The sequence below is a fragment of the Asparagus officinalis genome, chromosome 4 (assembly GCF_001876935.1).
Source record: "Asparagus officinalis chromosome 4, Aspof.V1, whole genome shotgun sequence".
NCBI classification, from domain to species: Eukaryota; Viridiplantae; Streptophyta; class Magnoliopsida; order Asparagales; family Asparagaceae; genus Asparagus; species Asparagus officinalis.
Genome location: NC_033797.1, coordinates 31,862,207 through 31,934,295, shown reverse-complemented (window position 1 = coordinate 31,934,295; position 72,089 = coordinate 31,862,207). Strand labels below are relative to the sequence as shown.

Here is a 72,089-nt window from a genome sequence, read left to right as displayed (position 1 = left end):
CTTGTAGAGCTATTTTGACCATGCTCCGTTTTGAATCTGAAGAAACTCAAAACAGGAAAGTTATAGATACTTTTGTCAGCTTTCCAACCCATCTGAAATCAGGTCATTTAGAGGTCATATGAGGATGTTATGACTAAAATAGTGCCGAGACACCCAAAGGTGTCTCGGACTTGGCCGAGACACCCTAAGGTGTCTCGGAACTTATGAAGCTGTTTTGATCATGATCTGTTTTGAATCTGAAGAAACTCAAAACAGGAAAGTTGTAAATATTTTTGTCAGATTTCCATCAAATCCAGAATCAGATCATTTGGATATCATATGAGGAAGTTATGACTAAAATAACGCCGAGACACCCAAAGGTGTCTCGGACTTGGCCGAGACACCCTAAGGTGTCTCGGAACATGTGGAGCTGTTTTGACCATGATCCGTTTTGAATCTGAAGAAACTCAAAACAGGAAAGTTGTAGATATATTTGTCAGATTTCCATCAAATTTGGAATCCGATCATTTGGATGTCATATGAGGAAGTTATGACCAAAATAGCGCCGAGACACCCAAAGGTGTCTCGGACCTGGCCGAGACACCCAAAGGTGTCTTGGAACTTGTAGAGCTGTTTTGACCATGATTCATTTTGAATATGAAGAAACGCAAAACATAAAAGTTGTAGATCTCTTGGTTAGCTCTCCAACACATATTGAATCACTCAAATCCGAGTTTGGATGAAAGAATTAGAACCAAAATACTAAATAGGGTACAGACTGTCTCGCACAGGTGCGAGACACCCCGAGCTGTCTCGTACTTGGGACGTGTTTTTGACGGTTTTCGATCAGTTTTAACCGCTCCGTTATCCCCTCAAGCCTATAAATACAAGCCTTAGGCCTTATTTTTTTAAGATCTGGAATTTTGGAGAATTGGCGAAGCCCTGCCGGAGTGAAGAGTGATCGAGCACTTCAACGCAAGAGAGTTTCTTCATCAGATCTACATCACCCGTACCCGATCCTTAGTATTATCCCATTGTGGTAATACAAAGAAGAGCAAATATCTCGGTTTTATTAAGATAAGCGCTTCAAGTTTCTAGATCTCCTCGCGGATCGACGAAGCTCTGGATCAGATCTGATTGCCAGGTAGTCCACGGATATCGACGTCCCCGTCACAGGCTAAAGACCCACGCAAGCAAGAGACGACGAACGAATCTTGTGTTTATTTCTGCCGAGGCCGTCGTGACGCAACCGGCCTTCAAGATCCGGGTGAACGAAGAGATCGAATACGAGTTCGATCAACAGAAGTTTGAAGAGTACCTCTCTTCCTCCTCCTCCAGATCCGCCTCTCCAAACAGGCGTAGGAAGACTTCCTCTTCCAAGAGTGCTCGCGGGCCCTCAGGATCGAAGATCCAAGATCCCCTCTCCGCTATTGCACCTACTCCCCGCGACGCTCCTATGGCGTCTAACGGGGTCGAAGCTGCAGATCCAGATCTCCCTTCCACCGCAAAGTCAACTGCTGAAGGTGTTCCAACCTTGTCGAAGAGGGCGCGCCAAAGACGGCGTCAACGCCTTGCGCGACAGTTGGCCAAGGCCGTAGAATCGATGGACGGGATCCGCTACAATGAGGATCTAAAGTCCAGACAGCGCCAGGTGCAACAACGGCGAACAACCAACTCCTCCTCTAAAGCGGAGACAAATGAATGGGTCCGCGTCAAGAGGACTCGCTCAACCCTCGAAGAGCGAATCAAGAAACGCCGCGCATTGCTTGCGCATGCCCGAGTCCTTCTGCAGAAAGCAGAAGAGATGCAGAAAGAAGAGACGGTCAAGAAGCCGTCAAAACACAAGCAGATGTGGGTGCCAAAGGCAAAACCGGCGCCAAAGGCAAAAGTGAACGGAATTGCCGTCCAACCTTCATCAAATCTAGATCCCGTTTCCCTTGCCCCCGCACCTCCGGCGGAGCCAGGTAAGAACATGGGTCTTTCTAGATCCAAGGTTCCTTTGAAAGATCGTCTCGGTCCTTTACCGGAAAACCGAGGTAAAGCACCTGTCAAGGAGCGATTGGGACCGTTGAAAGGTCCCCAAACAACAAACCAGACTGGGGGTCGTACTAATCCCCCCAAGAAAGATAACAAAGGAAAAGCCCCTGTTACCGACCGCATTGGATTGCGGGTCGAAGTTCAAGAGCTCGTTAAGTTTTCACGCTCGCAAAAGCGTAGACTTGAACGAGCGACTTTTGAAAACGCTAATAAAGCGTCGTATCCCCAGAGGGAAGCACATTCGTCTGATGATGATGGTGTTATACCTGGGAAGTCATGCCAACACTCTATGAGTTGCTCCAGTTATCAAACTGACGAGTTGTACTATAGAGCTGGGGGTATGGATAAGTCTCGGAAGAGAAACACCAAAGACACGGATTCTCACTGTCTGTGTGCCAACATAATCAAGGCGGTGCTGTCAGAATGCTGCTGCACTAAAGCCCCAAGGAGAGTTTCAGTGTTCACCGGAACGTCCGAGACTAAGCCAAGGCGTTTTCGTAGGAAGAAGCCTGTTCGCCAAGAGGACGAATTCCTAGAAGTGTCTGCTAATATGACCGGCAGAGGCAAATCGACACGACGTTTTAGCCCAGATCAGTTTGCCGAAATGTCCCAGCGTATGACTCGATTGCGATTAGAGACCAATAGGCGAAGGAATTACCAAAGGATGCAAAAAGAACTTCCTTTGGAAGAGGAGGTGTCAGATGATGGTTCAGATTCCTGCTCGGCTATAGCGTCCGACGGCACGGCATCTAGTGCAGGACAACTCACCAAGGAGAACCCAGTCGTCGCAATAATCCGAATCAAGAGGAGAATGAACGGGAAGAGGATAATGTCAACCGACTTTCGAGACCTCAACACTGCATGCCCAAAAGACGATTTCCCCCTTCCTATCACGGATGTCATCATCGCGTGCGGGTTCGAGAGGATGTCTACTTGGAGAGCAAAATCAACGCGTTGATGAATGCTCAAGAAGTGAAGAGGTCCGGCATACCATATCCATACCCAAAGGAATGGGAATCAATTCCATATCCGGCAAAGTTCAATTTAATTAACTTCACGCCGTTTGATGGAAAGGGTTCCCCTACCCAACACTTGATATATTTTAAGTCCCACTTAGGAATAATCTCCGGGAATGAACCCTTAATGGTGCGGTCATTCGTTGGCACTCTTCGCGGAGCGGCCTTCGATTGGTATCGTCGCCTCAAGCCGGGGAGTATCAACAGTTGGGACGACATGGAGGAGGTTCCCCTACCCAACACTTGATATATTTTAAGTCACACTTAGGAATAATCTCCGGCAATGAACCCTTAATGGTGCGGTCATTCGTTGGCACTCTTCGCGGAGCAGCCTTCGATTGGTATCGTCGCCTCAAACCGGGGAGTATCAGCAGTTGGGATGATATGGAGGATATGTTTCTGACGAACTTCTTCGACGACGACACTGAGGTCTCAATCGGCACTCTATTTGACGAGAAGCAGAAGAATGGTGAGACAGTCGAAAACTTCGTGAAGAGATTCTGAAACAAAGCAATGAATTGCAGGGATCCGGTCAGTGAAGACTTTATCCTCGAGACTTGTCACAATAACCTTTCATTGGACATCCTCGAAGCTATGGGAATGGCACCGCCAAAGACCTGGAAGGATTTAAAGGTGCGAGGAGAACGAGCCGATCCACGTTTGTACACCTATATAAGGGATTGTTTTAGGGTTTCTAAACAATCAGGGGAGTTAAATCAAGAGAGATTAACTTGTAATTGAGATTTGGAGAGCTTGTTCTTCAATTCTAGAGTGAGATTGTGAGAGATTGTAAATTACATACTCATAATCTAGAGGAGGTATTTTCCTTCGTCCAAAATCTGAGTTATTCTTGTATTCTTATTCTTTCTCCTCAACCCACCTTTGATAATTCCGCGATTAAAGGTGCTCGCACGGCAACTCGTATTATTAAGACTCCGACAAGTATAAGAGTATAAACTGCTTCTCAATCCTCCGACAGGTATAAGAGGTTAAACTTCTCCCTGATACTCCAACATGTATATGAGTCTAAACTGTTTCATTTCTTTCACGGGAAGTTCCTGGAGAATTTTTATATGTAATATTCTTAAGGATAACCCGGTCATGTAACTGAGTACAATGTCGGACCTAGTTCCACAAGGGAAGCTGGGGGTGGATTATTCATGTATCGGGAAGTTCCCGAAAGAATACCACGGGTGATATTCTTAGGGATAACCCAATCACTATAAAAGTGATAAGTAAAACATCCACATTTAAACTCTAAAGGTTGGAATGTTTTCCATTATTGTTATCAAATTCACTAATTCTCATGAGTTATCTTGTTGAGACGAGATTCGATCCTTTTGACAGATTAATCTTTCCTCGCAAAAATACCCCACTGATCAAGTCAATTGATGGTGGGTCCACTAAATTTTGTGTCTGCCAATCCATGGCAATTTCCAAAGCTTGACGTGTTAAGTCCTGATTACTTAACGTCAAAACCATTCATCGAGTGGCCAGTACAAACCAGTATTTCTACTGCTACAACCTTCCTACAGTTAGGATCGTCTTAAACCTTCCATTCGGTCAAACCTTTCTACAGTTAGGACCAAAACCAAAATCCCCTCTCGATTCTTCCAATGAACGAGAGGTCCACTTTCAAATCGAGTGATCAAACCTTCCTACAGTTAGGGTCATCTCAAACTCCTGCTTGGTCAAACCTTCCTACAGTTAGGACCAAAACCAAAATCCCCTCTCGATTCCTCCGATGAGCGTCTTTAGTTCGGTAATCAAACCTTCCGACAGTTAGGGTTATCCGAATCTTTTCGATTCTCGGAGTGGAGATCCCACTCTCAGTTTCACCTTTCCGGATTCTGGGGGTGGGAGTGATCAAACCTTCCTACAGTTAGGGTCATCTCAAACTCTTGCTTGGTCAAACCTTCCTACAGTTAGGACCAAAACCACAATTCACTCTCGACAAATGAGAAATTCATCTTTAGTTCGGTAATCAAACCTTCCGACAGTTAGGGTTATCCGAATCTTTTTGATACTCGGAGTGGAGATCTCACTCTTAGTTTTACCTTTTCGGATTCTGGGGGTGGAGATCCCACCTCGAGTCTCATTTCCAACTGGAGATAGAATATAAAATTCTTCCTCTTCAGCTTTGGGAGATAGGATATAAAATTCTTCCTCTCCCGTATCGGGTTCGTCTTTGCCCAAAGAGAAGACACCACTTTTCAAACTTTTAAAGTCCGTGCGTCATACACACGTGGAATTTTATCCCGAATCCTAAGCAGGGATAAGTCTGCGCCTAGCACGCGCTGCCGGTTTAGTCTTTCTCCGTAGAAAAAGACACCGGAGTTCGATTCTGGGGTATCCTATCCTAAAACCTAAGCAGGGATAAGTCTGCGCCTAACCAGCGCTGTCGGTTAGTTCTTAACCGTTAAAAAGAACACCCGCCCACATATTCAACATTGTGGCAGGTTATTATTAATAACACCAAAATCCATGCCTTACACGCACGAGGAATTTTATCCCGAATCCTAAGCAGGGATAAGTCTGTGCCTAGCACGCGCTGCCGGTTTAGTCTTTCTTTGTAGAAAAGACACCGGAGTTCGATTCTGGGGTATCCTATCCTGAAACCTAAGCAGGGATAAGTCTGCGCCTAACCCGCGCTGTCGGTTAGTTCTTAACCGTTAAAAAGAACACCCGCCCACATATTTAACATTGTGGCAGGTTGTTATTAATAACACCAAAATCCATGCCTTACACGCATGGGGAATGTCATCCTGAATCCTAAGAAAGGATATGCCGACGCCTAACACACGTCGTCGGTTTTGTCTTTCTCCATGGAAAAAGACACCAGAGTTCGATTGTGGGGTATTCTATCCTGAAACCTAAGTAAGGATAAGTCTGCGCCTAAACTGCGTAGCTGGTTAGTTCTTAACCGTTCAAAAGAACACCCGCCCACATATTCAACATTGTGGCAGGTTATTATTAATAACACCAAAATCCATGCCTTACACGCACGGGGAATTTCATCCTGAATCCTAAGAAAGGATATGCCGACGCCTAACACGCGTCGCCGGTTTAGTCTTTCGCCGTAGAAAAAGACACCAGAAGCACTAAGAGCGTTAACTCTCTTAGCACAACAAAGTCAACGCCTAACACGCGTTGCCGGGTAGTCTATTCCCGTGAGAAAGACGAAGTCTCCGTATTCAATATCGTAGCACTAAAAGGGTAACTCTTTTAGCTTAACGTCACGTGCAGAATGGATCTAAACAATCTGCATGCTATCTCGACTCAAACGGTAGTCGGTAAAGGCTCATCAAACCCGTTGATGGCTAAGAATTTGTCAAAAATTCTATAAGTGCGAGTCATTGATGCATCAGCTCTGTTAGTTGGTCTCGTGACTCGATTATCCAACAATATTAAAATAAGATCCACAAATGTAGATGAATCAGCTTTAACAGTTGGTCCTGCAACCCCGACACTTGGGACCGCCGTGCTCCAATACCTTAAGAGCTTAAACTGTGTATACTCCAGTAAATGTACGAGTATAATCTGTGTTAACGTACGACGTTAGAAACCCTAGGGTCAACGCCGGTCAACGTGTAACCCTAGGTCAACGCCAGTCAATGCGTTGCGACCAAAAAGTCAACGTTCGACGTTCAAAACCCTAGGGTCAACGCCGGTCAACGCGTAACCCTAGGTCAACGTCAATTAACGCGTTGCGACCAAAAAGTCAACATTCAACGTTAGAAACCCTAGGGTCAACGGCGGTCAACGCGTAACCCTAGGTCAACGCCAGTCAACGCGTTGCGACCAAAAAAACCCTAGGGTCAACGGCGGTCAACGCGTAACCCTAGGTCAACGCCAGTCAACGCGTTGCGACCAAAAGTCAACATACGGTGGTCTGGAACACTAAGTCAGCACAATATGACAGAGATAGTCAGTTCAAGGTCAACTCAATAACACGAGCAAAACTCAACTCACTGGTGGTAGACTCGAGACTCCGATGACGGCCAGGCGATAAACGCAGTGCCGGAAGGACTTCGGCTATTCGTCAAAGCATTGAATAGACCGAAAATCGAAGGAGCCAAGAGTTGAAGCTAACTACAGGTCCTTTACGCCGACTAAAGGCTGGGCCAATCACATCCAAAGTATTCCAGCCTCTTCTATAAAAGAAACAAGTCTGGAACGCTTTGGAGGGGGTATCTGTAGGCATCAAAAATTGCCTATAGGTCTCCACGAACAGCTCAGTGTTAAAGAACGACGATGAACGTCACTATCCGATTCATAGGAGTTCGATTGATGTCGGTGAACGCTTAAAGTGAATCGATAAGCTACATGAGCTAACAGAATTTTGGAATAACGAAGGTACGGGCTAATCGGGAGCCCCGCGATGTTTACAAAAGGAACAATGTCCTTCGTGTCTCATTCATTCAACAGATGATCTAATCATTGGAGCTTATATAACTCCTCGTCGTCTTTCTAACGCACTTTGAATCGTTCAAATTCGAGTTCGGATGAAAAAGTTACGGCGAAAACGAACAAACGGGCATAACGGAACGTCTCAGGCTGAACTAGGACACCCGAGATGTTTCGGAACTTGTAAAGCTATTTTGACCATGTTCCGTTTTGAATCTGAAGAAACTCAAAACAGGAAAATTATAGATATTTTTGTCACCTTTCCAACCCATCTAGAATCAGGTCATTTGGAGGTCATATGAGGAAGTTATGACTAAAATAGCACTAAGACACCCAAAGGTGTCTCGGACTTGGCCGAGACACCCTAAGGTGTCTTGGAACTTATGAAGCTGTTTTGACCATGATCTGTTTTGAATCTGAAGAAACTCAAAACAGAAAACTTGTAGATATTTTTATCAGCTTTCCATCAAATCTAGAATTAGATCATTTGGATATCATATGAGGAAGTTATGACTAAAATAGCGCCGAGACACCCAAAGGTGTCTCGGACTTGGCCGAGACACCCTAAGGTGTCTCGGAACTTGTGGAGCTGTTTTGACCATGACCCGTTTTGAATCTAAAGAAACTCAAAACAGAAATGTTTTAGATATTTTTGTCTGCTTTCCATCAAATCCGGAATCAGATCATTTAGATGTCATATGAGGAAGTTATGACCAAAATAGCGCCGAGACACCCAAAGGTGTCTCGGAATTTGTAGAGCTGTTTTAACCATGATTCGTTTTGAATCTGAAGAAACTCAAAACATGAAAGTTGTAGATCTCTTGGTTAGCTCTCTAACACATCTTGAATCACTCAAATCCGAGTTCGGATGAAAGAATTAGAGCCAAAATACTGAAGAGGGTACAGACTGTCTCGCACAGGTGCGAGACACCCCGAGCTGTCTCGCACTTGGGACGTGTTTTTGACGGTTTTCGATCAGTTTTAACCGCTCCGTTATCCCCTCAAGCCTATAAATACAAGCCTTAGGCCTTTTTTTTTTAAGATCTGGAATTTTGGAGAATTGGCGAAGCCCTGCCGGAGTGAAGAGTGATCGAGCACTTCAACGCAAGAGAGTTTCTTCATCAGATCTACATCACCCGTACCCGATCCTTAGTATTATCCCGTTGTGGTAATACTAAGAAGAGCAAATATCTCGCTTTTATCGAGATAGGTGCTTCAAGTTTCTAGATCTCCTCGCGGATCGACGAAGCTCTGGATCAGATCTGATTGCCAGGTAGTCCACGGATATCGACATCCCCGTCACAGGCTAAAGACCCACGCAAGCAAGAGACGACGAACGGATCTTGTGTTTATTTTCAAGAAAGTTGTAATTTTTATTTCTTTGTTGTTTGAATTCATTTGTAACATTTAAAGTTTAATGAAATCAATGATGAAGGCAACTTTCGACGAAAACAGGGCAAGAATGTAGATTGTTTTAAGTCCGTTCCGCATGTGACGTTAAGCTAAAAGAGTTAACCCTTTTAGTGCTATGATATTGAATACGTAGACTTCATCTTTCTCCTGTGAAAAGACTAAACAACGACGTATATCAGACGTTGACTTAGGATTTTTGGCAAATCCTCAGCCCTCAACAGATTTGACGTGCCCTTACCGATTACCGTTTGAATCGGGCTTACATGCGGATTGTTTTAAGTCTGTTCCACATGTGACATTGTGCTTAAGGAATGAACTCCCTTAGGCTTGATGCTACGATATTGAATACGTAGACTTTGTCTTTGTCACGGGAATAGACTACCCTGTAACGCGTGTTAGGCGTTAACTTATATCTATTTAGGAGTTGAGATAAAATTTCTCGCGTGTGTAAGGCGTGGATTTTGGCGTTATTAATAACGGCCTGCCACAATATCGAATATGTGGGCTTTTGTCCTTTTTTACGGTTAAGGACTAACCGGTAACGTGTGTTAGGCCCTGACTTATCCCTACTTAGGCTTCGGGATAAAATTCCCCAGATTTGAATTATGGTGTCTTTTTCAATCGGTGAAAGACTAAACCGGTAGCGCGTGTTAGGCGTTGACTTATCCCTACTTAGGATTCGGGATAAAATTCCCCATGCGTGTGAAGCACGGATTTTGATGTTATTAATAACAACCTGCCAAAATGTCAAATATGTGGGCTTTTGTCCTTTTTACGGTCAAGGACTAACCGGAAACGCGTGTTAGGCGCTGACCTATTCCTACTTAGGCTTTAGGATAAAATTCCTCAGACTGGAATTCTGGTGTCTTCTTCAATCGGTGAAAGACTAAATCGGCAACACGTGTTAGGCGTTGGCTTACCCCTGCTTAGGATTCAGGATAAAATTCCCCATGCGTAAAGTGCACGGATTTGAAGTTGAGAATTATGTCTTTTCTCAGGGTAAAGACAAACCCGATGTTGGAGCGAAAAAATTTTATATTCTTGGCCCCAGGTCTTGTTTAGGGTAAAGACGAACCTAAAAAATAGAAGAGGAAGAATTTTATATTCTATCTCCCAGCACTGAAGAGGGAGAATTTTATATTCTATCTTCTGTTGGAAAGGAAACTCAAAGTGGGATCTTCACCCCCAGAATCCGAAAAGATAAAACTAGGAGTGGGATCTCCACTCTGAGAATCGAAAAGATTCAAGAAACCCTAACTTTTATAGGATTGGTTGCTTGATCCAAGAAAAGAATTTCTCATTTATTGAGGGGAAATTCCAATTTCGACCCTAACTTTTATAGGTTTGGTTGAAAAAGAAAAGATAGAAGTCTTTTGTTTATCGAAAAACTATCCGCAGGTTTGACTAAGTGAGTTTGAAGACAATCCTAACTTTTATAGGTTTGATTGCTTAATTTGAAAGTGGACCTCTCGTTCATTGGAGGAATCGAGAGGGGGTTTTGATTGTGGCCCTAACTGTAGGAAGGTTTGACCAAGTGGGAGTGCGAGTACAAATTACAATGGGAGTGTTGATTTGTACAAATCACTCAGAGGGGGTTCCTGATGTTAAGTGACAAATACTTAACACGGAGGGGTTTAACAATCATCAATGATTAGGATATTAAAATTCCAAGTACTATGTCCGGACTTAACAATAGGAATGTTGAGTGCACAGACGCATTGGAAGTTTGAGTAGATTCAACCGAAAGAAATTTTTTGTGATCCCACCGTCAATTGGTCTGATCGGTGGGGGATTTTGTGAGGAAAGGCTGTGAGTCGTCAAACACCAATAGGAGTTTTATGAGGGAAGATTGATCCAACGAAGTGATCGAATCCCCTCTCAGCAAAAGAGTGTTCAGAAATCATAGTACGGGTTTAGTGTTTATCACTTTGTTTGTAATGATCGGGTTATCCCTAAGAAAATTACATCTAGTATTTTTTCGGTTGCATGACTGGGTTTATCATTGCATTCACCCCCAGCTTCTTCGCAAAACTGGGTTTATCATTGCATTCGGTTGCATGATCGGGTTATTCTTAAGAATATTATGTACAAAATTCTCCAGGAACTTCCCGTCAACGTTAGGAAACAGTTTAGACTCATATACCTATTGGAGTATCGGAAGGAGCAGTTTATACTCTTATACTTGTTGGAGTCTTGCCGTTCTTATTTGGCTTATCCTAACTTATGACGCCGGCTTCAACCAAAGTTTGAATGATATTCTTTAAAGTAAAGCATGCCTTGGTGGGATGAAGGATCCTCTTATGGTACGCGCAGTACTTCAGATCCGCAGTACCGTTAGCTTCCTCTTGGTTCGTGATGGGTGGCAGCTTGATCTTGTTATTTTCAAGAAGGGTTTTGAAGATGACTAGAACATCTTCGTCTTTGAATGAGTACTCTTTTTGGAGCCTCGGATCCGAAGTCTTCTGCTGTCTTCGGGGCTGCTGATGTGATGTCTGATTAACGTTAACAACTGTTTGTAGGTGCGTTTCCTTCATCATGGGAAACGAGACTCAAATTCAGAGGGTTAGCCATTGGTTGGCTTCTTTCGACCTTCCTCCTTCTGAGGAAGCGTTCGGCCTGCTCTCCGCGCACCTTCAACTCCTTCCATGTATTGAGCGGCTCTACTCCCATAACGTCCAAGATGTTAATGGACAAGTTGTTATGACAAGTCTGCAAGATGAATTCCTTCGTGACGGGATCCTTACAGTTCATTACCTGATTGTGGAATCGTTTGATAAAGGTATCCACCGACTCTCCGTCTTTCTGTTTCTCATCGAAGAGTGTCCTTATTGACACTTCGGCGTCATCATCGAAGAAATGAGCGAGGAACATGCTCTCTAAGTCTTCCCAGCTATTGATGCTTCCAGGCTTGAGATGGCGGTACCAATCGAAGGTAGGCCCACGAAGGGTACCAACGAATGACCGAACCATCAAGGCTTCATTGCCGGAGATCATACCCAAGTGGGACTTGAAGTAGATCAGATGCTGAGTGGGCGAGCCCTTCCCATAGAACAGCGTGAAGTTGATCATGTTAAACTTTGCAGGATACGGAATCGAATCCCACTTTCTTGGGTAGGGAGACGGAATACTAGTCCTAAAATTAGTCTTTTTATAAGACTTTCTTACACAATGAAAAAAAAAATACAACTCTCTTCAAACAAACGCAACGGGTGTTTATCGCCCGCTGCTTGCGTGGGATCTTGGCCTTTGACGGGGATGTTGATATCCGTGGACCACCGTCGATCAAATCTGATTGCTGAAAAATTGGGCAGAGCTTCGTTGATTCGTGAAGGAATCAAGAAACCGTAGCGCTTATCTCGGCAACGGCGAGATAATTGTTCTTCTTAAGATTATCACAACGGGATAATCTTAAGGAACGGACCCAGGGAACTGCAGATCTGACGAGCTCCTCTTCTTTATGTCGACGAACTCGATTAGATCTCTACTCCTCCTCCTCTCTAAAATTCGTGCACTTTTGATCTTTAATCCGGCAGGGCTTGGCCAACGCTCGACAATTCCAGCTCTCCAAAAAATAAGGGCCCTGGGGCTGTATTTATAGGTTCTAAAGAATCCAGGCGGTTAAAACTGCATAACAGCAAAAAAATAACTTTTTAGGACTGTGGACACTCTTGGGTGTCTCAACGAGAATGGAGGCACCCTTGGGTGTCTCTGCTCGGGTCGAGACACCCTTCGGTGTCTCTACCTAAATGGAGACACCCTTGGGTGTCTCAGCTCGGGCCGAGACACCTTAGGGTGTCTCCTACCGTGTTGAGACACCTTAGGGTGTTTCGGTTCGGCCGAGACACTTCGGGGTGTCTTAGCTTAGGCTGAGACAGTCCGTTTTGCGTGCTTGTCCATTTCCTCCGTAACTTCTTCATCCGAACTCGGATTTGAGTGATTCAAAGTGTGTTGGAAAGCCGACGAGGAGATCTATAAGCTTCGATGATTAGATCATTATGGATTAAACCGGGATATGAGCGGTGTTTTGCCTTTTGTAAGCGACGTGGGGTTCCCGATCAGTTCGTATCCTCGTTATTCTGAAACTCCGTTACTTCACGTAGTTCGTCGATCCACTTTAAGCGTTTTTCGACGTCAATCAAGCTTCTGTGAACTGGATAGTAACGTTCATCGTCTTTTCTTAACACCAAGCTGTTCGTGGAGACCTATAGGCAATTTTCGATGCCTACAGTGTCTGCCATGAGTGTGGCAGAATCTGCCCTGTCTGCCATAGGTGTGGTCTGCGCCATACCCTGATATGATAGAATCTGTCCTGTCTGTCATGGGTGTGGTCTGCGCCACACCCTGGTGTGACAGACTCGTTTTTAGAATCCTAATCTATTTGGGATTGGGTTTTGTTATAAATAGAACCATATTTTTTAGGGTTTCTTAAGGAGAGAATTAGTATTGTTTTAAGCACTTTGAGAGGGAGATATTGTGAGGGAGTTGAAAGCTTTGGTTAGGGTTATATTTGAGTGATTTTGTGAGTTGTAACCCGTTGTATTTCTCCTCCATATAGTAAAATCTCCCCATCTTCTCTCCGTGGACGTAGGCAATTACCGAACCACGTAAATTCCTGTGTTTTTGTGTTTGATTTTGGTCGTTATTTTATGAATTGCACTCGTGTTTGGTTTTGGTTTTCTTCTCTCATCGCTCACCGACTCGTTTGGTTGTCGAGCACGCTTACGCAAGGTACGCAACAAGTGGTATCAGAGCTTAGATTTCAGATCTAGGGTTTTAGATTAGGTAGAGGAAGATTCAGTTGGAAGCTTAGTTCTTGGAGTTCTAGGCTTTGGTGGAGTTAGGGTTTGAAGTTGCCGTTAAAGATCCCGCTTTCCTCGTGTGGTTAGGAGTTCTATTTGGAATCCAATCCTGGGTTCAGTTGGGTAACTTCTAAATTCTATAAAGTTTGAATCTTTCTTTGTAATTTAGAGTTTGTGATTATGGGTGAAGAAGTTGGTGAAAGAAGCAAGATGACGGGTATAGTTCAAGTGGGTTTTCAGAACACTAAGATTAGTGTAGTGAAATATGACGGCAAAATTAATTTTGGTTTGTGGATGAGCGACGTACAGGATGCGCTCAATGCTCAAAATTTGGAGGAGACCATCATGGTCGATGTGAGGCCACCTAAATATGAAGAGGCAGTATGAGAAAAGATGAATAGGAACGCTTGTGGGGTGATCAGATCCTGTTTAAAACAGGAGCTGAAATATGATGTGATTAGGGTGATGTCTGCGATGAAGATGTGGGAAATTCTCAACAATAAGTATCGTACGAAAAGTGTTGAGAACAGGTTGCATTTGTTGCGTAGGTTATTCAGATTCCAGATGTCCCGAGGCACCTCGCTTACGGCTCATGTAAACAACTACACTAAGTTGTTATCGGACTTGGTGAACGTGGATGAGAAGATCACGGATGAGTACAAAGCTATTATTCTTTTGGGCTCCTTACCGGATGAGGAGTATGATACCTTCGTGCTTACTTTGCTGAACGGGAATGAGGAGTATGATACCTTCGTGCTTACTTTGCTGAACGGGAGATCTTCTATCACTTATAGTGAAGTGACTAACGCATAACGGGAGATCTTCTATCACTTATAGTGAAGTGACTAACGCATTGACGAACTACGATTTAAGGAGGAAGTATAAGGAGACTTCCCACGCTAGTACTTCAGGAGAGCCTTGTCGACGAGAGGTAGAAGCCCATATCCAAAAGGTGGTAATCGAGGAAGGTCAAAGTCAAGAGGTCGTTACCAGCTAGCTAAGAACCAGTGTGCGTTCTGCAAGGAACTAGGACATTGGAAGAGAGACTGTCCAAAGGTCAAGGAAAAGGAGAATAGCAAGAAAAAGGGCCCGAAGGCTAATGATGTGAATGTTGCGAAAGGCGATGATTCTGATGATTCGAGCTTTTCTCTTTTGATTACTCCGGAGGTGAACCATTTGGATGTATCGGATTGGATGCTTAATTCTGACGCTACTTATCATGTGACCCCTAGGCGAGATTGATTTTCATCGTTTGAGAGACTTGATGGGGGTGTTATTGTCATGGGAAATGATCAATCTTGTGGCATTTGTAGGATAGGCACTGTGAGGATTTGGATGCACGATGGAGTAGTCTGTGAGTTGAAGGAGGTGAGATTCGTTCCTCAACTAAAGAAGAATCTTATCTCAGTTGGAGCTTTGGAGGCTAAGGGATTCAGGGTGACCTTTGAGAACGCTGTAGCGAAGGTTACTAAGAGATCTTTGGTGGTAATAAAGGGAGTCCGCAGTTGAAATTTATACTAACTGAAGGGGAGCACCGAGATTGGCCAGGTTGCTTCGGCTACTTCAGAGGTGAACATGAGTGGGCTTTGGCATTACAGGTTAGGGCTCACAGGAGAGAAGTCACTACAGGCTTTATGCAAGCAGGAGCTATTGAAGGGAGCCAAGAGTGGTAAAGTGGAATTCTGTGAGCACTGTGTTCTTGGCAAGAAGACGAAGGTAAAGTTTGGGACACTCATTCATAGGAGGGTATCTTGGACTACGTGCACACAGATGTTTGGGGTCCCACCAAGACTGCATCACTTGGTGGTCGATATTCGTTCGTCATATTTGTTGATGACTATTCTAGGCATTGTTGGGTGTACACCATGAAAAAGAAGAGTGAAGTCCTAGATATATTTGTGGAGTGAAAGAAAAGATTGGAACTGCAGACTAGGAGAAAGATCAAGACGTTGCGATCCGACAACAACGGCGAGTATACTTCAGACCCCTTTCAGCAGCTATGTCAAGACGAGAGCATAGAGAGGCACTTCACAGTTAGTCATACACCACAGCAGAATAGGGTGGCAGAGAGGTTAAATCGGTCTTTCTGGAGAAGATTCGATGTTTATTAGCGCTTAGTAGTTTGGAGAAGATCTTTTGGGCTGAGGCACTTTCATATGCGAGCCACCTCATTAATAGGCTGCCTTCATCTGTGATTGGGGCAAAGACCCCTATGGAGATATGATCGGGAGAGACAGCACATGACTATGACCAGCTTAAGGTATTTGGTTGCTCTGCATATTATCATGTTAGAACTGATAAGTTGGAACCACGAGCTAGGAAGGCCATTTTTGTAGGATTCAAGCGTGGTGTCAAGGGATACAAGCTTTGGGATCCAGTTGTTAAGAAGATTATGCTGAGTAGGGACGTCACATTCAATGAGGCTTCTATCTTGAAGCTTCCCAGCTCTTATCCGGTGAAGAGCGATCCGACAAAGGAGATATCACAGGTGGTAGAGATTGATGCAGCTCCACAGTGTCCAGATGGTGCAGTATCCATTAGAGTGCTGACTGAGGTGACGCCAGATGAGCACGACGGTGATACGAAGGATACGGGTACTCATGTGTAGGATCAGGGACCGACGGCTTAGGTTCAGGATTCTATTGTGGTTCGGAGATAGAGGAGAGACATACGGGTACCAGCACTGTATGCCGACACAGTTGCATATGCACTTCCAGTGAAGAGTATCGATGAGATGATACCTACTACTTTCAGAGAGGTCGAGCAGAGTTCGGAGGCTGATTCGTGGCAGGTAGCTATGTAGGAGGAGATGGAGTCTCTTCATAAGAACGATATATAGGAATTTGTTGAGCTTCCAAAGGGGCAGAAGGCGATTGGGTGCAAGTGGGTGTACACGAAGAAGGAGGGCATTGAGGGCACTCCATTAAGGTTCAAAGCTAGGTTGGTTGCGAAGGGCTATGCACAGGAGGAAGGTATTGATTACAATAAGGTTTTCTCTCCGGTAGTGAAGCATTCTTCGATTCGGATTCTGCTAGCTTTGGTGGCACAGTATGGATTAAAGTTAGATCAGTTGGATGTGAAGACGACATTTCTTCATGGTGATCTTGATGAAGAAATATATATGACTCAGTCATTGGGATTCCGAGCTGCAGGGAAAGATAAGTGGTATAAGCGATTTGATGGTTTGAAGCAATCTCCTCGACAGTGGTATAAGCGATTTGATGGTTTTATGATTGGTCATTCGTATACTCGGAGCCAGTTTGATCCTTGCGTATATTTTTGCAAGTTGAAAGGAGATGCGTACATCTATTTGTTGTTTTATGTCGATGACATGTTGGTTGCTTCTACTTTCAGGTCGGCTATAGATGAGTTGAAAGTTTAGCTTTCAAATGAGTTTGAGATGAAGGACTTGGGTGAGGCCGGCTATAGATGAGTTGAAAGTTTAGCTTTCAAATGAGTTTGAGATGAAGGACTTGGGTGAGGCCAAACGTATTTTGGGAATGGAGATCGGCAGGTTTGAGATGAAGGACTTGGGTGAGGCCAAACGTATTTTGGGAATGGAGATCGGCAGAGACAAGAAGAATGACAGAATTTATTTGACACAGGTGGCTTATTTGAAGAAGGTTCTACAACAATTTCATGTTAGCATGGATACAAAGCCAGTTAGTGTACCATTGGGATCCGATTTGAAGCTTTCAGCCGGTCTTTCACCGAAGTCAGTTAAAGATCAAGAGTTGATGTCGAAGACTCTATATGCGAGTGCGGTTGGGAGCTTGGTGTATGCGATGGTATGTACGAGGCCGGATTTGTCACAAGCGGTGAGCATGGTTTCGAGATACATGCACGATACAGGAGTGGGTCATTGGGACGCCGTGAGATGGATTTTGAGGTACATTCGAGGTACACTCAATGTTGGTTTGATTTATGAGCGGGACACTATAGGTGGGCGGTTGTGTATTGGATATGTGGATTCGGATTATGTCGGGGATTTGGATAAGCGTCGGTCTACTACGGGGTATGTGTTTACTTTAACCCGTACGCCTGTGTGTTGGAGATAAACCTTACAGTCTACGGTGGCTTTGTCTACAACAGAGGCAGAGTATATAGCGGTTACGGAGGCTGTGAAGGAGGCTATTTGGCTTCGAGGACTTTTAGAGGAACTTGGTATATCGCAGCGGTCCGTCACCATTCATTGTGATAGCATGAGTGCTATCTATTTGGTGAAGAATCGGGTTTTTCATGCGAGGACGAAGCACATTGATATTCGTTATCACTTCGTTTGGGATGTTCTTGAAGATGGCGATGTGGAGATTGTGAAAGTCCACACGAAGGATAATACGGCGGATATGCTCACTAAGGTGGTTCCGCGTAACAAGTTTGATCATTGTCGAAACTTGTTGCACATTCGTGATTGTTAAGGCCGTTGACGGCTATTTGGATGAACTACGGACGGCTTGATCCCTTGGGAGAGGGGTACATAGGCAACCATATTGGTGCAGCCGAGTTTAAAGAGATGACACATTGGTGCTCATGTTGGTGTCGGCTCAGTGTTGGGAACACTTCGTCGACGTGGAGAATTGTGAAAACGGCGAAGAAATTATGAAAAACGTGAAAAATAACTCAAAACAGACTCCACCACACCCTGGTGTGGTGTCTGCCATGGGTATGGCAGAATCTGCCCTGTCTACTATGGGTGTGGTCTGCGCCACACCCTGGTGTGATAGAATCTATCATGTCTGCCATGGGTGTGGTCTGTGCTACATCCTGGTATGGCAGACTCATTTTTAGAATCCTAATCTATTTGGGATTGTGTTTTGTTATAAATAGAACCACGTTTTTTAGGGTTTCTTAAGGAGAGAAAAGGAGAGAATTAGCATTGTTTTGAGTAGTTTGAGAGGGAGATATTATGAGGGAGTTGAGAGCTTTGGTTAGAGTTATATTTGAGTGATTTTGTGAGTTGTAACCCGTTGTATTTCTCCTCCATATAGTGAAATCTCCTCATCCTCTCCCTGTGGATGTAGGCAATTACCGAACCACGTAAATTCTTGTGTTTTTGTGTGTGATTTTGGTTGTTATTTTATGAATTGCACTCTTGTTTGGTTTTGGTTTTCTTCTCTCATCGCTCACCGGCTCGTTTGGTTGTCGAGCACGCTTCCGCACGGCGCGTAACAAGTGGTATCAGAGCTCAGATTTCAGATCTAGGGTTTTGGATTAGGTGGAGGAAGATTCAGTTGGAAGCTTAGTTCTTGGAGTTCTAGGCTTTGGTGGAGTTAGGGTTTGAAGTTACCGTTGAAGATCTCGCTTTCCTCGTGTGGTTAGGAGTTCTATTTGGAATCCAGTCTAGGGTTCAGTTGGGTAACTTCTAAATTCTATAAAGTTTAAATATTTCTTTACAATTTGGAGTTTGTGATTATGGGTGAAGAAGTTGGTGAAAGCAGCAAGATGACGGGTATAGTTCAAGTGGGTTTTCAGAACACTAAGATTAGTATAGTCAAATATGACGGTAAAATCATTTTTGGTTTGTGGATGAGCGGCATACAGGATGAGCTCAATGCTCAAAATTTGGAGGAGACCATCATGGTCGATGTGAGGCCACCTAAATATGAAGAGGCGGTATGGAAAAAGATGAATAGGAACGCTTGTGGGGTAATCAGGTCTAGTTTGGAACAGGAACTGAAATATGATGTGATTAGGGTGACGTCTGCGATGAAGATGTGGGAAATTCTCAACAATAAGTATCTTACGAAGAGTGTTGAGAACAGGTTGCATTTGTTGCGTAGGTTATTCAGATTCCAGATGTCCCGAGGCACCTCGCTTGCGGCTCATGTGAACAACTACACTAAGTTGTTATCGGACTTGGCGAACGTGGATGAGAAGATCACGGATGAGTACAAGGCTATTATTCTTTTGGGCTCCTTACCGGATGAGGAGTATGATTCCTTCGTGCTTACTTTGCTGAACGGGAGATCATCTATCACTTATAGTGAAGTGACTAACGCATTGACGAACTACAATTTGAGGAGGAAGGATAAGGAGACTTCCCGCGCTAGTACTTCAGGAGAGGCCTTGTCGACGAGAGGTAGAAGCCCATATCCGAAATGTGGTAATCGAGGAAGGTCAAAGTCAAGAGGTCGTTACCAGCTAGCTAAGAACCAGTGTGCGTTCTACAAGGAACTAGGACATTGGAAGAGAGTCTGTCCAAAGGTCAAGGAAAAGGAGAATAGCAAGAAAAAGGGCCCGATGGCCAATAATGTGAATGTTGCGAAAGGCGATGATTCTGATGATTCGAGCTTTTCTCTTTTAATTACTCCGGAGGTGAACCATTTGGATGCATCAGATTGGATGCTTGATTCTGGTGCTACTTATCATGTGACCCCTAGGCGAGATTGATTTTTATCGTTTGAGAGACTCGATAGGGGTGCTATTGTCATGGGAAATGATCAATCTTGTGGCATTTGTGGGATAGGTACTATGAGGATTCAGATGCACGATGAAGTAGTCTGTGAGTTGAAGGAGGTGAGATTCGTTCCTCAACTAAAGAAGAATCTTATCTCAGTTTGAGCTTTGGAGGCTAAGGGATTCAGGGTGACCTTTGAGAACGCTGAAGGGAAGGTTACTAAGGGATCTTTTGTTGTAATGAAGGGAGTCCGTAGTCGAAATTTATACTATCTGAAGGGGAGCACCGAGATTGGCCAGGTTGCTTCGGCTACTTCAGAGGCGGACATGAGTAGGCTTTTGCATTACAGGTTAGGACACACAGGAGAGAAGTCATTGCAGGCTTTGTGCAAGCAGGGGCTATTGAAGGGAGCTAAGAGTGGTAAAGTGGAATTCTGTGAGCACTGTGTTCTTGGCAAGAAGACGAAGGTAAAGTTCGGGACGCCCATTCATAGGACGAGAGGCATCTTGGACTACGTGCACACAGATGTTTAGGGTCCCACCACGACTACATCACTTGGTGGTCGATATTGGTTCGCCACGTTTGTTGATGACTATTCTAGGTGTTGTTAGGTGTACACCATGATAAAGAAGAGTGAAGTCCTAGATATATTTATGGAGTGAAAGAAGAGATTGGAACTGCAGACTAGGAGAAAGATCAAAACGTTGCGATCCGACAACGGTGGCGAGTATACTTCAGACCCCTTTCAGCAGCTATGTCAAGACGAATAGAGAGGCACTTCACAGTTAGTCATACACCACAGTAGAATGGGGTGACAGAGAGGTTAAATTGGTCTTTCTGGAGAAGATTCGATGTAGATTAGCACATAGTAGTTTGGAGAAGATCTTTTGGGCTGAGACACTTTCATATGCGAGCCACCTCATTAATAGGCTGCCTTCATCTGCGATTGAGGGAAAGACCCCTATGGAGATGTGATCGGGAGAGACAGCACATGACTATGACCAGCTTAAGGTATTTGGTTGCGCTGCATATTATCATGTTAGAACTGATAAGTTGGAACAACGAGCTAGGAAGGCCATATTTGTAGGATTCAAGCGTGGTGTCAAGAGATACAAGATTTGGGATCCAGTTGATAAGAAGATTGTGCTGAGTGGGGACGTCACATTCGATGAGGCTTCTATCTTGAAGCTTCCTAGCTCTCATCCGGTGAAGAGCGATCCAACAAAGGAGATATCGCAGGTGGTGGAGATTGATGCAGCTCCACAGTGTCCAGATGGTGTAGTATCCATTAGAGTGCCGACTGAGGTGACGCCAGGCGAGCACGACGGTGATGCGGAGGATACGGGTACTCATGTGCAGGATCAGGGACCGACGGCTCAGGTTCAGGATTCTATTACGGTTCGGAGACAGAGGAGAGACATACGGGTACCAGCACGGTATGCTGACACAGTTGCATATGCACTTCGAGTGGAGAGTTTCGATGAGATGATACCTACTACTTTCGGAGAGGCCGAGTAGAGTTCGGAGGCTGATTCGTGGCAGGTAGCTATGCAGGAGGAGATGGAGTCTCTTCATAAGAACGATACATGGGAGTTTGTTGAGCTTCCAAAGGGGACGAAGGCGATTGGGTGCAAGTGGGTGTACACGAAGAAGGAGGACATTGAGGGCACTCCATTAAGGTTCAAAGCTAGGTTGGTTGCGAAGGGCTATGCACAGGAGGAAGGTATTGATTACAATGAGGTTTTCTCTCCGGTAATGAAGCATTCTTCGATTCGGATTCTGCTAGCTTTGGTGGCACAGTATGGATTAGAGTTAGATCAGTTGGATGTGAAGATGACATTTCTTCATGGTGATCTTGATGAAGAAATATATATGACTCAGTCATTGGGATTCCAAGCTGCAGGGAAAGATAAGTTGGTTTGCAGGTTAAAGAAATCACTATACGGTTTGAAGCAATCTCCTCGACAGTGGTATAAGCGATTTGATGGTTTTATGATTGGTCATTCGTATACTCGGAGCCAGTTTGATCCTTGTGTATATTTTCGCAAGTTGAAAGGAGATGCGTACATCTATTTGTTGCTTTATGTCGATGACATGTTGGTTGTTTCTACTTCCATGTCGGCTATAGATGAGATAAAAGTTTAGCTTTCAAATGAGTTTGAGATGAAGGACTTGTGTGAGGCCAAACGTATTTTGGGAATGGAGATCGGCAGAAACAAGAAGAAGGATAGAATTTATTTGACACAGGTGGCTTATTTGAAGAAGGTTCTACAACGATTTCATGTTAGCATGGATACGAAGCTAGTTAGTGTACCATTGGGAGCCGATTTGAAGCTTTCAGCTGGTCTTTCACCGAAGTCAGTTGAAGATCGAGAGTTGATGTCGAAGACTCCATATGCGAGTGCGGTTGGGAGCTTGATGTATGCGATGGTATGTACGAGGCCGGATTTGTCACAGGCGGTGAGCATGATTTCGATATACATGCACGATACAGGAGTGGGTCATTGGGACGCCGTGAGATGGATTTTGAGGTACATTCGAGGTATGCTCAATGTTGGTTTGATTTATGAGCGGGACACTACAGGTGGGCAGTTGTGCATTGGATATGTGGATTCGGATTATGCCAGAGATTTGGATAAGTTCCAATCTACTACGGGGTATGTGTTTACTTTGACCCATGCGCCAGTATGTTGGAGATGCACCTTACAGTCTACGGTGGCTTTTTCTATGACAGAGACAGAGTATATGGCGGTTACGGAGGCTGTGAAGGAGGTTATTTGGCTTTGAGGACTTTTGGAAGGACTTGGTATATCGCAGCGGTCCATCACCATTCATTGTGATAGCATGAGTGCTATCTATTTGGCGAAGAATCAGGTTTTTCATGCGAGGACGAAGCATATTGACGTTCGTTATCACTTCGTTCGGGATGTTCTTAAAGATGGCGATGTGGAGATTGTGAAAGTCCACACGAAGGATAATCCGACGGATATGCTCACTAAGGTTGTTCCGAGTAACAAGTTTGATTATTATCGAAACTTGTTGCACATTCGTGATTGTTGAGGCCGTTAACGGCCATTTGGATGAACTACGGACGGCTTGATCCCTTGGGAGAGGGGGTACGTAGGCAACCACATTGGTGCAGACCGAGTTTGGAGAGACGACACATTAATTGGTGCTCATGTTGGTGTCGGCTCAGTGTTGGGAACACTTCGCCGAGGTGGAAAATTGTGAAAACGGTGAAGAAATTGTGAAAAACGTAAAAAATAACCCAAAACAGACTCCACCACACCCTGGTGTGGTGTCTGCCATGGGTGTGGCAGAATCTGTCCTGTCTGCTATGGGTGTGGTCTGCGCCACACCCTGGTGTGATAGAATCTGTCATGTCTATCATGGGTGTGGTCTGCGCCACACCCTGGTGTGACAGACTCGTTTTTAGAATCCTAATCTATTTGGGATTGAGTTTTGTTATAAAAAGAACCACGTTTTTTAGGGGTTCTTAAGGAGAGAAAATGAGAGAATTAGCATTGTTTTGAGCACTTTGAGAGGGAGATATTGTGAGGGAGTTGAGAGCTTTGGTTAGGGTTATATTTGATTGATTTTGTGAGTTGTAACCCGTTGTATTTCTCCTCCATATAGTGAAATCTCCTCATCCTCTCCCCGTGGACGTAGGCAATTGCCGAACCACGTAAATTCCTGTGTTTTTGTGTGTGATTTTTGTCGTTATTTTGTGAATTGCACTTGTGTTTGGTTTTGGTTTTCTTCTCTCATCGCTCACCGACTCGTTTGGTTGTCGAGCACGCTTCCGCACGGCGCGCAACAGGCATGACCTTTCTAAAATCGAAGTACACTTGAGTCATTTTTGAAATACTGCAGAGTAAACTCCATTACTAGTATCTTGCACGAAACAATACAAAGAGGTATTCATCATTCTTACCCTTTCATCTTGAATGTGGAAAGTAAGTTTGCATATGTACTCTTTTATTCTAGTGACCCTCTTAACACAACCGTTCGTTTTCTTAATGCAATACAACAATAAATTTTTTTTCTAAAAAGTAGATTGTGGTGGAGTGTTGATGAAAAGGATGTTGGGTTGGTAAGTCAGTAGTAGTAGTAGAATGAGATGGAGGTAATGAGTACGAGAAGATGTGGTGTACAAAGATGGAATTAGAGGAAGGGCAATGCAATGCAACAATGTTGCTATTAGATTTGTCCCTNGCGAGAGATAAAAACCGTTGAAGAAAAGGATTCGTGGAAAAAGAGTAGCCGAAGAATTCTACGGAAAGAAAACCCACTCAAACAAATAAAATGGGGGGTCAGATAAAAGACCTCTGAAGTGTACATTATGTTAACAATTAAAAACAAATCTATCTACTAAGTTGCAAATCATAAGTATTGTTTGTTTATCTACTAAGTTGCAAATCATAAGTATTGTTTGTTATGTCAACTTGTAAAATACTACCATATGCATGTGCTTTGCACATGGACATATTTTCTGTATTTAATACTATGTTATCTAATTAATTATATATAAATATTTTATAAAGTTACTTTATTACACTATTATTAAAAAAATAAGTTATACTATTATTAAGTTATACTATTATCAACATACATTTAATAGTTACTTAGATTTGCTTATTATTATGTTATTAAACAATTTATTTAGGAGTATAATTATTAATTAATTATGTAATCATTAGTTTAGGTGACATATTTGAAATAATTAAATCATTTATATTATTAAATATTTATGCTATGTGGATATTTTATTACAACATTAATTAAACAATGGCAATAATTCTTAATATTATATGACTTCGTGCAGTAAAGAATATTATCTTGTTTGATAATTTTTTGATTAAAATCTTGTTTGATAATTAACATTGTTTTAGTAATAAAAATGTGGATGTTATAAATTAAAAATACATTTATTTATAAAAAATACTTTATATAAAAGTATTGGATCCTTAAAAATTATGAGATATTTACTTTCCAACAAAAAGTGCATGCCTCATAATTTCAAAGATCCAGCGTTTTTATATAATGCAATTTTCCTAAATAAAAATATTTTTAATTTATAACATTAATTTTTATTACGAAGATGATATTTTAACGTCGAGCTAGGTATTATTTCTTACAATATGAAGAATCAATCTCTATTTATAGTATTACTAATAATTATAAATTTACTAATATTTTATTAAATAAATAGTTTTACTATTTCATTACAATTAATAACTGCTTATGATAAATTATAATATATTTATGAATTTTATTATCATTATAAATTATTAATATATTCAAGTGAATGGCCAAATATTTTTGGAAAATAAAGAGAAAAGTATATGTCTCATAAATTTCAAGGATCCAATGTTTTTATATAAAGGAATTTTCCTAAATAAAAGTATTTCTAATTTATAACTTTCAAATTTTTATGACATAAAAAATCAATCCCTATTTATATTATTTTTAATAATTATAATTATGTACAATAATTTATTGAATAAATAATTTTGCTACTTTAGATAGTTAATAATTCTTTATAGTAAATTGTAAATATTTATGAATTTAATTATCATTATAAATTATTAATATATTTTAGTGAATGATCAAATATTTTGAGAAAATAAAGAGGTGCATAGTTAATGAGAGGTTATGGATCATTAATTTTATAAATAATAGTATAATTGTGAGTTAGAGAGGGTGAAAAAGGAAATTAAAAGTTTTGATATGGATATTCTCTTTTATAAGTAGTAAGTATAAATATAGACATAGATTATGACCAAAGAGTAATTTTGTTGCAATTCTTTAAAGTAATAATAACTAAGCTTTACTTTTTTGTAGACTACTTCCGTACTACCATATACTCTCAGAGACGGTGGGGTCATCAATTATTCATCAATTTGATGGCAATCCAAATGGAAAGGCCCTGCATTTTAATGTGTAACAAGGTAGCTAAGTAGTTTAAAAAAGTATAATTTACTATTAATTATCCATTCTTAAATATAATTTTAAAAACATTTTTTGGTCGAATACTTGTATACATATAGCAATCATATATTGGAATTATTTTATTCCTAATTAGTGCAGCTTGAGCTCATCTTGTTGTTACCAAAGATTCATCCTATATGCTCTTGGACGTGTCATTTTTATTTTATTTATGCAATTTTCATATCATGCTGCTTATATACTTTTAAAACTATACTCTTCTACCCATGGCTCATCTTGTTGTTGGAAATTTTTTATAACCTTATAATCTGTATCCATAACTAATATCATAAACATCATATGTAATTCCATACTCGAAACCTATGTTTGTCTAGTTTTCATAATTCTAAAAGCATGTGAATAATTTTTGTTTTTTGCAATTTACAAACACATTTCTCATTTATTCCATTTTAATATATTTTCCCCCCTTCATTTTATTCGGAACAAACCCTACCCCAACGTCCTACCTTGCCACCGAACTCCCCCTCACATGATGCATTAAAAATGGCCAGTAGACAGCCCCTATCACTCATGCCCCGGGGCCCACGTGTCCACTCGCAACCCTCCTCTTCTCAACCATATCCAATCAATATAGTTCACCATCAATCTCTTTTTTCGTTTTGCCATTTATTATTATTTCCAAAAATATCCCAATTTCTCGTCTCAATTAATGATCAAGAAAAAATATAATTAGACTTGTCAATTTATCGAGTTGTTCTACAGAACCCGAAATCATGGGACCCAAGTGGAGACAGTTGAGGTGTCAACCCCTGGGTGCATGATCTACTGTAGATCATGCACCCAGGGGTTGATACCTCACCTGTCCCCCCTTAGGTCCCATGATTTGGGGTCCCCAAGGAAATTTTCTAATTTATCATATCTTGATGATGGTGCCACATAGACTTTGGACGTATTAGTTTAAACGCATACAAACTCTAGAAGCCATATTTTCTTTTCCAATCTTTAGTTAAGTAAAGAAAAATAAAATGAAATAAAGAAAGAAAGAAAGAAACGCGAAACATGTTTGCTTAACGAACTTGGAAAGCTTTGTGATGTGATGCGCGAAGGAGCGGAGCCAGTGCCGTTGCAAGCGGACGCATGCTATTCTTATTTGAATCTGAGAATCTTTCACAAAATAAAATAGGATGGTATTGGGATGGTTTCTCAGTCTTACAGATGGTTTTCTTATTGACGTAGCTTCCCAGTCTTGTAATTGACACAGTTCCTAGCTAATAATTTTCATTTTAAATATTTTTAAAATTTAATGATAATTTGATGGTTGTAAACTTAATTTAACCTCACCCCATTCTCTCAATTAAAAATAGAAGCTGAACCTCTCATGCACCTTGCATATATAGTTAGGACCTGAGCTCAATTTGAGCGCTGCATGGATCAATATAGATAAAAAAAACACATAGCATTTTAAGTCATGTTTAAGATGGGAGCTAGGAGATTGAGAATATATATGTAGAGGACAGTGAGAAATGGAGCAGTTTTAGAAGTCTGACACTGATGAGGGAATGTTCCGCGCGTATTTAATCAATTGTTTGAATATATATTTCGCTTTAGATGAATTAATTAATGAATTTTCTAGCTAGTTTATCTTTAAGTGGACCCACGGAAAACTTGAATGTACACATGCTCACTTAGGCTAATTGATATTTTTCTAATAAATTAAGTAGTTTATGTTTTGTGTTAAAAAAACATGTTATTTTCTAATAGAGGGACTGTATGATATTTTCTAATAATAAACTAGTCATGTCAATTTTGTGTGATTTGTCACTCAAAAAAAAAAAAAAATTACGGCAACCTCTTTCTGAAAAAAGAACTAAAACACTCCATCATCGCGATTCATACCAAACCTGCAATCCCCTATGACTCAGTCTTCAATATGTCAGAGCTGGAACCAACGAACTTTCTCATAAAGTACATATCATACAAAACAGGTGATAGGAGATTTAGTATAGTTGCGGTTACAAGAAATATTAATAGAGTAAGTAGTTTTTTTTTGTATATTTTCGGATAAGCTAGCATACCTTTGTAGGACTCGCATCGATCCTTCGCTCCATGACTCCATCTAGGCTTCGCGCATACTCTATCACCTCACCTAGCTATATGGTATGAGAAATTAAATGAGAAATTGCGTGCGCACCATTTCACAACAGAAACTATTAACACCCACACCTAACTAGTCAGCCAAGTAGTTTAGTAGCATTAATAATGAGCACACACCTCTACCCTCTACTGTCAATGCCAAACGATCCCGATCAAAATTTGCCTCTCCCTGATTTCTCTCTCTTTCCTGAAAACAGTACATCTCTTCAATTTCTGTTCATATAACTAACCCTCACTCCTCTCTCATCGATCCCCATCCTTCACACAAAGAGAGAGAGAGAGAGAGAGAGAGAGAGAGGATGAGCTTAGTAGGCCCTGATGACAACAACCATGAGGAAACCCACAAGAAAAATGGAGGAGGAGAAGAGAGCAAGAAGGCACAAAAAGTCCCCTTCTTGAAGCTCTTCAGCTTTGCTGACTCATGGGATTATCTCCTCATGGCCGTTGGCTCTGTAGGAGCTTGTGTCCATGGAGCTTCAGTGCCTGTCTTCTTCATTTTCTTCGGCAAGCTCATTAACATCATAGGAATTGCTTACCTATTCCCAGCTTCGGTTAATGATAGAGTTGCCAAGGTGATGGTTTGCACAAGGGTTCAGATCGTATTCACTGAAATTTTCAATTTTAGAACAAAGCAGATGTCGCTGCAGATTGAGCTAGCGTTCTTTTTATTGCCAAAATTTAAACTATATATTTAACACAATATTTTTTTCTCCTTAAAACTCACTTTAGACGTCCCTCCAAAAGAATTTGAAATCTGAATAATTTTGATATCATCTAACTTTTCTTTTGTCCAGTATTTTAAAACTCAAAAGTGGAAGTGAAAAGCGGGGAGGAAACTGAGGAGTCATTAGATGCTGTAGTAAAATTCATTATGCAACTATGTACAACAAGTATATACATCACCTTCAACTTCTTTTTATAATTATGTTCTCTTTCATTTGATTTGCAGTACTCATTAGACTTTGTTTATCTGGGTATTGTGATGTTGTTCTCATCATGGACTGGTGAGCGCCGAATTTTTTATTTATATGATTTTGTGTATAATAGTATCGAGTCTATTCAAAACAAAGTAATTTTAATCATGATTTAATTATAGTCATGTTTTGTTAGAGGTTGCGTGTTGGATGCACACTGGAGAGAGACAAGCAGCAAAGATGAGGCTAGCATACTTGAGGTCGTTGCTCGATCAAGATATTAGTGTGTTTGATACAGAGGCTTCAACTGGAGAGGTGATCAACGCAATCACTAGTGATATCATAATAGTAGAAGATGCCATCTCTGAGAAGGTAATTATGCTAAGGGTGTTGCTACAGGGACCCAAATAGGGAACCCAAGGCATGGGACAGGTGAGGTGTCACCATCCGGTTGCATGATGCACTGTTTATGAACAGTGCATCATACAACCGGATGGTGACACCTCACCTGTCCCATGCATTGGATCCCCTATTTGGGTCCCTGAGGCATTAATGTTATGCTAATAATCATGTTTAGTTAAAATTTCTTGCTCTCTTTTTGCATCATTCTTATGTTCTTAAGTATATTTGTGGTTTTCACTTTTCTGGTGTCTCAAATTAATCTAATCACGGGTGTTTGGTGACGGAGCAATAATATGGGGAGTTTGCAATTCATTAATTATAAGGATGAACAAGTTGGTAGAAACAATTGCACCGTTCTTTGCCACATGTATTGCTTGAATGCGCACTACACGTTGGTACTTTATGATAAAGACGTAGGTTGTTTCGTTTAAGATAAGGGGGTGTTTGGTTGCATTATTTTTGAGAAATGTTTTCTCAAAAGTACTGACGCATGACATTTATGTAATTAAGAGTTTTCTATACATTTCTATAAACTGTGTTTGGCTCCAAAAAAATTTACAGAAATATTTTCTGTAAAGTGCCCAAAAGTACCAAATTTTATGGAAATTGATTTCCTTCTAAAATGGGAGGAAATCTCTTGGAAATCTGACGCATTCATTATTTAAATAATAAAACTCATTAACTCTTTTCTACAAAGTTCTCACTTTTCTATAAAGTTGGTGGTGTTTGGTTACATTTCTATAAATTATAGGAAATGTTGCTATTTTCCCAAAAGTTATTTCTCATTTTCTTGTTTTGAACCAAACAAGCACATACAAAAAATAAGAAAATTTGTACTTTTTAACTTCTCAAAACTTTTCCTATAATTTTTTTAAGAAATACAAGGAAATCAAATTTGGGATGGAAAACATTTCCTATAATTTATAGAAATGTAACCAAACACCCCCTAAGTTGATAAACAAGTGCTATTTTCTGTTGCTTCTTAGTTCAAGATTTGATTTTTATGAACTACCTGTTGTCATGTCTTATACTTTATTTTGATTTTAATTAAAGAGGCTCATCTCGCTCCTTGTTTTGGGAAAAATATTCAACAAATACGGTGACTTGGTCCTAAATATGAGATCTTCCCCAGCCATCAACCGAGAGAAAATATTGAGCGGTTTCAATTTATTTTGTTAATATTCAACTGAATATCTACTATTAAATTAATGAACTTGTGGATTTGTATCAATATTATCATTTAAAAGGTATAAAATTTCTAGATACGCTATTAATATAACTGACCAAAATCACCTTCAACTTATACTTTATTATTTTTAGTATCAATTTTTTGGGAACTTTTTAGTCTTTGTTTTAAGGGTCTTTGGAATCTCCTTTATTGGCATAACTATCCCCCATAAAAGTATTAGAAGACCAACAGAAAAAACTAGCTAGCAAATTACAATTGCAATCTGGATATAATCACAATGAGTTTAATTAAACATGACTTAACATTACTGTGATTGAGATTGCAAAGTTGATTGAGTATAGTAAGAGACAATGTTCAATTTTAAAATACCAAGCGACTATTTTAGAAATAAAATAATTCCTATAAAAATTAGAAATAAAAGTATCACTCAATAAATATACTTGTCTTTAGCGATTAGACAATTGAAACATAATTTTCTTTAAAGATGGTTACATATTCAATTTAGTCCAATTGCATAATCTTCTAATACAATCAATTACATTTGATCCAACTCATTGGTCATTAAGTTCAACAATGGGTGATGCGAATTATATTATAGTATACAATATACTAAGTAATGGGAAATAAACAGCTCTTAGCTACATTACAGTATTTAATTTTATGTTTGTTTTTGCAACTTTTGCTAAGGCAGCTCACTAGTTAGAACCTAGAATTTCAAAGCAGATGTTTCGAATTAGGGCCTGTTTGGTTGCTTTCCTTCATTTTCCAAATACATATTTCCTTCTTCTTTTTTTGTGTTTCCTTCACTTTCATGGAAAGTAATTCTTCTGTTTGTTTTGCCAAAAAACATGTGGTAAAAATAGTTTCCACAACTTTTCTTAGTTTGGTTCAACTTGAAAAAAAAAGAGAAAGCGATTGATGTGTGAATAGATTCCCTTATTTTCTAGTGTTTGGTTCAAACGGAAAAAAAAGGAAACCATGCATGATTGTGGTCACCATGATATGCTTACCACCCATATAAGACAAAATTATCGGCAACAAAAATTGAGAGTCAACGTACTTACCATCACACAAAAATATTTAAAGAGGTGAGAGACTAGTTTGCAAAAATGTTTAGAGATTTAGGTAGTAATTTGTAAAATATTTAAAGATTTGAGGAATTAATTTCAAAATATGAATATTAATTTGATGGAGAAATTTCAAAACATTTAAAGATGTGAGGGACTAATTTTAAAATGTGAGGGACTAATTGAAAAATGTTTTGGGATTAATTTCAAAATCTGAATATTTAAGGGAGAAAATTCAAAATCTTTAAAGATTTCAGAGACAAATTTTAAATTTGAGGTTGTAATTTACAATATATTTAAAGATTTAATGAATTAATTTTAAAATATGAACATTTAAGGGAGTAATTTGCATAATATTTAAAGGCGATCGAAAAATTTTAAATGATAGCTAGTTTTCACTTTTAACTAGTGAACTTGTGAGATAACATATAGGATCATATTCACTACAGATATATGACAGTCCACTATTCCAACACACTACTCTTTGAATCCAATCCCCAAACAAACCATCCAGACTCAAGATTGACTAAGAAAAGGAACTTATTCATCTTCCCCTCTTCCCCTAAATTCTAACTATTCCTCTCCATCTCAAAAGTTCTCATCACTTCTTTTCCCCCTCTCAAACTTGGAATCTGCCACGGACAAAGAGAAGAAGCTCTCATTCTCATTCACCTCGGAGCTCCTCTCCTCTCACCCTTCCTCCTCCAAACGCCCCCAAGCCCTTCGATCCCATGAACCCCTCACATCCTCCTCAACCTCAAAACCCCCAATTCATCATCATCTTCAACCCCTCCCAAACCTTAACTGAGCCCTCCTCCCCTACTAGTCATCGCCCTAATCCCTAACTTCTCCGACTTCTGCTTTGTCAACATCAAGAAGACGAAGATACTATTTTTTCCAAATTTTGACTAGGGTTTTTCTCCATGAAAAAGCAATGGAGGCGGGAGAAGAAAAGAGAAAACAATGAAATTAGAGGGAGAGGGTGCGGTAAATGTAATTCTACCATTGTTCTCTCTTTATCCCAGCAAGAACAATAACAACAATAAAGTCTCTATCCTAAATATTTGGGGTCGGCTACATGAATCATATTCTTCCATTTTACTCTATATGGGTCATCTCCTCTGTTGAGCTAAGCATCATCATATCTTTCTTGATTGCTTCTAACCAAGTTCTTTTAGGTCTACCTATAGATCTCTTTGTTCCATTAACTATAATATCATCAATTTTCCTAATGTGTTCACTAAAATACTTACAATGTACATGACCATACCCCCTTAATCAGTTCTCTCTCATTTTATCCTCAATAGGAGCAACCTCTAATTTACTACGGATACATTCATTTATTATCCTAACTTTTAACGTATACCCACTAGATCATCTCAACATTCTTATTTTTGCTATGCTCATCTTTTGCACATATTATTTTTTTAATTGCCCGACATTCCGAACCATAAAGCATTGTTGGTTTTATAACTTTCCTATAAGTCTCATGGATATTCTACGATCATACAAGGCTCCCGAAACATTCCTCCATTTTAACCATCCTAATTTAATTCGATTAACAAACATCATCCTCAATCTCACGATCTGCCGAATAATTAATCTTAAATAATGAAATTGATTACTTTTAGCTATCTCTTAGCCATCAATATGTACTATAGTCTCTTTTCTTCTTTTATTTTCTCCTTCGTTAGTTCTTACTGCGGCTATTACTCTATAATACATATCTTTAATTACATCAATATATAAACTAGATATGTGTTTCTTTTTTTAAACACACCATATTACCTCCATAGGTACTCTATTATAAGCTTGTTCTACATCAATAAAAACCATGAGTAAATCCTTTCTTTTTTTCATATATTTCTCCATCAGCCTTCTCAAAATATGTATGGGCTCCATAGTTAACTTCCTGGCATAAAATTGAATTGATTTTTAAATACACTTGTCTCTTTTCTTAGCATTTGTTCAACTACCCTCTCCCAAAGTTCTATGGTATGACTCATGAGTTTAATACCATGATAGTTTGAATAACTTTGTATATCTTATTTATTCTTATATATCGGTATCAAAGTACTAATCCTCTACTCATTAGGCATTCTCTTTGCCTCAATTATATTCTTGAATAATTTGGCCAACCATCATAATCCTTTCTCTAAGATTTTTCCAAACTTCAATGAGGATATTATATGGTTCTACGGTTCTTTCATTTTTTATTTTATTTAGAGCATCTTTTACCTCGCTAGCCCTAATTTTTTAACAATATCTATAATTTCTATCATTCTCTATACTGTCAAATTCTCTATGTTGCTCGCCTATTTGATTATCATTAAATAATTTACGAAAGTAACTCTTCCACCTCTCTTTTATTTCCTCATCCGTTACTAGAACTCTTTAATCCTCACTCTTAATCAACCTAATATTACCCAAGTCCATACTTTTCCTTTCTCTTATCTTAGCAAACTTATATACATGTATGTATGTACACACACACACACACACACACACACATATCATACTCTCTTTAAAAGAGAGAGTTGTAGAAAAACTTTCCAATGATTATATTACCCCTATTCTTTTTTGATATTACATTCTAATATTAATTAAACTAAATTAATTATTATTATCAATTAATTATATTATATATCACTTTGAGTTTATATAATTTGGTCCCTAAAACATTCAACGTTATTGTAAAAGTCTACATCATATTAATTATTAGTAATGTATAATATATATTAATAGATAATTGCATGTTAATAAAGTATTAGAAATATTCTAAAATTATATCATGAAACTCATATAGGAAAATTACAAAGAGCATTCTTATGTTTAGGTAACAAGACAGAAGGTACAAACATAAAATTTTAGAAAATATTAAGATATTTAAGTGTAGCAAGATATGTTATCTAAAATAAATAAAAGTGCAGCAAGATACAAATAGAGATATATAAGTATAATTTTGGTAAACTATAAGGTATTTAAGTTCATTTAAGCCTATAAAAGATTTGTTATACACAAACAATAGTATATACTATCTCATTGATAAATAATATTCATCATACAATATGAGGCCAGATGCTAGCTTATATTTATATAGTAGAGGAGATGTGGAAAAATTAAAGCATCATATTTTGAACGAATCTCAAAATTTTGAATTATTTCCTAAAATTATATACTTCGTTTAAAATACTTTAGAAGAGGTTTTCAAAGGACTACTACAAAGTGTTAGACATCAGATAAATATTGAACAAATAAAATCTATGATATCAGATTGTAAAAACCAGATATATATATAATACTAGGTATCATATGAAATAATATTCATACATAACATGACATTGTAATATGTAATCTAACATATTAATGAATTTTAAACATAAGAATTTGCATCAAGATATATCTTAAGATTTGGGAGAGCTAAGAGTGAAGAGATTTGGGAAAAAAACTATGGCCTTTGTGGGTTTTGTGAGTTCTGATTTTGCTTACTAAACAGATCCAAACCCGAGCCCACAATCAAATGAAAAATAACATGATTTTCTCGATATCTTCAAAGAGATATATCGGCCATATTTTTTATAACGGTCGATATATCAATAAAATCACCAAACAAAAGAAAATAATATAAAATATTACCGAGGTAAAGTCTTTAACCCGATATATTGGCCAATATAGCAATATATCGACTGATATTTAATAGAATGCATATAAGAGTAAATATGTAAATATTATTTAGATATTAGTTCCTTGATTTTAAATATCTAATAATTTTATGTTATTCCCTCAAATTTTTGAAATTGCTCATAATTTTAGGGACCACTATTAAATTATTAAAATTTTGAAGGACAAATTATAAATAAGCCATATTGAAAAGAAGAGTTAAAATTTTAAAAAACCCTCTCAATTATGTGGATTGTCTTAAAAAAACCAGTCAACTGATTCAATTTGACAAAACCCCTTATTAGGGGGGTGTTATAGATAACCCCTCTCAATTTTGGTGTAATTTTAGGAATCATCTCTCAACTATAGCGTGTCTCATAAAAACTCCCCTAATCTTTTACACTTCTATCAACAAACCCCCTTAATATATTTACTTTAATATGTGATTTAGACAAAATACCCTCTTGAAAAAAAATTTAATTAAAAAGAAACTCTCAACTAATAATAAAAGGACCACAACCAATTTACATTCTTTTTTCCTACATATCACCTCTTTTTCTTTCATCTCGTAAAAACCAATGTAACTCTTTTATGATTGATTGATATTTTAGTCTTTTCAAGTCAAGTATTTGTCACATAATAGATAAGACTCAATAATATTAGTTTTGAGAGGTGAGGTTTAGGTGAGAAAAGTTCATACAGGTTAAATCAAAAATTTTAAGTTGAGATAGATTATCTACAAAATACCCAAAACTTGGTGAAGATTTACTCGGTTTTAAATAGTTGGGGGGACATGCTATCTATAGTTGAGGGGGAGTTTTCTAAAATTAAACCTTAAACATAAGCACAACTTTAGGTACATGTGACATCAATTTTATAAGAGTAGAGTAATTTATAGCAAGTTTATCACTCAATCAAATAGTTTGGATTATTTTTCCTTAAGTTTATCCTACATATCAACTCTAAAAATCTTTTGCTATAAGAATCTCTAAGAGAAATTTAATATTTATTTGAGATGAGTATATGATCCTTATGATTCCCATTGTCTTTCATGATTTGTAATAAATTATTTGACAAAATAAAATAAATTATTATTTTATATTGCTCACCTTCTTATAAGATTATGAAGCTCATAGCTGGGATATGAGAATTATTGCATATATTGTATTCTTCTAACTCCTTAAGCTAAATTTTTGGATGTTGTTTGACATTGGATAGATATGAATTATTTTATTAAAATACTTAATAAGAGTGCATAATATGTATAAATCATTCCCAAATATATTTTATAATTTTCTGAAACTATAAAGTAATTGTTTTGACAAAACAAGGTTGTAAAGATGTAAAAAGAGTACAATATCAGATTTTGGAATTGATCACATAATTTATATTTTCTTTCTTAATTGAATTTGCACATTCTAACTTAGAAAACTCTAGAAAAATGTTTTTGAATTTTCACATTCTTAATTGAATTTGCACATTCTAACTTAAAAAACTCTATAATACTCGGTCGGCCAAATAAACAACTGGTGGAAGTAAACAACAGGTGAAAGTGAATTTTTTATAATTGAATAAAACCCTTAATAACTAGATACAACCTAACATTTTTCTTTGATGAATTCAAGAATTTATTTTTTCATTAATAATAATAGGTTTTTTTTGTATTGGTCATTTACACCATTAATATTTTGAAATTATACATTAAAATTACTAATCTTAAATCATTAATATTTTAAGGCTTTAAACATCACTATTTCTCTAAAAGACAAAGTGTTAAAACCACACATAGAACTATCTTTAAAAAATTTAATATATTATGATAATTATAAAGTTTTTTGCAAGATGTTATAATAAATAACTAAACTTAAAGTAAATAATTATAATATTTGACCACGTGCAGTGCACATGCATTCCACCTAGTATATATATAGGTGTGTGTGTGCATGCACACATGCACATGCACACGCACACGCACACGCACACGCGCGCGCGCGTACACACACACACACACACACACACACACACACACACACACACACACACACACACACACACACACACACACACACACACACACACACACACACACACACACACACACACACACACACACACACACACACACACACACACACACACACACACACACACACAGAGAAATATGGGTATGCTTGGTACCAAACACAAATTTTGTGCTTAGTAGTAAGATGACATAATCTTCTCCACTCATTTAAATGGGGGACCACATTCACATGGGTTGATGAGTGCATGGGGATATGCAACTATTTAAATGAGTGGAAGGGATTATATCACCTTACTATCAAGCATATCTTTTTGTGCTTGGTACCAAGCATACCCATTTCATATATCTTCTTTCATCATCTTATTTTAAAAAGTATTAAATTTTCTCATTTTCAGTTCTACCATTTAGTTCTTAGCCTTTTGTTCATATGATTTTTCATTTTCCACTTCTTAATAGAAAAGTTTAATGCCATCAACTTATATTGTGTGGTTAAACTCTCTCCGATTATAATTATACCATCTTTGCAATGATTATCATCCACTCTTCTAGTAAGGAAAAGTCTATTTGACTACTGTTAATACACTTTAAAATTTTATTAAGTGTTCATCACTTTTTCTAAATTATGTATTTGCTATTATTAAATCATTCAATGTTACAAATTCTAAAATTGATTCTTCCATATCGTTCTTATCTCCAAAACCTTCATGTATCCTCTCATGTCTGATATTATCCTTAGCAACATGCCCACTAAAATCCCCTCCTATAAATTATTTATCTTTTAATAAAATTTATTGTAATAATTTATCTAAGCTATCCTAAAATTTCCTTGTAGTACTCTCAGGTAACCTTACTTGTGGTGCATAAGCACTAATAATATTAATAACCTCTACTCCCAAAATAATTTATATTAGTATTATGCTATCTCCAACTCTTTTTACATCTATAACACTATATTTTATTATGTTATCTACAAGCACTCTCACTCTGTTTCTATTCTTCTTTTTTCCCGTGTGCCAAAGTTATATTTAGTCTTTTCAATTTCTCTAGATTTTTCACATATCCGTTTAGTTTCTTGTAAACAAATTGCACTAATCTTTCTTCTAAGCATGATATCTACTAATTCCATTATCTTATTGGTAAGTGTACCTATATTTCAAGTAGCTAACCTAATTTTATTCTCTTGTAAAAGTCTCCTATTATTTACTCTCTCATGACGTTCCAGTCTATGTCTAAAACTATTTGGCAGCCTATTAGGGGATTTTAATTTCCTAGAACACCCTTGCCCACTTATCATTACACCGGGGTGACATCGATGTAATGCGTCGCTTTTTAGGAATGCACTAGTAAACCACCCTTGCTTACTTATCATTACATTAGTATGGCAACGATGCAACATGTCACAATGGGGACGCCCCAACGAATATTCTATAGAATTCATGTCATGTTGATCTGACTATGTTTTATGCTGGCTGTCAGCTACCTAACGCAACTCTCCTCCTTTATCCTGCCTTAGGGCAGGAAGTATTGGCAATAGAACAAAGCACACGTTGGCGAAGTTGTAATTTTTCCTAACAAGAAACGTGAAAAAATCAAGCTGCAAATTTTTAATGGGGTTTAATTGGGTTTCTAGCAAAATTGGTTGTTTTGGAGAGGAATTTGATTTTATACTTTGGGTGATGTGGTACATGCTTTTCTTGGGGGTTTCCCTTTTTTGTTTGGTCAACCAAACATCAGAAAATGAAGAAACCTGACAAGTTTTTTGAGCTTTCTTCAATTTTTAGGGTTTTCTTCATTTTTTAGCGAATCATATGGACCCTTGTTGTGAGTGCTTTGAAAAAATTATTGAAAAGATTAGGCACATATGCTTCAATGGAACTTCAAATCATATATCCAATGGTCAAATATTTACTAACCTAATTGCTAATAGATTACGTAACCGAGTCGCCAAAAGATAAAAAATTACTGTAAAGATTAGGTAAAGATTAGCCACACATACATATTTTAAAAAGAAATAATGGTTACCTAATCGAGTCGCATCGAGGTGAATATAAGATTTTTTTTTCTACTGCATATGCTATGTAACTAGAGTAAAGTCGAACAAAGAATAGTATTTTAATATTTTATATCTATTTATATATTTGTACGAGCAACTAATGATATTATTTCTATAGAAATAATTTTTTATATGTGAATTTATATATATTCGTATCTTTTAAGGAGGGTATAATCAGAAATTATTTATTTATTTTTATTCCCACTTAAGTGGGAATATCAATTCCTTGTAAAATGGTTGGGAATAACAATTCTCACATTAAGTGGGAATTGATAAGAAGTGGGAATAGTAATTCTAGCGTCTAAAATACATCGTGTTTGGTACGCATGAATAAAGAGTTAGAATTGTATTCCATTCCCACTCATTCCCGCGTACCAAACAAGACGTTAGAGAATTCTATTTGTTAGTTTGTTGTTTCCCAATAAAACCCAATAGCCCTTTTGTTTGTTTTTGTTTATCAATATTAGTCTGTAAAAATGTTTGTTATTTTGAAATTAGTCCCTCAAATCTTCCTTATTTTGAAACTAGGCTCCCAAGTCATGGAATTTGCTATAAGGTCATCAATTCTAAAGGTAGTTTAAAATTAATCCCTCAAATCATTGAAACAATGAGTGTCAATTCTTAAATTATATTGAAATTAGTCCCTCCAATCAATTATGGAAGTAGCAATTAGAGGGAAGTTAGTCACTTGAATCATCAAAGTTTCTATTATGTCCCCAAGTTTTGATTAATTGTTTCAAATTAATCCGCATAGTTGCTAATTCTACTATTTATTTGAGAAACAAATTTCAATATAGCATAAGAACTGCGACACTTAATAGAAATTTTAATAATTGAGAAAATAATTTGAAAATAAGGACATAGTAGCAAATTGAATGATTCAATGAATTACTTTAAAATAGGATGATGTGAGGGACTAATATAAAAAAACCCTTTTTTATAATGAAAAACTCATTCTATCATCTTTTTACTTAATAACTCTTTTTAAAAAAACTTTTTACCTAATAATCTTTCTTTACTATGCTCAAATATTTTAGAACAAAGGGCATTTTGCCTATGACCAAAATCTTACCCCTTATCTTAAACTTGGTCACTCCTAAGGTTTGGATATTTTATGTATAAACCCAAAGCTTTATCCTATTTACTTTTAAACTCAAAAGAGTTTTTAAAGGTTTATGCCGGTAAACTTGAGTATATAAGAGTCTTTTTTGGCTATAGAACTATAGTTTTGCTTTCATTTATTTTTAACTCATCTATTTTCAGAGTTGATTATTTGCTTTAAACTCAAAGATTTATCCCCATAAATTTTTAAACTCACCCACTTTAAAAAGTCAAACTACATTTATTTTACCTTGGAAAATAAATATTTACCCCAATTTTAATTTAAGCCAATACACTCACATATAGATAATTTTTGGCTACAAATTCAAAATTTATCTTTTTTTGGCTTTATCTTTTTTTAGGCAAATTCAAAGAGGAATTTCTCCTATAAACCCAAAAATTTTAACCCCAATTTATTTGTTGAACTTACCCACTTCAAAAATATTTAAATTGTTATTTTGTTTTTCTTTTTTAACACTAATTACGCGACATGAGAACTGTAAATGAGTTTTTTTTACCTATAAACTCAAAGTTCCCCCTAGTTTACTTTAAAACTCACCCAATTTTAAAAAAATTATTTGCATGTGAACCAAAATTTTCCCCATTTAGTTTTAGACTCACTTATTTCTAGATCACTCTTAGATACAAAATAATTCATTACTTTAATTTTAACCTCACTTTGCATTTTATAAGTTTGGTATATGGTGTAAGTTGATATTCTTTTTAATGTAAATTACTATATTTTTTACGTGATTAGGTACATTATGAATTTTTAAGCTAAATATTTAAACTATTATTTTTTACTTTTTCACACTTATGTCGTGACATCGTAAGGGTCATTTTTACTTGTTGTATTGTGTATCTAATAGGATTTTAATTGGGACATTGATCCCATGAATAAATGAATTGAATAGGGATTTCGCACATGCGAATCAATGACATTAGCAAATCTATTCGGAACAATCCCAGATCATACCCACTCCACTCTAGCAAACACGATTCTTACTATTTGGAATAAAATAAGTTATCAATTGTTAAACTTGAGAAGTGCTACTATGTAATATTATTATATGCAAACATTCTGTATAACTAGGAATTTAAAGAAATTTCAGGGCTTGTTTGATAACCTTATAAAACTAGGCTAGTTTGAACTTGATCCAGTTTTAAAATGTTTTCTAATTGAAAAAAATGGGCAAAAAATGATACTATTTTTTAGTTTAATTTTAAAGGTTTTAACTGGTTTAGTTGTTGGCTAGGAGAGAGCTGGTTCACATCTAAACTAGTTCTCAAAAGAACTAGTTCTAAAATCAAGTGTGGCTCATTTTCACAAAGTTGCAAAACACACTCTTAGTGTCTTGAAGAAGTATTTGGAGTGTCAGTAACTAGATGTGGCTCTCTGGACTTTTGTGCATTAACAAGTTCCGACTACCGATAGAGAAGAAATTGATTCCTTGATGTTCCCATTTATTGGGTATAACTTGTTGCGAATAGAACCCCTTAGTATTGGTTCAAGTGCAATACATCTTCGTAGTGAATGTTTTGAACTCTTTTAAAGGTGAAAAAAATTAGCAAATTGAGCATTTATCCTTAAAAATAATAAGGGTTCTATCGACGTTCTCAAATATTTTTAACGGTATTAAGAGTGAATTTTTTTTTCTTAGGAAGTCTATTTGTAGCAATTAGAATTACATGAGATCTATTCTCAACAAATAGAACTATAAAAGGTATCTTTGCGAGATTAGATGATCCCACAGTTGGTTTGTCCTCAATTAACCATTTATCATTTGTGTTCATCCAACCATTTTATCATTTGTGTTCATCCAAAGAATGCCCTTGAATGAACTCTGTGTCATATGATTAATTAACTCAATCAACCTCGTTTTAATGTTTTATAATATCCGAGTTTTAGATATTGAAGTAGTAAGGCTAAATTGCTTAAAAATACCATAAAGTTTATCATTTTAATAATTAAATAGCACAAATTATAAATTGGTACAAAACAATACCATAAAGTTCTCAATATTTTTATGTTATTAAAATCAATCATGCAAACGTGAAAATTTTTATCCAAATATTTTTCTATAATACTGAAATTAATTTTAGAGCTTTTTAATTATTAATATTTATTAAAAAATTTATTAGAAATATCTTAACTCTATTTTTAAATAGAATTAAGATAAGTTTGAAAAAAAATTGGTTGATTTAATTACAAATTTAATAAATATTATTAGTTAAAAACTCTATAATAAACATGTAAGTATCATATAGAAACATTTAGGTAAAAATTTCCATGTTTGGATGATTGATAGTAGTAATGTGCAAACTTTGAAAAATTTATGGTATTTTTTGTTCCAAAATGCAATTTGCAGTATTTAATTGTCAAAATGGGAAACTTTATGATTTTTTTGTGCAATTTAGCCAAGTAGTAAATCATTTATCAAAAGGCTTATGGGCTGTTTGGTTCAAGTAAAATTTTGGCATTTGACATGGATTACAAATTTTTTAGATCAAAAAGTGTGTTTTTTGAGTTTTAGGATTCCATAATTAATGTTTATTTCAATAATTTTTTAGAATGTTGAATCCCAAAACTATAAAAGACACCCAAGTTTCAGAATTTGCTATATCCTCTCCAATTGAGAGGATTTGGTAAATCCCATAAATAAGTTTGTTTATCCCTCTTTCTATATTATTGTATTTTATTTTTTTGTGGGAGGCAACCTCATCAAGGTAACTATACTCACTTCTCATTCATTTTTAGAATTTGTTATCAAGATATTACAAATTGTAGAATTTACTTTCTTATGATAATGTTAAACCAAAAAAAATATTAAAATTCTCAAAGCATAAATAAAACTCTATAGATTTGAAATTCTTTATTGGACTACAAATCCTAAAATTTTTGCATTTGAATCAAACAACCCCTTAACGTACCAAAAAGAAATCATTTAAAATCGAGGGCATCAGAGACAGGTTTTTAAAGGTCGGATTGGGGATAAAAGCTATGTTTCGATCCCAGCTTGAAAATTTCCCACTACGAGCAAATCATGCTCGCAACTTATTGGAATTTAGGGTTAGGGTTTTAGTTTTAGAATGATGGCCACGCTCGATCGAATTTGCTTCACAGGTACAATCCGCACACAAAGATTTTTTCTTTTTCTTTTTCTTGGTGTCTTTATTGTTGCAAGTTTCGATGTCAAGTTTCTATTATTTATTAATTGCCTCACCGTATGATTTTGTCAAATTTGGAATCGACATTAACCCCCAATTTGTTAGTACTAGATACACTGAGCCACCGTTAACAATGGCACTTGCAGGTTGGCAACTTTATGCACTACATATGCCGATTCATCGCTGGATTTGCCATTGGGTTTTCAAGAGTCTGGCAAATAAGCCTCGTTACCCTCTCTATCGTCCCTCTGATCGCCATTGCTGGTGGCATCTACGCCTATGTAGCCGTTGGGCTCATCGCTCGTGTGCGCAAATCTTATGTCAAGGCCGGAGAAATCGCTGAAGAGGTCAATTTTGCTAGCATCTTGTTATGGTTTGTAGGGTAAATTGATAATTAGCCTCTCGAATATTTGAAATTGATATTTAGTTCCCCAAATTATATAAGTCAAGCTTCTTCTCTAGTTTGGGGTCTTGAAGAAGAAGAAGAAAACTGTTGGAGGATATGAATTTTGGATTTTGGTTTGGGCTTGGATTCTGAATTCCCGTATAATTTTCTCAGTGTTGGAATTGAGGGTACATTATGCATACATCAAGTTAATGTTAATAGAAATATTTCAAATGACGACTTAACGGGAGGAGTGATTTGGTGCGACTTATAGGATTTAAGGGAATGAACATGAATTTCTAAGATTTGAAGGACTAATATCATATCAGAATATAAAAACTGTAAGGGGTTAATATCTATAAAACTCTAATACTTATCGTCCCTGGGGTTGGCCATCCACTTGATAACATGTTACTCTAAAATGAGCTTAAATCTGATAAGCGCTAACAAATGACTTGGAGGGTGATAAGTCTTACTGAGGATATAGATAGGTGGTTGTAGGCTTGTAGCCAATTTATCCTTGTCTGTATATGTTTGCACTTGAATGAGTTTAGCTCATTGGTCTACATTGCACGTTGGTTACTTTTGTTGGCAGGTTATTGGGAATGTTAGGACAGTGCAAGCATTTGTGGGAGAACAGAAGGCACTGGAGAGCTACAGGAATGCATTGGTGAATACCTACAAGTATGGGAAGAAAGGTGGGTTGGCTAAGGGACTTGGGCTCGGGTCACTGCATTGCATTCTGTTTTTTTCGTGGGCATTGCTCACTTGGTTCACTAGCATCGTTGTCCATAGGGACATAGCAAATGGAGGGGAGTCATTCACGACGATGCTCAATGTTGTCATTGCAGGATTGTAAGTCTCTTATAATTTATCTTGTCGGATTCAGTTTGGAATTTTGAAGTACTATTTCACCACTGAAATGTAGATTCCAGTTACACATAGGAAATCGTAGGTACTGTATGAACTGTTCATAGTAATTAATATTACAAGTTATTTTTTTCTCAGGCCCACACATTTCTTAAGAAATTGTCAAGGACTTCTTGGTAGATTTTGTTTAATCTTTTTCCATAACAAGTTGGCTTGTGAAAATGGTAGTTTTTGGTACTTCACTTCGAGCTGTAGTTTCTTCATATAGTTTCTCCATAAAACCACAAGGCTCAAGTAAATCTAATATAGTTTCCCAAAGTTGAAGTAATATGGAAATTGAAGAATATCATTTAGAGAAATAACATTATTATGATGGTAACATGGGTTTATCTCAAATTTTTGGTGTCCTCTACATGAACTTTTTTTGCCCATTCAATTCTTTTAATGGACCATCTCGATCAATAATCTTCTTTTGCTATTGGATCCATATCATTGTAGTCTACCACTATTCTAAGCTACTACCTATTATATCCGATGCATTGTTCATATGTTCCTTTTAGCACATGTCAACTTACCCAAGGGGATTATCCCTTATCTTTTCTTCAACGAAGCTACCTGGTGGCTCTGCTCAAATTTGGATCTAGAGGAGTATTAGCATCAGCTACAGAGAAATAAGTCCTTCGTTCATGGTTGCCTAATTCTAAACCTTCCTCACAAGTTCCGTAAATCTAGCGTAATTAGTGAATAGGGGTTCCATAGTCTTATCCACTTGATTGTGCAAATTTTTCACTTGCCATTCGGTTGTTTTGTATTGTTTTGTTAGATAATTCTTGTTGACTGTGGGGAATTTAGTTTAAGGTATAGCTCTCGAGAATTCTCTTTGATCAATGAAGTGTCATCTCTGAAAAGGCTCATGAAACCCTCTTTTGTATAATGCTTAGCAACTTCTTGTTATGCAATTTTGATTATCATTAATTTCCAATTCAACCCACATTTTTAATCAAGCACTATTTGTAAAAATGTGTAGACCCATATATTTTCTTCTGCTCTGTTAGAAAAGCTATTCTTATGAAATAGCTTTTCAGAGCACTAATCCAAAATGGTTTTGCCAATTGATGTCATTTCTCTTCTACTCTTATTTTCTGCGCCAAATGTATCACACAAATTATTTTTTTTAAGGTAAACTGTGTGTAAGTTTCACATTTCCAACTTCTAGCTCTAATGATCTTTCTATTCAAGAATGTCACTATACGCAAATCCTCTTCAGCTAATCTTTAGACATATTGATAGTTGAAATGTAATACAGGGCACTGGGTCTAGCAGGCCCAAATGTCTCCACATTCCTCAGAGCAAGAACCGCTGCATACCCCATTTTTCAGATGATAGAAAGGAACACGGTTAGCAAAATAAGTTCAAGGACGGGGAAAACACTGCCTAGTGTTGATGGTGACATTGAATTTGACAATGTTAGGTTCAGTTATCCTTCACGACCTGACGTCCAAATATTTGACAGCCTTAGTCTTGACATACCATCTGGGAAGATTGTTGCTCTTGTTGGTGGAAGTGGTTCGGGAAAGAGCACTGTCATCTCACTCATCGAGCGGTTCTATGATCCTCTTTCCGGAGCAATTCTCTTGGATGGACATGACATCAAGGGTCTAGACCTTAAGTGGTTGAGGCAGCAAATAGGATTGGTCAATCAAGAGCCAGCCCTTTTTGCCACAAGCATCAGAGAGAACATACTCTATGGAAAAGATGATGCAACCCTTGATGAAATAACCGGTGCTGCTAAACTTTCTGAGGCCATAACTTTCATCAACAACCTTCCTGAGCGATATGAGACACAGGTGATTATTCTTGTCTTTTGTTTAATCATTATTGTAGATCAATAATTATTGATACATGTAGCTTATTTTCAAGCTTTAACATTTTCATTGATATATTATTAACTCAGCTTTCAATTGTCACATTATACCACTTAAACACAAGGAATCGCTGCACTAGTATGAAATCTGGTGGCTGGTGCTCTTACAGTTTAAACGAACTTCTGAAACTGCAGAGCATTGGTTGGAATTATTATGCGTTACCAAATTGCTTGAGATGCATATAACCTTGTTATCTTGTCAGTTCTAGAAAAAGCAATTGCCAAGCTTATGAATGGAGAAAATGTTTCAGGTTGGAGAGAGAGGAGTCCAGTTGTCTGGTGGGCAAAAACAGCGCATAGCAATATCAAGAGCGATATTGAAGAACCCATCAATTCTTCTCCTTGATGAGGCCACAAGTGCACTTGATGCCGAGTCAGAGAGAAGCGTTCAGGAGGCACTTGACCGTGTCATGGTGGGTAGAACTACAGTTGTAGTGGCCCATAGACTCTCCACTATAAGGAATGCAGACATCATTGCAGTGGTCCAAAATGGGAAGATTGTGGAGACTGGAACCCATGAGCAGCTCATGCTGAACTCTGAGAGTGCCTATGCTTCCCTTGCTAAGCTCCAGGATGCTTCTGCCCAGCAATCATCCCACTTTGAGAAAGCAAATACCACACCTTCTCAGAGGTAATCCCTTAGCTTGACTGCCGTTATTTAATGTGTGGTTCATGTCAAAAAATATTGGTTTATTGATATATATATATATATATACTTTTGTCTAGTATCAACTATTCACATAACTTGTCACGTAAAACAAGCTTGGGAGCGAGCTTTCGCTCTGACAAGGACTCTGTCAATCACCTTGTTCCGGAAGAAATTGATCCTCCTAAAGCAAAGCCTGTCTCCATGAAAAGATTGTACTCTATGATAGGTCCTGATTGGATATATGGCGTGTTTGGAACAGTGGGTGCATTTGTAGCTGGTGCTCAAATGCCGCTCTTTGCTCTTGGAGTAACTCAAGCTCTCATTTCCTATTATATGGACTGGGAGACTACTCAGAGGGAAGTAAAGAAGATAGCATTGCTCTTCTGTGGTGGTGCCGTTCTCACAGTGATTTTCCATGTCATTGAGCACTTAAACTTTGGTATCATGGGTGAAAGACTCACACTTCGCGTCAGAGAGAAGATGTTTGAAGGTGAGACAGTCATTTATTGTTTTTCTGCTTATCATGTCCTTTTTTCCTATGGGTCAAAGTTAGCCAGTGAAATCTCTGGCTTCATGTTATATCGTATATGCTAAGGTGATTCTCTATCTAATTTCGTTACTTGTGTTTCCAGCAATGCTACGAAATGAGATAGGATGGTTCGATGAGACTAGTAATAACAGTGCGATTTTGTCATCTCGGCTTGAAACTGATGCCACTTTGCTCAAAACTATAGCTGTTGATCGCTCAACTATCCTCCTCCAGAATATAGGGATGATGGTAACATCATTCATTATCGCTTTCATCATTAACTGGAGAATAACTCTTGTGGTTTTGGCTACTTTCCCGCTAATGGTCAGTGGGCATATTGCTGAGGTATAACTTTTATTGTTAGATGTTTATTTTGTTGTATTTCCTAGCCATATTATATGATCTCTGATATTTACTATTCGTCTATGTATCTCCTATAGAAACTATTCATGAAAGGATTTGGAGGGAACCTGAGCAAGACATACTTAAAAGCTAACATGCTTGCTGCAGAGGCTGTCAGCAATATTCGGACAGTTGCTGCGTTTTGCTCAGAGGAGAAGATTATTGACCTATATTCCAGGGAGCTCGAGGCACCCTCAAAGCAATCTTTTCGTCGTGGCCAGGCTGCAGGCATCTTTTACGGTGTCTCCCAGTGCTTCCTCTTTTCTTCATATGCATTGGCTTTGTGGTACGTGAAACATAAAAACCAAAGAAGTTGCTCTACCTTCCAGCATTATTAACTCTAGGGCCAGTCACTCTTCCTCTCGATCCAGGGAGTGTTATCTCATCCTTCAAGCTATAGTTGTGGCACCTGACACACCAAGTCATATGATATGATCGTATCACTATCACATATAAATCCATATTATTGGATAGCAGCAAGTAACAGTCAAACTTGATTTATCAAGTTGTATTTTGATTGATTCGCATACATCCTGAAGTTCAATATTCTCATTGTATCAAGTTCCTTTATCTTCCATGTTCAAGTCTTGTATCTACCTATACACTCGATGGTGTCTCATTCATGCAAGTGAGAGTGATTAAGGAGATCTGAAAGACTTTAGCTCTTCAGGAGCACATACTGTTGAGTTGTTCAGACCATCATTAGCTAACCTCTGTGTGTGTGTGTGTATATATGATGTAATGGGTATGAGGTGACAGCTCATTTTGCTAAATGAGCTAGCAAGAGATAACCATGTGAGGAGGCCCACCTTTCTTGTCACGTCAAAAAGTTTGGACCTTACCACTTCCATCTCATGGTAGTTCATTTTGCCAAATGAGCGGCCACCTCATAACCATTAATACAAATGTGTGTGTGTAGATATATATGCATGTATTGCGGGAGAGGGAGGGAGGGAGGGAGAGGGGGGGGGTATACTTGGTAGTAAGCACAAATTTGGTACTTGGTAGCGACGTGGATGCTTCTTATCCACGCATTTAAAGATGTCCATTTAAAAATGATCTCTGCTTGATTACCCACCCATTAAATGAGGGGATAAGAAGTGGTCACATTACTATCAAACACAAAATTTGGTGCTTCGTACCAAGTATGTCTATCTTTTTGGTCACAACTTCTGGTTTTCTACTCCTTTGTAAGTCACAATTTTAAAAAAATCTCAACAATGTCCTCACAACTTGAAATAAATGCCCTCACTTTTGGAATTCCCAGGAGTGCCCTCGCAACCAAAAGTTGTACAAAATTCTCATGCAACCGAAAAATCCAAGAATGAAACTATCCAGAAACATGTCCTCACACTTCAAAAAATCACAACGAGAAGAAAAAACACGTTCAACATCCCAGACTTTCCAATACTTAGGTACCCCCATATATCATATGTCATGCACCAGATACTAGTATATATATGTCATGCCACTCAGGGCTCTGTCCACCAACTTTTCCACCATATTTTTTGTCTTGAATTTGCTTTGAGATGTGTGCTGATGTGTGATACACATCAAGACTATCTTTAAGGTGCATGTGTTGACGTGTACCATACATCAACACGCATCTCAGCAAATCCTAGGGATAAAAAAGTTGGCGGATAGTGTATACTCTCTCTATGGTTAATGTGTAACCTTATCTGAACTCCCTACATAACCTCAAATAACAGAAGCATTTCAAAATGAAAACCATTGATTGCCTATAATAATCCAAGAATTATTCAAAAGTTTGATTAGGTTGGGTGTGATTGATTTTACCGTTAATGGAGCTGTATTTTGAGGATCTAGTACTCTGTGTTTTCTAGTTGAATCTGATAAAATCACATACTTATGGGTAAAACTATACAATTTTGTTTTGGCCCTGTTTTGCAGGTATGGCTCAGTCCTCATGGGCAAAGGGCTTTCGAGCTTCAGCTCTGTCATGAAATCCTTTATGGTCTTGATAGTGACTGCATTGGCCATGGGAGAGACTTTAGCAATGGCTCCGGACATCATCAAAGGGAACCAAATGGCAGCTTCAGTGTTTGAGGTGTTGGACCGAAAGACTGAGGTTGTAGGGGATGTTGGAGAGGATGTTCAGAGAGTAGATGGAGTAATTGAGATGAGGGGTGTTGAATTTCAGTACCCTTCACGACCTGATGTTAGAATTTTCAAAGAGTTTGATTTGACAGTGAAGGCTGGGAAGAGCATGGCATTGGTGGGTACAAGTGGTTCCGGCAAAAGTACAGTTCTGTCACTGATATTAAGGTTCTATGATCCAGCATCCGGAAAAGTTATGATTGACGGTATGCATTTGGAACCAAAGTTTTCTTCAATATGCTACATTCTCTTCTTTTTTACTTTAATGCATACATTATATTAAATCGAGAGAAGCCACATAAATCGAAACTACTTATTTTTGTTTCAGCTGTTTTAATGTTGCTGTTGAATATTTTTGTGTATGTCAGCGCATGAGTTTCAAATACATTGAGTTAGCCATAACGTGTAGTATATTTTAGAGGTGAATCGTTCTAAATATGTGATATATGCACTTTATGAACCGCAGTCTCCTATAAGATAATACTATGCTCTTTGTAATAGAAGTACTTTTCCATAACAGAACATAAGTCTTGAAAAGGGTTCAGTGTACTTATGAAATGACATCTTTTTGAGTTATGAACAGATATTAGTCAATGATTTATCCTGAGTTAGTGATGTCATAGCCCTAATCTAAGCAACTGAATAAAAAATACGGATTCCTCATCAAGTTGGAAGTACTTTATGGGTGTTGAGACGACGGTATTGTTTGGTAAAGGAGATTAAGTCGTAGGTGTCAAGCTTTTAGAGTAAGTAGGAATTACCAATTTGCATATTTCCGTTGTTTGCGTACTGTGTTTAGGATGTAGGAGTTGGATATTTTGTCTTTGATCACTGGAATCAAATAGCTCCAGCTTGATGATGGAGTTTTCATTCTCAAAATGGGGTCCTTTAGGGGGTTTCAAGATTATGCCAGATAAATGGACACTAGTTTTTCATGACTCCACTTGCCAGATAAGCCTATTTGTTATACATCGTGAATTCATAGCTCGGTTATCCATTTTATGTTTTCTGAAACCTTCGACATTATATCCTATGATGAGTATACATTTTTTTGTTTTCATCAAAGGCTTGATTTTCTCAAATTTCCCTCACTTTTCAGGTAAAGACATTAAGGAACTTCGAGTCAAATCCCTACGAAAACACATCGGGCTTGTCCAACAGGAGCCAGCACTCTTTGCCACCACCATTTACGAAAACATCCTCTATGGGAAGGACGGTGCGACAGAATCAGAAGTCATAGAAGCAGCGAAGCTTGCGAATGCACACTCCTTCATAAGTGCCCTACCCGAAGGCTACTCAACTAGGGTTGGGGAGCGTGGGGTCCAATTATCTGGTGGTCAGAAGCAACGGGTAGCCATTGCTCGGGCCATTATAAAGAATCCAGCCATCCTTCTTCTTGATGAGGCAACGAGTGCTCTTGATGCTGAGTCTGAGCGTGTAGTTCAGCAAGCACTTGATCGTGTCATGAGAGGCCGAACCACTGTCATGGTAGCTCATAGACTTTCCACAATCCAGAATGCTGATATTATCTCGGTACTTCAGAATGGGAAGATTATAGAGCAAGGGAGTCATTCTGCTCTTGTGGACAATAGGAATGGTTCTTATTTCAAGTTGACAAAACTTCAGCAACGTTCACAGTAACAGTAGTTTTAGTATCTGTTTGTTGTACAGAAGTACAAATCAACTCCTGCTTCTTGTGCCACACAAATATAGGCAATCTCTTATACAATGTGAGTCCTCTTTATCTTCTTTTTCCGATGTATCTAAACTTCATTGTTTTCACTGTATCATTGTGTTAACAATATTGATCATTAGAAATAATACCAATAGATGAAAGTTGTTCTGCATTTCGTACTTGTTTTATAAATATTTTTGAATTTAATTGTTGGTTAGCATTTGTATTTTAGTGAGTATTAACTAGTTTTCCAACAGCTATTAGCGTACTAGAGGACATACATTGTCTCAGTCTTCACGTATTGTATTAAGCGGTTTTCTATGTTCATAGTACTATTTTTTGATGTTGTGATAATCACACTAGTAAATATTTATCGAAGGTTGGGCTGGACCTCAATGGGCAAGGGTTTGGGCCTGCCCATGTGTCCTAGCCAGGATCTACACTCAGCCTGAAACCTGCTTCTTAACCGTGAATCAGCTTCTTCTGTTACTTCTTTTTAACAACAGGATCGTGATGTTAATCTCTGAAACATGTAATATGACGTTTATTAGCAACACGGCAAGTTTAAAACAATATTAAAACAAGCTCTTAATAATTATTGACACATTTACAACAACGAACAACAAAGAGGCCATCAAACCCGACTGCTCCACGAAAAGGTGAAGGTGGATTATGAGAAGGTCCCGGATCCAATTGTGTAACTGGCATAACAAATATGAAAACAACAACATCCTCATCAACAACAGGAAGATTATTAAAAAAAAAAATACGTGAAACTAACTCTGAGCAACCAAATAATACTTCTGGACAAATTTCTCTAGCTACAGAGATGAGTCCATTGGACGCATGTTACCAAGATTCTGAAAGATAAAACATCTAGCAACGCATTTAACTTTGGGTTTTCATACTTGAGGCACATTACTGACAATGGGCATAGCTTTTATGTTCTGAATTTTCGATTATTTTTAGGTTCACCACTGGAGCAGAGGGGGTCCAACTGATCTCCAAAGAAGGTACAAGCAAAATTCATTCTTGAGCTTTGACTGCTTGTTGAATGGTCAGTTTTTCTACGTGATTTTATGTCCACACACCCAACCTCCAATTATGGAATGTAGAGCTGTAGAAGATAAGAATGCATGACTAATGCCTCGGTAAAGTGAGGAATATCCATGAGACTATGTTTCCAAATGCCCAATTAGGTGCATCAAAAAGGATTTAGATATATTTAGTATGAAATTAGTACTTTCAGGGCCTGTAGTTCTAACTTTTGTGACCCTTGGTGTCAGTCTTGCCGATTTAAGCTCTCTCTCTCTCTCTCTCTCTCTCTCTCTCTCTCTCTCTCTCTCTCTCTCTCTCTCTCTCTCTCTTTGAACTTACTATCCAATTTTCAATTTTGAAAGAGACTACAACGATGAATATTCTCACATGCTTTATTTTTTGGGCCTTAACGGGGAATACTTCAACAATGTGGTCTTGATGCTCAACCTAAGCACCTTAACTGATAAATCTAACATCAATATCTTTAAAGGATTTAAGAGAAAGATAACATGTGATTATTCTATTAAGAGATAGTACTCTTGTGTTTGCCTTTCGTACGGGAAATGTAGAACTTTTGCCATGAAATGCTCACTAACTTTAACCTGAATGAAAGCATAAACTCAAGTAAACCTTGCATTTCCTTTGAAAATGAGAATACTCATGTACATGTGATGGAAAAGTTGTCCCAGGTTCAACAACAAAACACAACATGGACCGATTGATCTTTAATGGTGGTAATCACAATCAATTCATATTGGTCTTTGATAAGTCTACATTCCATTTGTCTATGGATTGTACGAGATGAGAATCTATGACCAACGCCTAGATAAAGTGAGGAATATCCCTGAAAATGTTTCCTAATGGCAGTTAGATTCATAAAAAAGGACACATGTACTTTTAGCATGAAATTAGTACTTTCAGGGCCTGAACTTACGAGTTGTGCACTATTAGTCCATTAATCTTTCGTATTTAAGCTCAGTTTAACTTCTTATCCAATTTGCATTGTCGGAAGCGATTAAAACAACAGAAACTCTAAAATGCTTTAGCCCTTTGGCCTGAAACAGGGATTACTTCAACATGTGGTGTTTATTGCTAGCTAAGCATCTTAACTACTTGAAATCAAACATCAATATAATTGAAGGATTAATAACATGTGATAATGCTATTAAGAGAGTAGTCTTGTGCTTGGTTTTTGTCTACAAAAATACAGAATTTTTTTCTACACAATGCTAACTAACTTCGAGCTGGATCAAAGCATAATCTCAAGCAACTTGTGCATTCCCTTAGAAAGTTAGAATATCTATATAAATAGGGTCAAATGAATGTCCCATGTCAAATCATAACTAGCTAGGACATGTTAATTTTAATGATAAACACAAGCATTTTATACTAGAGTTGAACTTTTAGTTCCTATTTAACTAAGTCCAGGTTACCTCCAAATATGGATTATATAAATAAGGATCTATTATCGATGCCTACTAGATAAAGGGAGGAATGTCCATGAGAATGTTTTAAAAGGCCAACCAATTACAGAAAAAAGGATAGAGTTTCATACGTTTGAGTTAAATCATCAGATATTTGAGCATGAATGGGTACATCTTTCTAGTCTTACAAGTTACCATGAACATTTTCAGCATTTGAAGAAGTTGGATTTAAACCACAACTTTCCTCCCGATTAAATTTGAGATTGACCATTGGATCCATCACTTCCATTTTAACCATGTTGTAAACTTGTTACGCAATTTGTGATGCCAAAACAAACTATGTATACTCTAAAATGCTCAAGCCCCTTGACCCAAATGGATAATGCTTGATGTGTGTCACTGTTGCTAGTATAGCATGCTAACTACTTAAATCTAAAATCAGTGTCATGGAGGAAGCAGGAGATGCATATCATGCTATATAAATATAGCTTTTGGTAATAGACTCTTGCATAAGCAGGTACATGAACTAACTTACTCTTGCATAAGCAGGTACATGAAGTAACTTCATTTTTGAATTTGAGAATGCATCAAACCTCTTCATGTGCTTATGTTGCCCTTGCCCTAATGTAGTAAAAGGATGAGTTATATTCCCAGAATATAGTTAAGTAGTTATGCCAACCTCTACCTTGTCTTGTACATACAGAATATTCCTATAGAAGTTTCTGAAAATGCAAGTGCTGGTCATTGATTCCTTCATTTACCCTTTCTTTTTGTCTGTGGCCTCAGGGTGTTATGCTATAATTAAGAGTTGCAGATAGAAACATGCTAAGTATTGCGTATTTGGTTATATTCATGAACTTCTATCTTCACCAAATTTGGAGAGACATGATAGTAGACAGCATGGATTTGGTAGGGGTGTCCCCTAAGCCGAGCTGAGAGCATTAGGGCCTGTTTGGTTGATTTCCTAAAATCAAAGAAAAGAAAATATGATAAAGAAACCATTAAAAGTTAATTTCCATCTATTTCCTCAAAAAAGTCGTGAAATGAGTTTCCTTGAAAATGAGTTACATCATTCAATAATATAGTGATAACTCATCTCATCTCATCTCTTTTTTTACTTTTAAGAAGTGAACTAAACATATAATAAAATAACTTATTATAGGAAATAAGTTTCTTATAATTGATTTCTTTGTTTTTTTAGCCAACCAAACAGCCCCTTAGGTTACACAAATTGCTTTTCGGGATGAGATTGACAAGCTAAATCTTCCCGATTGATGGTGAAGTTTATAGTTGTAGGCGACATCATGAAATGACTTTTACAGTTTTACTTTTGAGTTCATCACAGTGTGGATTATTGAGGGGGAACCACTTGTTCGTTGTCTTAATCAGCTGTAAGGTTTAATTTGATGCCAACTGAATGGAACCACGACAGGAATTTTAGTGGATCCTAAGTCAAGTTAAAACTATTGATCTATAGGGAGCTTCATTTTAATTCAAACTATTAAAAATTTAAGACCAATATTCTGTGTTTTAGGCCCATCTTGCAGTCATAGGTCCTTCACAATTCGTAATGGTAGCAAAATTGGGGAAGTAACGTTTAATAATTTGTGGTTTGTGTACCTTGTAGGAAAGCTCAAGGGGTTTGGTAATTGTTGAATTGCTATGCTTTCTTTGATAAGAAGATGTGACTTATGAGTAACACATGAGGTAAGATGCGATGAACGTATTTTTGAACAACATGCACTTCCTATGTCTCTTGAAGCCGCATTGACCTTGTCATTGTGTGCTCATTTTTATGGGAGCGTGCTTCAGATATTAAAGAGGATGTACTCAAGATAATATTTTCATTGATGTATATACATGTATATATACGTACGTGATATATATAGTACGTAGACGACGGATAATGTGGACTACGAATCCTATCAGAACAACCAGCGTAATGTGAGGCGTTTTGGTCCACACATGGTATTGTAAGGTGGTTTGGTAATTACAAGGACGCACGTGCGAATTGCTCGGCAAGCGCGGTTCTGATAGAAACGCTGCTCGCTAACGTGCCCCTCCACGGTGTCAGGCTAGTGTGTCATTGGTATGATGGACATCCAAGTCGTCATAGTTCAGATAATCAACACACCGTGATCAAAATAAACAAATGCCACAAAAGAATGGCCTCAAAAGTATCGTGCTTGCATGCATGTTTGATATTTATTAACTTTTTTCAACTACAAACGTAGGAAATTGCCCCTGCAGGTTTTCCATTAGAAAGATTATAGACCAAGTATTGTAGAATATCATCCACTTGTTTACTGGTCATGCTACTGTGGTGATAGCACATTGTTATTACATAACCCTTTACCCGTAATGCTAGAGAAAAATAAATTGATAACAAACTTATTTTGAAAAACAGTGTAACGTTCAGTTTGATTTATTGTTGGACGCAAAGTCACGCCCTCACGGCGCGGAAGCGATATCACCCGAGAGAAAGCCCTGACTTTTGTTTTCACAAAAGCTCAAGTCAACCTATATATTCCCGTTTTACAAAGGAAATAAGAACAAAAGTGAAATATCTCAACAAAGTGAGATATACACTCTTCCTCTCAGCAGTTGTAGAACTGAATGTCGAGGGAACCTACAAGTAATAGCCAAGACACAGTTTAATACACGAGATTTACGTGGTTTGGTAAACTTGCCTACGTCCACGAGAGAGGGGTTTCACTATGAGGAGAATACCAAACTTGTGCAACTCACAAGCTCTCTCTTTTTCTTCTCTTCTCACTTCCTCTTCACATCACTTTTTTCTTTTCTTCCCCACAACTTCTCTCTTCCTCACCTCTCCTATTTATAGGCAAAGAAGAGGGGACAAGATAGTATGGGTGAGCATGAGGGAAGCATGAGTGAGCATGGGGGGAGCATGGGGGGTTCCACCATCTTTTGTCCCACCATCCCACTTTCACAATTCTCCACATCGTTCATCATTTGATAAACCTCATATTTTGAATGAACACCAGAAAAACACCACGAACATCACCAGAGAGATCTGAAACACCAAATTAGACCAAAATCAGGCCAAACCAACTGCATCATTATACCATGGTTGCCTACGTACCCTCTGACCGGGATCAAACTAACCGTAGTTCTGTAATTATTCTCCAACATAGTCTCCACCTCACTTTATCACCGTCCCAAAGGGCCATGCCCTCTTGAGCAGATTAATACAGGCTGATATGAAGCAAGTCCAAGCAGTGTTGGAACTTGCTACCTGTCACCACCTTGGTCTACATGTCTGTGGGATTCTCATTCGTGTGTACCTTCATGAGAGAAATGTCACATTCGTCTATGACATCCCACACAAAATGATACCCGATGTCGATATGCTTGGTACGAGCATGGTGAACTTGATTCTTAACCAAATGAATCACACTCTGACTATCGTCCCATAAGTTCACAGTATGCTACTCAATCCCCAAATCATCTAGAAGACCCCACAGTCACAATGCTTCCCTCACTCCCTCCGTCATGGCCATGTACTCGGTCTCTGTAGTAGAAAGTATCACTGTAGCATGTAATATTGATCGCCAACTAACTGGAGCCCCATATATGCTGAATACATAACCAATAGTATATCGTCATCTATCTAGATCACCCGCGTAATCCGAGTCCACAAACCCGTCAATCTGATATGTATCTCCACCAAAGCACAAACACGTATCAGTGATATCTTTCAAGTACCTCAGGACCCACTTCACCGCTTCCCAGTGCGCCTTTCCCGGATTCGCCATGAACATGCTGACCACACTAACCACATGTGAAATATCGGGACATGTACACATTATTACGTACATCAAACTGCCAACCGCATTAGCATAGGGGAAACATTCCATGTGTGTCTTCTCTTTCGCTGTAGTGGGTGATTGTTTATCTGAGAGCTTAAAGTATGGAGCCAATGGAGTCATCACCGACTTAGCACTTTGCATCCCAAACCTTGTGATAACCCGCTCTATGTAGCCCTTCTGACTCAAGAACAATCGATAATTTGCTCGTTCTCTTCTAATCTCTATACCCAGTATTTTCCTTACAGTGCCCATGTCCTTCACCTCGAACTCTTTACCAAGTTGAGATTTTAGTCTGTCTATCTCCACCCTGCTCTTAGAAGCAATAAGTGTGTCATCCACATACAAAAGAAGATAGATATTATCACCTCCAAGAAGATTCCGAATGTAAACACAACAATCATAATCGCTTTGGGAAAAACCATGCTTCAGCATGAAGGAGTCAAATCGCTTGTACCACCGCCGAGGAGATTGCTTCACTCCATAGAGTGACTTCCTTAAGCAACACATATGATTCTCCTTATCCTCAACCTTGTAGCCCTCAGGTTGATGCATATAGATCTCTTCATCCAAGTCTCTGAGAAAGAAAGCCATTTTAATATCGAGTTGTTACAGCTCAAGATCATCATGAGCAACGATACTCAATAGCACCCGAATAGAAGTGTGTTTCACCACCGGAGAAAATATCTCATTATAATCCACACCCTCTCTTTGTGTAAATCCTTAGCCACTAGCCTAGCTTTGTACCTTATACCACCAAGCTCTGAAGGATTCTCCTTTCTTTTATACACCCACTTACAACCAATAGCTTTTCTTCCTATGGGGTAATGGGACCACCTCCTATGTTTGGTTTTTCCGAATAGATTCTATCTCCTCCTCCATCGCAGCCAACCAACTCTTACTATCCTTATCCCAAATAGCTTCTTTGAAGGTGACCGGCTCATCATCCTCCATCGAGAGTGTGTATTCTACCAAATTAACCTGTCCATAATGCTTCAGGGGTTGATCAGACCTCAACTTCAGTACCTGTTTGTATGCTCGCCTTGGTCTAGTAGAAGCCAAACTATCCTCGAGCTGTTGTTGTTGTAGTGCCTGTGTATTTTCTTGCTAAACCTCCTTTTGTTTAAGCTCATCATCTTCATGATCCTCCTCTTAAACATGACTAGAATCTGGTTGGTCCTTAGGTTCTATTTCAATCACCTGGGACTTTGAAGTCCCAACAGTCCCAACACAATTAACCTTGGGCGCCCTAGCAATCATGGATTTCTCATCAAAGGTAACATCCATATTGATCACGAACTTTAAATCTTCTATACACCAAAGGCGATACCCTTTTACACTCTTTGCATACCCCAAGAATATAGCATTCTTAACCCTCACGTCAAGTTTTCCCTCATTGATGTGATAATAGGTGGTACACCCAAAAATCCAAAGCCTCTCATAATCTGCATGCTCCCCTGACCACACCCTAAAGGGTGTATCACCATCCAATGTAGAATGTGGAGACCAATTCACTATGTAGCAAGTTGTAGCAATTAACTCTGCCCACCATTCTTTGTCCAAACTAGCATATGATCACATACTCACTACTTTCTCCCGCAGTGTACAGTTCAGCCTCTCCGCAACCCCATTCTGTTATGGTGTTGATCTAACTGTCCAGTATCTAGCTATGCCCTCTTGATCACAGAACTTATTGAAAGCACCATCTGTATATTCTATACCATTGTTAGATCTTAGTGTCTTCAATTTCTTCTCTGTCCTGTTTTCAACCATCGCCTTCCACTTTTTAAATGTCTCGAATACCTCATTCTTGTGCTTAAGAAAATAAATCCAAGCATACCTCGAATGATCATCTATGAACGAGACAAAATACCTGGAACCACCCTTGGAAGTTGTCTGAGCCGGACTCCACACATCTCTGTACACATAGTCTAATATACCTCTGCTCTTGTGATTGCTTTTTAAGAATTAGACCCTGTGCGCCTTCCCGTACACACAATCCTCGCAAAAATCTATGCAATGTTTCTTCAGATTCTTCAGCAAACCCTCCTTACCAAGCAGATCCAGACCCTTCTCTGACATGTGCCCAAGTCGCATATACTATAACCGTGTGTGCTCACATGGGTCTCCACCACTTCCTTCAGTTCCAACCGCTACATCTTTCGTCACCGTTGTACCTGAGAGAGTGTATAAATTACCATGACGAACACCTTTTATCATTACTAGGGAACCCCAAACAACCTTCTTCACTCTGTTCTCTGTAACAATCCTACAACCACTGGAGTTCAATGCACCAAATGAGATAAGATTCTTTCACAAGTCAGAAACGTGCCTCATATCTGTCAAGGTTCGAACCACTCCATCATGCATCTTGATCTTGATATTACCTAGCCCTACCATTTTACAAGCATTGTTGTTTCCTATCAATACGGTTCCACCATCAATACTTCTGTAGGTAGTAAACCACTTCCTATTTGGGCACATGTGGTAAGAACAACCTGAATCAAGAATCTACTTCTCGAAGATATCCTCGTCACCCGTGATGACATAACATTCCTTCTCGCTCCCTTCTTCTGAAACATAGCTCGCTTCTTCCTTGCCTTCTATCCTCTCAGTCTTGTTGTTGTTCTTCTTCCCACCTACTCTCTTGTTAGGACAATCAACTTTGAAATGCCCTAGCTCACCGTATTTGAAACACGCCCTTCCCACAAGAGGTCTCAATTTCGATCTAGATTTCCCCATTGCCTTTTTCCTCGCTCATTGCCCCTTCCTCTAGCAAATAGTCCCTGAGCTTGCTCCTTGTTACCACTAGTAGTCATATCACTAGTTATAATTTTTTGAAGATTATCCACTAGAAATGTCGTTCTAGTCTCATCCATCGTCAAATTGTCTCCTTCAAGCATCAATGTTTGTACGAGGTTCTCATAAGACTTCGGTAAAGAAAGAAGTAGCAGAAATTCTTGATCCTCGTCTTCTACTGTCACATCAATATCCTTCAAATCCGATATGATCCTATAACTAGTTGATGTACTCCCGGATTGATGAGCCTTCCTCTATTTTGTAAGTATACAATTTGGATTTTAAGTAGATCCGATTTGTTAGACTCTTCATCATGAATGTACTCTCTAACTTTGACCACACGCCCGCAACCGTTTCCTCTTCATCTACCAAGAAAGTAACATCCCTCTCAAGGCATAGGATAATCGACGCTCGTACTTCAAGATCTAACTCTTCCCAATCCTCATCGGACATATCTGCTTCTTCTCTTTTCCTACCAAAGTCTTGTGTAATTTCTGCAAAATCAGCGAATTTTTTATCTGCATCCTCCAATAGGAAAAATCATTCTTCCTATTAAATTTTTTAATTTTGTACTTTCCAACTTTAACTATTTTACTTGTAGACGTCATTCTCCGCTTGTATTAATAAAATCGTTTCTCTAAGGAATTTCAATAAATACCTTGTGTTTACCACACAATAATCAAGCATCACCTCAAATCAGAAATTTTACCACCTCCAATCTGAATAAAAGACTCTGATACCAATTATTGGGTGCAAAGTCACGCCCTCACGCCGCGGAAGCGATATCACCCAAGAGAAAGCCCTGGTTTTATTTTCACAAAAGCTCAAGTCAACCTCTATATTTCTGTTTCACAAAGAAAACAAGAACAGAAGTGAAATATCTCAACAAAGTGAGATATATACTCTTCCTCTCAGCAGTTCTAGGACTGAATGTCGAGGGAGCCTACAAGCAATAGCCAACACACAGTTTAATACACGATATTTACGTGGTTCGGCAAACTTGCCTACATCCACGGGAGGGGGTTTTACTATAAGAAGAATATCAAACTTGTACAACTCACAAGCTCTCTTTTTTTCTTCTCTTCTCACTCACTCTTCTCATTTCCTCTTCACACCACTTTTTTCTTTTCTTCCCCCACAACTTCTCTCTTCCTCACCTCTCCTATTTATAAGCAAAGAACAGGGGACAAGAGAGTATGGGTGAGCATGGTGAGCATGAGGGGAGCATGGGAGGTTCCACCATCTCTTGTCCCATCATCCCACATTCACATTTATTTATGCATATTCTAGTGCACATCATCGTCACTGCATACATTGAATCTATATACAACTATACGTTTATTTTCCAAAAACTTATGAAGAGTCATTTTTCACTCATGAATAATTTTAGCATCAAGGAAGACAATTACGAGCGGAAATTATATTACGTAGTTGCACATCATTCCTTTGTTTTATACTTATTAATGTCCGCTACATGTATAATGTTCATTAACCCTAAAAAAACTTATAATCAAAATTTTAAAATTTACAAATACGTAAAATAGATTTTCAACAAGAAGTTTCTAGAAAATGATTTTTTTTTGTGAAAAAGAATTGACTAGGTCTAGTGTAGATTAACTTAGTATACTATAATTTTTTGACTAACTTAGAATAAACAACAGAAATATAATCAGTGAAAAATTAAAGTAAACCAATACGGGAACACATGAGACTTTTATAGTGGTTCAGATCAAAATCTTATGTCCACTCTTCCTTCTTGTGGAGAGCCTTTTTTACTATGACCAGAGTTCACTTGAATCACAACTCGATTCGGTAGGCTTCAAAGATTGCATCCTGAAATCTACCTGAAACTAGTCGTTTAATCAACTCTTCACAATGACCAGATGAAACCTAGCTCTAGCTAGCCACACCCTCAACTAACCTGGCTAGAGTACGATGACTCTTAATTACTCTGTCTTGAGTACACTATCAAATTTACAAGTTTGAAATAGAAAACCAACCCAAAACAATTCAAAGCACAAGTAAAAAAATCTTATAGCCCTTTTAACAAAACCCCATTCAAACCGATGACAATGAAGATCTATGAAGAAGTGATGTTGAAGTCGAATGCTGAAGGCACTTCTCTCCGCTAAAATAATCCTTTGATGATAAGTGCAACGAGAAGAAGCGGCTCCGAGGGTTGAATCCTCAAATCTAACTCTCTCAACAAACGCTAGAATAAGATCTCTTTTTTTTATAATTGCCTCTCTCTCTCTCTCTCTCTCTCTCTCTCTCTCTCTCTCTCTCTTCTTGTAGTCTATCAACTCTCTCTCTCTCTCTTCTTGTAGTCTATCAACTGTGCAAGTTCTAATTTTTGGATTTCTGTGACTGTTAATTGTAGTCCATTGATGGTCCTTGCGATCATAGATGATCAACTGTAGACCATCGATTGTTTAATTTCTAGTTTCTGTTTCTCCGATTCTTTCATGTAGTCCATCAATGATTTGACTTGACCATCGAGGGTGTCTTGTGATCATCGATGGTTCAAATGCTAAAATCAACATTCGTGTTGATTTTTGCATCATTTTGAGCTGCAACTTATTCATACCTATTTATACCTAAAATACATCATCTCACAAACATACATTTGTTGATGATTAATATCAAACAGTTAAATGAGAGAAGTTATTTGGTTGACGGAGGTCCTCTAGCTCTTCGAATGTCTAGTTCTAAAGTGGACTATTCTTCCTTGCACGGGTAGAAAATCGTAGGAAGGCGGAGTTGGTTCTCCGGTTATTCCTCTGACGATCAAGTCAATAATTTGCTTGAGTGAAGAAGTAACTAAACTATAGAAGTTATTAAGCACCGTGGGTAGAAATAAAGATTCTCTCTTTTTATTAAAAATAGTACCCCTATTTATAGTGGTAGTAGAGGGATAGGATGGTAACTTCAACCGAGTATGGGTTGGCGGCCAAGTCAGTGTCTGTTTTACAGGTGTCGGTCGACGAGTGGAGGGAAGGTCACTTCTATATTTAATGTGAATTGACTGGAGGCGTACGGTGCCAACGTGGTCCAATGTGTCATAAAGACGATTGATGATAGAGAAATAATGATGCTGATTATGTATTTAATGACATTTATTATGAGGTGATTAGCTGACAGTGCGCAGGAGGGGGCTCGAGGCTCGAGGTAGTCATTGCCTTTCTACTGGTCTGGTAGAAAGTCGAGAAGTACCGCCTTTTGAGTTGCCTTTGCGAGATGTCAGCTGAATGGTCGGTTGAGTAGGTTGATCAAGAAGTTGACATGATCAGGGGTCGACATGTAAAGCCGTTTGAGTCGCCCTCGTGAGGAGTCGGCGTGTCAAGTCATCCGAGCTGGGTCTTTGGTTATCTTAAAGTAAAGAGCTGGCTCGATTACCCATAATATGGGATACTTGTCTGCTATTGGTTGAAGATTACTTTTTAGCACTAAAATGGTTCTAACAGATGGCCCTTTTTACTTGGAGTCAGACTAGGTCGGGTTCGAGTGAAATGACACAGGTCTCGCTGAGTCACGAGGAGCATTAATGAGGGAGATCTGGAAAGTTCTTCAAATGAAATGTGGCTGATGTCAGTGAACACTTGTCAACTGTCATCGCTTCACGTTTCGTGTAGGATTGCGAGCTATCCAAGGCGAGCGCGTTTTGTCTTGATTTAGGAGAGGCTACTTCAAATTTTAGAATTAATCTGGGTCGTCAGTTTGGATTCAGCTCATCCGTTATGATTTTGACAGTTAGCGGCCTAGCTGCATATAAGTAGGATAGTAGTAGCGAGGGAGCGGTTACCGCCTTTTGAAATTCTAAACCTGAATTTGTGGAGTATGTTTTCGTCGAAAGTTGGTTTCATTGTTGAATTCATTATATCTTCGATCGATTACAATAAATTCAAAAGAAAATAGTCTTTTTATAAGACCTCTTTTACACAATAAAAGAAAAATTACAACTTTCTAGAAAATAACACAGAAATCGTTTATCGATTCCTGTTTTGTGGGACTTTGCCTGTGCCGGGAGTGCTTTGACTCGTGGACCACCGATTCACAGATTCTGATTGAATTGTGAATGCTTTTGGATATTCTTCTTCGTTTATCAAAGTAAGAATCTTTAAGCGAATATCTTATCGATGTAAGATGTCCACTCTTCCAAAGATCAAGTCAGAGCTTAGATCTCTAGGAATCGCCAAAAGATTTTTGAGGATGTTTGTGAAGAAGGAAAACTCTCTCTTCTGCTCCAATTCATCAAAAGCTCAAGTCTCTCTGCTTACTTGCTCCCCCCTAATCTGCCCCCTCCGTCAATGATGGCCCTAGGAGGGTATTTATTGTCTTCTTGGATGATAACTGGAGAAAATAACCGATCAGCAACTACTCCTTTGGACGCGGCAGCCATAGGTGGCGCGGCTGAAGAGATTCCTTTGGCGCGGCAGTCGTTGCTGGTGCGGTCAAAGGAGTGGTTCCCCTCCTGTTTTGTAACCGCCATTCCACGACTTTTAACCCCTTAAATGTCACGATTTTCGTGGGTAGTGGGCATGATTTTCGCTTGTAACTGCTTCCCCCACGTTTATAAGTAACCCCCAGCAGTTAATAAGCCATGTGGGCCTCACAAAACTCGAGAAAACTATCAAAAATGACGTGTTCAGCTTCTCAGTGGCCGCGGCAGTGTACAGTGTCGCGCATTGCCGCGGCAGTTACCACTGCCGCGCACCTTCCGGGTATTTTTGCTCTAACTTCCTCATCCGATGTCGGAATGAGGTGATCCAAGATGCGTTAGAAAGATATCGAAGAGATATACAAATTTTGTCTTTTGATCTTCTTCATATTTGGATCATATCATGGCTTAAATGTGCAATACATTTCCGCGGCAGTCGCTGCTAACGCGCACCTCCGAGACCGTTCGTACTGTCTCGGGTATTTTGGCTCTAACTTCCTCATCCGATGTCGGAATAAGGTGATCCAAGATGCGTTGGAAATCTAACGAAGATATCTACAACTTCTCATTGGCGCTTCACTCTGTTTGTTTGCGTGTCACTTTCCACTGCCGCGCCTATGCGCGTCAGTGTACATTGTCGCGCATATCCGAGGCAGTTTACTACCTCTCGGGTATTTTGGCTCTAACTTCCTCGTCCGATGTCGGAATAAGGTGATCCAAGATGCGTTGGAAAGCTAACAAAGAGATCTACAACTTCTCATTGGCGCTTCACTCTGTTTGTTTGTGCGTCACTTTCCACTGCCGCGCCTATGCGCGTCAGTGTACATTGCCGCGCATCTCCGAGGCAGTTTACGACCTCTCGGGTATTTTGGCTCTAACTTCCTCGTCCAATGTCGGAATGAGGTGATCCAAGATGAGTTGGAAAGCTAACGAAGAGATCTACAACTTACCATTGGTGCTTCACTCTGTTTGTTTACGCGTCACCTTTCACTACCACGCCTATGCGCGTCAGTGTTCCTTTACTTATTTTAGCTTTGGATGATCCTCTTTGACTTAGATAATAACATTCATTATCTTCTCTTTGTTTTGAGCTATATCTAGATATCTATAAGTATTTTTAGATGCCTACAAATACCCCCTCTAAAGTATCTCAGACTTATTCTTTTATAAAGGAGTCTGGGATACTTTGGATAAGATAGGTCTTACTTGTAATCCCTTCAATATTTAGTTGAGGAGATCGTGTAGAAGGACCTGTAAATGGCTTCAACTCTTGACTTCTTCATCTTTTAGTCAACTCAGTGCTTTGTAGAATAGCTAAAATTCTTCCGGTGTTACGTTTATCGCTTGACCGTTGTCGAAATCTTGAACTGAAACTGATGTTGTGATTTGTGAATTAGCTCTTATCGTTGAACTGATGTTGAACTGATTGTCTTCATTAGGAATTCATATCTGGATCGTAATTGAATCCCCTGAGATCATCCATTGGACTTTTTTCCTTAGCCTTATTTTGGCGAAAATCATTGACGCGTTGACAGGCGTTAACACATTTTATCCTCGTGTGTTTACTGGAGTCTACACAGTTTAAGCTCTTAAGACGTTGGAGCATGACAGTCTTGAGTGTCGAGACTGCAGGACCAATTATTCAGGTCGGTTCATCTGCAGGTATGGATTTTATCCTGAGTTTGTCGGATACTCAAGTCACGAGACCAACTAATGAAGCTGGTGCGTCAATGATTATCGTATTTATAGGATTTTTGGCAAACCCTCAGCCATCAATGGGTTTGATGAGCCTTTACCGACTACCGTTTGAATCGGGCTAGCATGCAGATTGTTTAAGTCCGTTCTGTATGTAACGTTGTACTAAAAGAATAAACTCTCTTAGACTTGGTGCTATGATGTTGAATACATAAACTTTGTCGTTAATACGAGAACGTACCACCCGGCGACGTGTGATAGACATAAATTTATCTCTAATATGGGATTGAGATAATGTCCCCCACGTATAAAATGTGGATTTGAAAATGTTGATGGGTTACGTCTTTTTGGTAAAAAGATGAACCTGATACTGGAGAGGAAGAATTTTATATTCTATCTCCTGGTCTCTTGTTTGTTGGTAGAGATGAACCCGATATCGAAGAGGAAGAATTTTATATTATATCTCCTTGTCTCTTTTTTGTTGGTAGAGATAAACCCAGAATCGAATAGGAATAATTTTATTTTCCATCTCCTAGTCTCTTGTTTGTTGGTAGAGATGAACCCAAAATCAGAAATTAAGAATTTTATATTCTATCTTCTGATGCAAAAGAAACTCAAAGTGGGATCTCCATTTAGAGAATCTGGACTGGTTTGAATAATCCTGACTGTCATAAGGTTTGATTATTCAATTCAAAAGTAGACCTCTCGTTCTTAAAATGAATCGAAAGGGGATTTTGGTTGTGGTCCTAACTGTAGTAAGGTTTGACCAAGTAGGAGTTTTGAGACGATCCTAACTGTAGGAAGGTTTGACCGCTCGATTTATGGACTTCTCGTTCATTGAAGGAATCGAGAAGGGATTTTGGTTTTGGTCCTAACTGTAGTAAGGTTTGACCAAATGGGGGTTTGAGACGATCCTAACTGTTTAATGGTTTGATCGTTCGATTTGTGGACCTCTCGTTCATGAAAGGAATCGAGTGGGGATTTTGGCTTTGGTCCTAACTGTTTAAAGGTTTGACCAAATGGGGGTTTGAGACGATCCTAACTGTTTAAATGTTTGATCGTTCCATTTGTGGACCTCTCGTTCATGAAAGGAATCGAGAGGGGATTTTGGCTTTGGACCTAACTGTTTAAAGGTTTGACCAAATGAGAACTTGAGACGATCCTAACTATTTAAAGGTTTGATCGTTTAATTTGTGGACATTTCGTTCATGAAAGGAATCGAGATGGGATTTTGGCTTTGGTCCTAACTGTTTAAAGGTTTGACCAAATGAGAATTTGAGACGATCCTAACTGTTTAAAGGTTTGATCGTTCAATTTGTGGACCTCTCGTTCATGAAAGGAATCGAGAGGGGATTTTGGCTTTGGTCCTAACTGTTTAAAGGTTTGACCAAATTGGAGTTTTGAGACGATCCTAACTGTAGGAAGGTTTGATCGCTCGATTTGTGGACTTCTCGTTCCTTGGAGGAATCGAGAGAGAATTTTGGTTTTGGTCTTAATTATAGGAAAGTTTGATCAAGTGGGAGTTTTAAGACGATCCTAACTGTTGGAAGGTTTGACCGCTCGATTTGTGGACTTCTCGTTCATTGAAGGAATCGAGAAGGGATTTTGGATTTGGTCCTAACTGTAGTAAGGTTTGACCAAATGGGGGTTTGAGACGATCCTAACTGTTTAAAGGTTTGATCGTTCGATTTGTGGACCTCTCGTTCATGAAAGGAATCGAGAGGGGATTTTGGCTTTGGTCTTAACTGTTTAAAGGTTTGACCAAATGAGAATTTGAGACGATCCTAACTGTTTAAAGATTTGATCGTTCAATTTGTGGACCTCTCGTTCATGAAAGGAATCGAGAGGGGATTTTGGCTTTGATCCAAACTGTTTAAAGGTTTGACCAAATGGGGACTTGAGACGATCCTAACTGTTTAAAGGTTTGATCGTTCAATTTGTGGACCTCTCGTTCATGAAAGGAATCGAGAGGGGATTTTGGCTTTTATCCTAACTGTTTAAAGGTTTGACCAAATGAGAATTTTGTGAGGGAAGAACTGTTTAAAGGTTTGATCGTTCAATTTGTGGACCTCTCGTTCATGAAAGGAATCGAGAGGGGATTTTGGCTTTGGTCCTAACTGTTTAAAGGTTTGACCAAGAGAGGGGTTTGAGACGATCCTAACTGTTTAAAGGTTTGATCGTTCAATTTGTGGACCTCTCGTTCATGAAACGAATCGGGAGGGGATTTTAGCTTTGGTCCTAACTGTTTTAAAGGTTTGACCATGAGAATTTTGTGAGGGAAGATTGATCCAATAAAGTGATCGAATCTCATCTTAGCAAAAGAGTATTCGGAAATCACCGTGGGGATGTAGTGTTTATCACTTTGTTTGTAATGATCGGGTTATCCCTAAGAAAATTACATATAGCATTCTTTCGAGAACTTTCCGTTACATGAACCATCCACCCCCAGCTTTCCTTACGAAACTGGGTTTATCATTATATTCAGCTGCATGATCGGGTTATCCTTAAGAGTACCATGCATGGTGCTCTCCAGGAATTTCCCACGAAAGAAAAGAAATAGTTTTGACTCATATACCTGTTGGAGTATCGAGGAGCAGTTTATACTCGTATACTCTTTGGAGTGAGGGGATACAGTTTATACTCGTGCACCCAATGGAGTTAGAGTCGTCTTTACTTGGCTTGTTTCGCCATTATGACGTCAGAGTCAATTAAGGCTTGGATTTTGTTTTTGAGTCCGAAGCAAATCTCGGTGGGATGAAGAACCCTTCTGTGGTACGCACAGTAGTTTTGATCCGTAATCCTCTTAGCTCCCTCCTGATCTTTAATAGGTGATAGCTTGATTTTGTCATTGGCGAGGAGGTATTTCAATATGGCTGGAGCTTCATCATTTTCGAAAGAATACTCCTTTTGAAACTTCGGATCGAGAGTCGCGTTCCCAGCGATTGTAGATGTCGTCGGTCGGCTTCTCTCAGCTTTCTTTCTTTTAAGAAAGTATTCAGCTTGTTCACCGCGTATTTTTAAATCTTTCCAAGTTTTGGATGGTACGACCCCCAAGGCTTCCAGGACATCGATGGAGAGATTGTTGTGGCATGTTTGCAGGATGAACTCCTCTGTAACAGGATCTCTGCAATTCATTGCCTTGTTACGGAAGCGCTTGACAAAATTGTCGACTGACTCTCCGTCTTTTTGTTTCTCATCCAGAAGGGTTCCGATTGACACTTTGGTATCATTATCGAAGAAATTGCCGAGGAATAAACTTTCTATGTCATCCCAGCAATTGATGCTCCCTGGCTTAAGATGTCGGTACCAATCGAAGGCGGGCCCACGAAGGGTGCCAACGAATGACCGGACCATTAAAGCCTCGTTTCCGGAGATTATGCCTAAGTGAGACTTGAAATAAATCAAGTGCTGAGTAGGCGAGCTCTTCCCGTCGAACGGTGTGAAGTTGATCAGATTGAATTTTGTCGGGTACGGTATTGAATCCCATTCTCTTGGATAGGACACGGAATACCCGTCTTCTTTACTTCCTGAACGGACATCAAAGCATTGACTTTATATTCAAGGTCTTGCATTTTCTTGTCCTCATCTTCATCTCTCTTTGAGTGATGTTGAGCAGAAATAATTGGGCCACCCACAGTGTTATTAAAAGGTGAAATTGAACCACCCCCAATATTATTGTTGGGAGGATCCATTGAACCACCTCCGGTGTTATTGTCATTGGGAGGTTTATCAGCCATAATGATTTCATCCACTTCTGGATCGCTGTCATCTATAACATTCTGAGTGTGACGGCTGGATTCAGCTCGCTGACTGGATTCAGGAGGTTGAGGCCGTTGAGCTTGCAATTCTTTCATTTGTTGAATAGCCAACTCTATTTCTGTCTTTATCTCAGCTCTAATTTCTTCATGTTGTTTGGCTAGAGCTTCTTGAAGCATTTGAGCAAACTGATCAGGGGTGATTGTGAGCACTTCTCTGGTTTGCCCCGTGCTAGACATTGTATCATCAGAAGCAATGGCTGAACAAGTGTCTGAAAGTTCATCATCCGAGGATATTCCTTCATGAATTCTCTTGTAATCCCTGCGTCTGATGGCTCCTAATTGGAGTCGAGACATCCGTTGAGCAATTCTTGGATTGACTTTTCCTCTCGGGGAAAAGTCAGGATTTGAGTCACTTGAATGCCGCTTAGACTTTCTTTTATCAACCATGTTGATGGTGACTTTAGGGAATTTATCATCTTGGACAGCTGATCTTCTCTTGCGGAAATGTCTTGGCTTAGGCTTTAACATTTTGGTGAAAAGCTTCTGGAACACTGAGACTCTTTGCAGGATGGCTTCTCGTTTGGAGTAGTCATATTCTGACAGTACTGCTCTAATGAGTCGCATACAGAAACAATGAGAGCTCATTTCTCGGACAATCCTCTTTCGAGTTTTGTTCACACTCCCAGCTTGATAGTACAACTCATCGGTATAATTACCGGAGAATCCTATCATCTGTTGGTATGATCCCCCAGGTATAACAATGTCTTTTGACGAACATGTCTTCTTCTGAGGATGTAAAGCCTTGTTGGCGTTCTCAGGACAACTTG

General features: G+C 38.6%; 1 protein-coding gene across 4 annotated transcripts; it reads left to right on the top strand.

Moving 5' to 3' along the window:
• LOC109837116 (ABC transporter B family member 2-like) lies at nt 28,285-53,573 on the top strand. Of its 4 annotated transcripts, XR_002246186.1 has the most exons (13): nt 28,285-28,723; nt 29,101-29,155; nt 29,262-29,437; nt 43,875-44,075; nt 44,709-44,968; nt 46,290-46,830; nt 47,159-47,538; nt 47,634-48,046; nt 48,189-48,430; nt 48,526-48,773; nt 50,399-50,811; nt 51,705-52,335; nt 53,250-53,573. XR_002246186.1 is itself a non-coding variant. In XM_020405209.1 (12 exons), the coding sequence occupies exons 1-12, from the start codon at nt 28,451-28,453 to the stop codon at nt 52,244-52,246; spliced, it is 3,708 nt and encodes a 1,235-aa protein (XP_020260798.1). In that variant the 5' UTR covers nt 28,285-28,450; the 3' UTR covers nt 52,247-52,452. The 4 variants fall into 4 exon arrangements, 3 of the variants coding, with proteins under 3 accessions (XP_020260798.1, XP_020260796.1, XP_020260799.1); XM_020405209.1 differs by lacking the exon at nt 53,250-53,573 and having other exon boundaries at nt 47,670-48,046; nt 51,705-52,452; XM_020405207.1 differs by lacking the exon at nt 53,250-53,573 and having other exon boundaries at nt 51,705-52,452.

Bases quoted from the DNA above. Each gene is read 5' to 3' on its own strand.
- LOC109837116 (XM_020405207.1), top strand. From the start codon at position 28,451: ATGAGCTTAGTAGGCCCTGATGACAACAACCATGAGGAAACCCACAAG. The intron at 44,076-44,708 runs GTCAATTTTGCT...TTTTGTTGGCAG, and splicing joins CCGGAGAAATCGCTGAAGAG to GTTATTGGGAATGTTAGGAC. The intron at 46,831-47,158 runs GTGATTATTCTT...AAAATGTTTCAG, and splicing joins CTGAGCGATATGAGACACAG to GTTGGAGAGAGAGGAGTCCA.